Here is a 69573-nt window from a genome sequence, read left to right as displayed (position 1 = left end):
TGTCGACTTGTCCGTCCATCATGTCCAGTCTAGCGAACGCGATAGCTCAGGAACACCCGGAGCAAATTGCTTGGGGTGAACTCATTCGATGTTGGAGGTCAAAGGTCACCGTGACCTCACAAAACACATTTTGGGTCAAAACCAGGGGGGGGGGGCAACCTCCAGTCCTGAAAAGTGAAGCCAATGCAGAAGTGCTTTAAACTCGCATTCTCTCTGGCAATCAGGGGACGAATAGACGTCCGATTGTATAGAAGTCTATGAGAAGAAAACGTATCACTTGACTTATGACCTCAATGTGAACAACCGCTGGTTTCAAGTCTTCTCCAATACAGCACGATGTTCATTTTGTAAATTATGATCCTAATTTGGAGTCAAATGGAGCATAAAGCGGAGTATGCTACCTTGTGATTGACAGGTACAGCGGCTCAACGCCGCTGTACCTGTCAATCAAAACATAGTATCTTCCCTTCACTGGTTGCAAAAAAAAAAAAAAACAAGATGGCGACGGCTAAAATGCTGAACTCCAGGCTTCAAAACTGCTATCCACAAACCGCTTTGTGTGGCGTCACCATGACTACGTTCACTTCTCATATACAGTCTATGGTCATATGGTGTCGGAAAGGGGATACGATGATGGCGTTTCGGACGGACATGGATGTAAACTGCAGCGTGACTGGTCGGCAGAGGCATACAAACACCAGGCGATAATTGCACTTTCCTTATAAATATACTGACAGTGAATTATTTGTGTGTCTCCAAAGAAGGCCCAGAGCTGAATTCATGTAAAGCATAATGAGACTGGAAATAAGGAATGTCATTCATCTATAGGTCACTACTTTGGCTTTCTTTGACATTTTGCAGTCGTGAAAATTTGTATGAATAAACAATGCCAACTGTAATTATTACTACGATTCCTCGATTTTAAATTTCACTGAACTGGCCAAATGAATTCAAGATATTCCATAAAACGAGGTTGAAAAGACCTCACTAATCAGTGCTGGCCTCAAAGAATTCTTGTGGTCTGGGAACTGTGTCCCAGTGTGGTTGGCTTATGGCTGACTGCAGGCAAAGATCTTAAGTATTTTTCAAGCTGCCTTTTCACCATCGTATTGTTTCTGAAAGGGAAGTCTATGAGGTAACCACGATCCTCCCAGGATGCTTGTGTCTCTGCTTTCTGCATTTCTGCAGATGCTTACAAAAATAAAGTATAACGGATAAATACAGAGAGTTATATTCTACTTACATTTAGAGTTTATGTGACAGAATGATTTGTTACATTGTCCTTTTTCAGCTGTTTTTCCTCAGCATGAGCCATATTTGACCTCTTTTACGAGGTTTTACACAGTTTGGTCAAATGAAAATCAATTAAAAAAAAGTCTTGAAATGTGATTTGTACTTTTAACTTTATTTGGAAAAATAATATCAAGCATTAATCAAATATCTACCTTGTTCTCAAGGCCACATACGTCTGTATAATTATTCATTGTGTAATTACACCGAAGCTGTGCAGCCAAGAAGCTGTTTTATTTCATCGAGATATATTTGTGGTGATAGATAGCCTCGATATCTCGCACAGCCTCCTCTTCTTGGTTGTTGGAGGTGGAGGATTATTAATGCTTCCTTTCCTTTCATGCAACAGGAATAAAAAAGATCAAAGGCGAGTAGATCATATTCTACAACGTGAAATTTATGGACGTCACCGAACTCAAACGAGAGTTTGACAGCCATCCACAAGTCTAGCTGCTAATTTTAGCTGAGAGGGTATTGGTGATGGCGGACCCTTTGCAGCAAGGTCATGGTGTTAGAACTCAACAGTGAAACTGAGCACTCATCAGCAGCTCAAGTGATCCATGTCAGTCCTCACAGACCACACGGCGGGATCGCTCCCAATGACTAACAACATACGCCTCAGGGTTAGTTTAATCATTATCTGCACCAGGGTAGAACATTGTAGAATGTTTTCATCTTTCCCCCGATTTTTAATTTTTAATTTAAAAAAAAGGGATTTACTTTCACAGTCTCACAATTTTATTTGCACCCTCGATTTGGTTTTCGTGGTGAAAACCTTGGGAGCAATTCTGCCTTTTTGCCCCTGATTATTTCTGAAGCGGACTTCTACTGATACTCGCACCCCAAAAGACAAAAATCATAGAAATGTGAGTAAATCAATCAATCAATTGAATCAGAGCTGCAACGATTAGTAAGTTGAGTATTTCTCAAGAATAGAAACGGCAAACACTCTCAAGTTCCTGCTTATTTTTTTCTTGCATTACAGTAAACTTTTTGGTTAACAATTGTTTTCCTTGGCCATCATTTTCTTAATCCTTAATCGTCAAACAAAAAAAAAGAAGGAAAACCCGGTTATCATTTCCAACAGCACGAGGTGACGACTCTGAAAAAAGAAAGATATTCACTTTCTTTTCATGCACGACAAAAGGAGAGAATTACACATTCGCATTTGAGAAGCAGAACATATTGAATTATCAAATGAGTTGCAAATCATTTTTTTGTATGTCACCTTAGCCTCTTTTTTATCAAGGCCCAGATATCAGGCCATATCGCCATTTAACTGAGCATTCTTGTCAAGTAACAATAAAATTGGTACATTATTTCAGTTTTAACTTTCATTCTCCTGCTGCCAGCAGCCCACTTGTTGCTACAAATTAAAAAAAACTGAAACATCTTCAGGCACAAAGAGCCATGAACATCATCACCAGTCTAACCCTTAAACACACATTTCTTTCTCAGCCTTGGGAGCAACAGATGCCCTTTGTGCGGCCTGGTGTAAAAAATGTATTTCAGGCAGCCCAAAGTATTTCATTAATGAATGCACAGGTGCCGTGGGGGCAACAGCTCCAGTAGAGCCGGGGGGCAACAAATCAACGACTGGTGGCACAGTGAAGGAGTGAGGGAGTGAGGGAGGGGTTCGGCCGCTCCATTGTTTATCTCCAATTATAGAACAGAAAACACTGCAAGGCTCCTCGGCACTGCGAGCCGTGGAGCGAGTGCGTGTTCAGTGTGACGTGCCGATCCTGACGACCTCCCCGGGGCTCCGGGCGCTCGTTCAAGTGAGGTGCTGCGAAAAAAAAGAGAGGCTCCTCGCCGAGAGAGGGGCCTGAATTCCAGACATGTCCTTATTAAGAAAGGGCTGCGAGTGCTCACTGTTTCTCCTCCTGCCTCCCTTGTGTCAACCCAACGCCCTCCCTCCTCTGCCACCCCCCTCCAAACCACCCCCCACCACAGTGCTCAGAACGTCTCTACCCAAATAAGGACAGGAGACCAGGGGATGCGTGTATGGGAGGAGTGGGTGGGAGGGTGGGTTGGTTGGCTGGTTGGTTGGTTTGAGAGCAGAAAGGGGGGTGGGAGTGAGGGGGGTGGGGAGTGGGGGGGTGTTGTCCAATTTAGGCGTCCACTTTGGGGTCTGGAAAACAGTGGGATTGTTCCAGCTGGAATGCAACATCAGCAGTGAGCACGCTCAGAGCTCAGACTAGAGGCAGGGCATTGTCAGCGGAGCCGGCTTTTCTTTTTTTTTCTCTTTTTCAATACATCCTCTCGTGGAGTCACAGGATTTAAAATCTGGACGATCGTCACGATGCAATTGAGCGGTAAATAAAGTTACAAAGACAGTTTTATGGACTCCAGTGCAACGGCGTGTTTTTGACTCCTGATTGGAGGCCGTTGGGGATTCGGTTCTCTTTGTGAAAAGAAGAGCTGTTGTCATTCACATGTTGATTACATTAAAACAGCTGTTATAAATATACTGTATTGTCACTTTGAGCCAAGTGTGGGTGAGAAACTCACAACAGAGTAAATAAAGACTCGCGCAACAAAATAAACCGCAGATACATTGAGTGAACACAGACAGTCAGTTTTTCCAGCTTCTCAAATGGAGGATTTCCTGCTTCTCTCCTCATTGATATGTTTGATAACACATTGACTATCTTTAAGGTTTTGGGGCCGATGGTGAAATACAACATTTAAAAAAAAAAAAGACACTGATGACACCGTTTTTCATACAAACCCAAATGAGTTTAAATCGAGAAAAATCAACTGTTAGCTGCAGACGTCGTCTCCCAGATGGGAGGGTTTACTGAAGGGATCTCGATCGAATGACACGCTGTTCCCGCTTTTAAAAAAAAAAAAACACACAAATCCGGCAACAACACCTCCCCCTCCCGCTCTCTGGGAGTCCGGCCACGTGGACGACACGCTACAGACCTCCGGCTATGCGCCTCGCACGTTCATTCAAACGCCGCCATTCGTGCACCACAATCCCTCTCCCCAGTTTTATTTTTTTTAAATTTTTTTCAGCCCTGAACAGACCGATCACATTGTTTTCAGCAATGGGCTTATCTATGCTCCGACTCCATCTACGAACCAAACCAAGAGTTTATTGGCACTGCACTCAGTTCCCCCCCTCACCGCCCCATTTATTTTATTTCTCTTCCTAGACGGGATTGCGTGCGGTGAAATGTCCCCCCATGAAGTCCAGTAATTCGACTGAGTCACTGTGAAGCTGCCGGGTCACGTGGAGGAAAGCAGGTCGGTATTACCTAAACCAGGAAAGGGATTCCATCGCAGGCATTTGTTTAAAAAAAGTGCCACAGAGTGAAGGAAATCCCTTACAAACAGAGGCCGTGTGTGTGTTTTCAGTAGCAAGCTCGTGGACGGCGTGGCATTCAGGAGGCGACGCGATGACGCTTATTCACTCAAGAGAGAGACGATTTCTTTCTTTCTTTCTTCACATCGCCACATTTCTATTCCTCTATTTTGATCTCCCACCGAACATGAGATCATCTTGGTGCTCTCTGATGCACCGACCAGATGGGCTTCTGCTCCCACAGTGGAATTCAAAGACTACAGTGGGGCAAGACCTTCTGTCAAAACCACTCGGTCACATCTCGTCATTTTTGAAAAGGCCCGACAACAACATCGCTTCTCCAAGTCGTCTTAAGACCAAACAGGATGGATCATATATTCGGAGACTAAACATCCTGCCGGGCGAGCCGGTAGTACGAGAAATAACAGAATGTGCACAGTATTAGACAAAAGTGTTGCGTTTCTGCGGTTAATTTCACTCTCACATTATTCGTTTAAACTTCAACTGCCGTTCCTCAGAGTGACTCCTTCTCACGAGCATGAAACTTGTGTTTTAATGATGTCGCACAGTAAAAAAACGTGACCTTTTTGATGTTACTCGTTAAAAGAAATGCTCTAAATACCAAAAAGGCGAGTCAACAAACACAAAAAAAACGCCTGCTGCTTTTTGCATTGTGTGATGGGAGCGGGAGCTTGAAATGACAACGACTAAACGTGTTTATGCACCTGGTCCAATCGGACTGAGGACGAGCACGGGGGCACATTTGGTGCTTGGTGTGAAAACAGAAAACGGATACAAAGTCATTAGGGAGCTAACGTCGCTCATGTCTGCAACAAGTTTACATAGTTACTATTTGCTTTTTATGGAGATCATATAATGTAGACTTGTAGATGTCTTGAAGTCCTGGTCCAGCACTTTGTGACCTCTTGTCTGTGATAATTCCTATAGAAATATACGTTACTTACTTAGTTTACACATTTTTTTAATGCATCAGAATCAGAAGAGTCCAGCACGGTTATTCATTTATTCATTATCGATCACATTTAGCAACCTAAACCTGCGCGGATGGGGTTTTTTTTCTCCTCTTTTTGTTTGCTCCGTTTTGGTCTCCACCAACTCCGGAGGTTGAATATCGGTTTTTTTAGCTGCTAAATGCTCCGTCACGTTTACCAAATCTACCGTTTGGTGCTGAGCAGGTCGTACGTGGGTGTTTATCAGGAAGTCTTTGCTGCAAAACAACGGCGATGAGAGGATTACAAGTGAAACTAAACAGTCAAGTTGCGTGCAGGTCGTAGAACCAAAACAATGAGCTCAAAGACGTTCAAATGCTCCGCAAAGCTACGGCGATAATCCTCCTGTGGGTTCGTCACTACAAAGGAGTCCTTTCATGTCACACAAAGTCATTAACATATACAAATGCTGATTATAGCAGATTGGAGAATTAAAAGGATTTTAGAAAACAAAACATTCCCGTGACTCGTTTTATTATGGCACATTTCTTTTTTTAACCGTTATTTCTCGGCGTCGCGGTGAATTTCTGGTCACGTCGAACAGATCAGCCTCCCTTTCTCGTTCATAGCTCTGAACACTTAAGTCTACCGACTCATGTCGCAGATTGTCAACAGATTCCCTTCAAATCTGTCTCTCCCACTGTGGGGGCCATCAAGCCTCTCCATCTCATTGCCTCCTGGCATAATGTGTGTACCATCCGTCTGTTTGTTAACCGACGCACTTCGAGATGCGTCGCTCGTCTTTTAAAACGCAGCCTTTGTTAGGCTGCTGCTCGAGTCGGGACACTTGTTGGCAAAGAACAGACCCCCCCGAACCCCCCTCCCCTCTCTGCTTAGCTGAGAGTTAAACACACCTCCACCAAACTTCACATTTTATACACACACACACACACCAACAGATCCACAGCCTGAAACTCCTCCACACTGTCTCAGGTTGAGGGGCGCTCACAGATGTCATGGAGAGCCCCCCCCCCCCCCCCCCACACACACACACACACACACACACACAGACACGACGACAGCCACACAAACACACTCTTGACAGGGGAAACAACAGGACCTGGTGGCAGAAAGAGCAGCTGCTCTCTGGGGTCAGATTACAGATAAAGAAAACATGTTGGGGTCCAGGCCAGGAAAGCTGCACTCTGACGAGAACTGGAGACGCTGCCTTATTCCTCCCGACACACACACAGTCGGATGCATTTACAGCAGAAATCGCACATGTTTAACCCATATCACTGTTCTAAAGAAAGAAAGGCGATGAGCTGAGTGTCTGCTCAAAGTGCCTTCTCCAGACTCATGAAAGCACAGGCCCAATCTCCCCCCCCCCAAAAAAGAAGAAAAGCCCCACCCTCCCTCCCTTGTCTGTGTTTGGCCCTAATAAATTCTCTGCAGCTCCTCCAATAACTTCCTCCTACTTCCTATCTGGCACGGCACTCAGGAAACAATCAGAGCTGAGAGTGAGAGGAGGGCTGAACAGCCAACAGCTCACACGGCAAGAAGGCAGAAAGAGAGGCAGAGGGAAAAGTTGAGACAGACACACACACATACACACACACACAAACACACACACGCCACATGCTCCCCTTGTCAAGTCAAACATTTGCAGTTTGATACCAGCTGCATGCCCAAGAAAAACAATAATGTTCAGAGCGACGTCTTTCACGCAAGAACGGTGACGCCTGAAAAGAGATCCGAGTTGGAAGAGCCCGACATATCTTTTTTTTTTTTTGCGCAATATGAAACTCCCCGCAACAGATTTTTTTGTATTTGTTGATTTCCTGTGATCAAATCTCACTGCCAGGAAACAGGCTAGCTCACTCTGAGGTAAGGAGAAGTTACTGGTTTCCTAAATGAGTCACTGATGAATGGGTACCACACGTCGAGCCAGAGCATGAACACAAGGCCCGATTCATTCATTCATTGTTCTGTTTGAACGCTGCTGCCTATGTGGTCTACCTTGAATTGTCACACTTTCAGAGAGTTAAGCCGAAATCCAGCAGCGGAGGGAAAAACTGACACAAAACGGTTGAAGTGCGCCAGAATGCTTCTCTCTGTTTCTTTCTTTTTTTTTTTTTTTTCTTAAAGCCTGAATCAGCATTTTAAATCGGAAATTTTCCAGAGAAAGCAGCGGAGAAGCCATCCTAGCCTGAATTGGTCATTTTGTGGTCGGGGGAGCGGTTTGAAGCCATAATCTGTGAAACCTTTAAGACATGCATAACTTTTGCAGCAGAATGCGCCAGCCAGTAGATCATCCAGCCATATAAATGGTGGAACAAGGCATTAAAAGCAGCCGCGGCTTTGATCGGGGGACGTATGGTGGGGACTTTCACAAGGGAAAAATTATGATTAGACATATTATGAACCAGAGAGAGGAAACTTGTTGTACTGTTGCACATTTAAAGTAAGTTCATGCACTCATAAAAGGCCGGATCACCCACAAACCCGCTTCGGACACCTGTGTTGTTTTATATGAGGAACCAAACAGATAGCTCTGGGCTGCAGAGGGAGATCATCCCCCAACCCAAAACACTCTGAGCAAAAGGATTAAAGGGGTTTCACATGAGTGCCCTTGGGTCACTGGAGCTCCAGTGCGACAAACAGGCCTCACACACACACACACACACACACACACACACACACACACACGTCTCTGGAACAACAGACATGCTCAGTGAGCCTCATGTTATCTATAATGGAGGCTGGAGGAGCCACAGACGCTGGCACACACACACACACACATTTTATTTTCTGAGCTCTTCCTCTTTGGAGAACATTTGTGTGGAACATCACTTGTAGCAGTCGGTCGCCAGAGAAAGAACAACTACAACTTGGGAACAACCGATACAAAGACTATACTGTTCTAGGCCACTCCCCGACTCCTCCCCTGAATGATCCGAATAGGAGGCCAGAAAGCTTATCTGTTAAAACCTCATGGTTTTGGAGGATATGTCAACATGTGCAGAGCATTAACGTGAATACAATGTTGATCAATTGCGAAGAGTGAAGTAACCGGGGTATGTTTAAAGATATACTTGGCCGGTACTCGAGCGTGCAGCATTTAGGTCGTATCCCTGTAATAAAGAGCTCAGAGTTGTGCTCCTCAACAACTTTAACCCAACCCGCTGCTAGTTAGCATCCGGCTGCATATTGTCCTCCAGATTGCCATTAATGCCCTTCTGCTGAGAGCTGCAGGCTTTTTCTCTGAGGCCCTCTTGTGTGCTCGCCACGCAGACATAAGTGCTATTTGTTCGGATCTGGGTTGACAGAGGGGCAAGTGTCCACCATTTGGACGAGCACTTCTGGGGATGGTGCTAAAAAAGCGGCCGACGTCTGCACAAATGGGCAAAAAGCTCATTAGCCGCCCTGCTGTGGGTTTAACACAAACGGGTGAAGCCGCTTGCTGACAAACGGTCAACAGACCGTGCAGCCGAGCAAACACTCTGCGGAGCAGAGGAGGGATGCGCCTTTGCTGTGGAATCGGCAGAGCGCCACACATACGAGTTGAAATACCAACAGCGTCTCCACAGATTGGGAATAAACTTTTTCTTTTTTCGAAAAGCTTAAACAAAAGAGGGTAACATATTCATTTTGATCCTCCTCCCTTCTTGAGGAAAAGCACATGCTCATTAACTCGTCCTTTCCGACAAAACGGCCCCAAGGAACACAGCTGGGGAGTAAAAAAAAAAAAAAGAAAGAGAGAAAACTGCCACTTTAAGGGGATATTACCCCGAGTAATCTAATTGACCTCTATGACATGAGTGAAGCTGTAAAACTTTCCCTTCGAATTTAACTCTCACACGGCGTTCACGCTAAATCCTCAACGGCTTCGGAACATAAAGTGCGTTCAAGGAGAGACATAGAGAGAGAGAGAGAGAGAGAGAGAGAGAGAGAGAGAGAGAGAAAGAGAGACCACATTGTACATTGGGAGGCCTGATGCATTCATGCTGCATGAAAACAATGAAGGGGAATCTGTCGGAGCAGCAGAATGCTTAATCCTCTCCAGATTTACCCATCAGCATCGAAATCTATTATTAGGCATCTTGGCGGCATTTACCAAAGACACATTGTTCGGTCGTTCTGGTTGGTTGTTTCGTCTCGGAACATCATTTCCACATGGTAATAGAGAGTATAGCTCCAACTGTGGATTTTGCCCCTCGACTGTGGCCTAACAACAGGAACAGAAAAACGTCTAAAAGCGATAACTGATCATCCTCTTTATTTGTGTTGCAACAAGAGATCGTATCGCCAGCTCACCGCCTCCTTTCAAAAGAACTCGTATTTAGACACACAGCCGTGAGCTATGAAAAAAAAACAAAAAAAAAACTGTGTTTCCACTACAAACTTGGTGAAAATATGTTAAAAATGTATAAAATATTCAGCGAAAAGATGACACTGTACAACTGTAAGGAATGTTGCTGCAGTAAAAGCAGACAGTAGGAGGCCGCCAGCAGAGAAACGTTGACAGGTTATTCTGCTCACCCTGACGAACCTGACAGCCTGCATTCTGCTATGTCAAACCTCTGGCTTCACAAACTAGCATGTTACTTCTTTGTTTCCATTTAATAATAAACAAAAACAATTGGCTTGGTCAAAACTTTGTTTTTTTCTTATTCTTATTTTTTTTTTATCTACCCAAGCCTGAACTTACAACACAGACTAAGAGCAGGTGCAGCCGGAGGTGGCACTCATATAATTATACAATTAGCTCGCATACATATGCATGAATCTCAAATCCTCACCTCTGAATCATGTACTTAGTAGGACTTTGCAGAGTATCACCACTTGCTCTGTTTGTTGGCACGAAAGACAGAAGTAAAAAGGAAAGAAAGAAAAGATAGATAGATTTTTTTTTAAAACAAGATAATATAATATAACTAATTATCTATGCAAGGGTCTATATGTTTTATGTAGTTCTCGGCAAGCCCTCACAAATGTTTTAACATCACGGTCAAAGTTTTTTGAGTTCGTCACATATTTCTCATGGCTTCAGAATGACTAAATTGACAAAAGTTTGACTTTTTGTCATGTCAGGATGTTTTTTTTGTGATCAGCTAATACACTAAACACAGGGTTTGGTATTCCTGATAATTGACATAATAGCAATGATGTAACAGAAATCCCTTTTGGGTATGCACATGTCTACGCGCTGGCATCACTTCATATTTGTCCTTTGCTCGTGTATTTGTAAAATCTGCTGATAATCTGTGGTTTTAACTTTATACTACAGAGTTATGGGTCCAAAAATAACCTACAACTATTGATAATAAAATATATATATATATATATATATATATATATATATATATATATATATTTGTATTCATTAAATGAGTATTGACAAACATGTCTGTCTTTGAAAGAGATGAAAATGTTGTGAAAAAAAGAGATAAATGTATTCATTAAATCAAAATCTCATCCAAAAAACTCGAGAAAGAACATCTTCGTTGAAAAAGAATATTTCAGGAGATTTGTTGTTGTTGTTGTTGTTGTTGTTGTTGTTGTTGTTTTTCTCCTTCTTTATCTGGTAAATGCATGCGTGTACTGTTGACAGAACAGGAGCACAAATCCAGAACGTGTCTTACCTTCGGGACGCAGAGGTCCAAACCAGACTGGAGTTGTGTATTCCTCCAATTCGGTTGTTGTTGTTATTGTTGTTTGTGTTGTTGTTGTTGTTTGTGTGTCTCTCCCTCCGTTCCTGTCGGGGTAAAGCGTTGGATTCCTCTTGAGGAACGAGGCTGGAAGCTTCGGGGGGGATCCAGGTGAACTGAGCGAGACAGAAAGCAAACATATTGGTCCCCACTTCTCTGCTGTCAAAAGGGAACGCTTCGTTTTTCTAATCGGTGGGTCTTGTGCGCGAGCGTGTCAATGGTGCTACCGGTGGAAATATGAATGTACAGAGCCTGTCAAAGATATCCACGCACACGGGGAAAGTCAAACACAATAGGCAAACGTGTTCTTCCCTCCCAACGAAGGGAGCTCCGCGGAAAAATGTAAAAAATGACAATGATCTGAAAACTTCGCCGAGACAAGCGGCGAGAAAAAAAAACTCACCCAGAAAAAGGGCTCTAAACAGAGAGTGGAGAACTTACCTTTTTGTTTTTAAATATATATAAATATATATAAATATATATATATATTTATATATATATATATATATATATATATATATAATCTGGCAGTCACCTTCTTCTTCTCAATGAGAGCAGCTGGTCAGTTGAGTTAGTTTCTTTTAATTTGGCGCCTTGTTTTTGTTCCGTAATATTTCTCAGAGGTTTGACAGTATAAGTGGAATGTTAAGTATGACTTTGGTATGAAATCAACGCACTACACTGGAAAACGAAGGGGGAGGGAAAAAAAGAGCGGAGAAAAAAAGAGAAAAAAAAAGAGTCGCGAGGAGGAGCCACTGGTGCGCGTCAATCAACAAGCTTGGGGGGCAGGGACATCCCTCTAGGCTCCGCCCACTAAAACCCTGCAGCCCCGAGCTGCAGCTCCCTGCCCTAAAAGCAGCCTCTCGATACACGCACACACACACACACACACACACACACACCACCAGCCTATAGATCCCTGGAACTAAATGTTTTTTTTTAACTACTGGTACTCTCGTGAATTGTACACGTTTGCAAAGGTGGAAGAAGTACTTCGGATCTTTTATTTAAGTGAAAGTGTGCAAATGTACTCTGTTACAAGTAAAAAGTCCTGCATTCAGAACTTCACTTAAGTGCTAAATATATGTATGAGTACATCTATTTAATTTTGCAGCTGGTAAAAGTGGGGCTTGTCCTAAAAAAATGTATATATTGCTGTTGAATCTATAATAATACACCATAATTAATTTGTTAATTATATTCTGTGTTAATAATCTGAATCAAAGTAACTAAATATCTCATATATATATATATATATAGTAGCATTCATTTGGAGTATAACTACCTTAAAAGTGTAGAAGACGACTTAAAAGGACAGTGGAGTAAATGTACTTTGTTAATGATGTTCAGGATTTCTTCAAATGACCATCCACATCTAACATATTTGCATTTGATGGAATAGTGCAGCAATAAAACTACATTCAGTGTAAACATCATATTGCTTCAATAAGTGCTGGAACAAGCAGATAAAGAATATAAACGTGACACTGTCACAGTGAAATAAAAGGAAATAAAAGGGTCAACATGTTAAGGTTATCTGGGCCGTAGATATATATGATTTTATTTAAAAAATAAGCATCATTGACTGGTGACTCACCTTTGCTAATGAGGTACATTTAAATTACAGTTATTTTATTCAAGTAAACATGTCACAGACTCGAATGTATCATTTCTCTATTAGAGCACTGTTACTCACATCTACTTTCCAGCACTGTGTGCGTATGACTCAATACTGAGTTCACTGAGGGATTATTGAATTGAATGAACATGAACGATACTGTATATTGTAAGTTCACCAGTGTGAACAAAATAAACTGAGAACCTTGAACACATGTCCATCCTGCAACAGCTCCTTCTGTTGGTCAACAGCATGGTTGCAACTTTTGAACACTCGGCCATGCACCCATCTACCACGGAGGCACTAAAGCACAGCTGCTGTACGTGCACACGGCGTGAACAGGGTTCACTCTTCCAGTAGATGTACTCAGTGGATTAGCCTTCATGAATGATAACTGTATCCTCGGCAGTTGTTTAGCCGGAATGCACGATACAGAAAAAGGACAATGGGGGAAGAAGAACTCACCTTGCAGCATATGTCCTGAAGAGCTGCCAAGCTTCGGGCTTCGTTTAATCTGCGAGTTCGGACAACTGCTTGAGCAGGTTCAGGCAGAATACACACCTCTCGCTTACTCTCAAACAGGTTTTTCATCTCGAGGGAAGCTCTGCTCTCAACATGTCAGACAACTACTGCAGAACAGGGTGGGTGTCTTTCAAAACGTGCAGCTAGAAGGAGTCTTTCTGATTATCTGCCAGCTCACGGAAGATGATACAGTAATGTCATACAACATATTTTAAAGCGGTTCCACTAAAACCTACAGTGTAGTATGGGGCCTCGTTCAGGGCTTATGGGTGATTCTCTCCTAATATAGTTTGTCATTCAGCACTGAATATTTTTTATGACAGTGGAGATACAGACAGGACATGCAGGGGGAGATAGAGAGAGAGAGGGAGAGGATGGAGTGGAGCTAAGGTCTCAGGCTGAATTCAAACTATGGACGTTGTGGTATGCGTCTCAACCGGCTGGCTGCTTGAAGTCTAAAATCCCATAATCACCAGCTGCGACAGCAACGCTAGTATTGTTTTATTGTGAGCCTGAGTGAGTCATTAAGGCAAAATGTGGTCCCGGAGACACCGACTGAGGAAACCTGCTGAAGAGGTTTTGAGTATTGTCACCGTCGCAACCGTGCAAGATGCAAGTGTGACACTTTACAGGTGCATAGTGGAGATGAAAATGGAGGATATGTTGAAATGTGTGTGTGGTCCAAGGAAGGGTGACGGAAGTAGGGGTGTAGGAAGTGGGGAAGGAGCCCCTGGCCTGATTTGGGATCTGGTGTGATCCCATCCTAAGATGGTCTCTAGTTTCTATTATTGTAATATAGTTGACAGAACATGTATTCATTAAATAAATGGTGACTTCAAGGAAGTTAATGAGTTTAGATTATTACATTTATTTAACCATGTACAAAAACAATCTTACACAAGGAAAAGAGATTCAGCTGCAAGCTATTTTCCATCTGCAGTCCCTGGGCAGGTCGACACAAACACTAACAACTAACGCAATTAAAGGTGCAGTGTGTAGGATTTGGCGGCATCTAGCGGTGAGGTTGCAGAATGCAACCACTGAAACTTCTCGCGTGCCAAGCATGTAGGAGAACGTAGGTGGCCGACGCCAAAACACAAAAACCTCAAAAGACGAAAGACTACTTTTAATTGATTATATACTAAAGAAAACATACTTATTAATAGTATATTCTATCTCTGCCAATCAATTCTCCAAATGCTACACACTGTTCCTTTAATACAAATACAAGTTTGAAAGTTCAGGTGCTTTCTTAAATAAGATTAATAAAATAAGCCTAGAAATGCAACAAAGGCAGTGTTCAGAAAAAATAAATACATTTTATAAAATTTTGGAACCAAAAAATACAAAATTGAAAATCCTACAGGAGCTGGAATCATCTGAGAGAGCAGAGAAGTCTTCTCTATTTTGTCAAAATATCACGTTACAACCTTATAACACCAAATATAAGAACTAAAGACACTTAAATATTAAAAACTTCTATGTCACTTTAATAATGCCGGACACCTGGAATGTATGTGTCAACATCTATAAACAATGAACAGTTGTTAAAGACCGCTGTCATGAGACTTAATATGTGTTGTCCTTCAAATAAAAGTACTTTCCATATTCTTTTACAGCTATTAGTTATTCCGTGAGAGAAGCAATGAGCTGTTTAGACTGTTGATAACTTAGCGGGACTCTTCGAATAAAGTCAGATTTGTGCCCCAAAGAAACAAGACATTTTCATCATGACATGTGACACAATACATTATAACCATTTGGTATATCAAATAAACAGCAATACAAGACAGCATAGAAAACAACATCTTTTAATGACGTTAGTAACCCTCATAATCCGGGTGTACCATCATCCCCTTCAAGACCCTTCACTCTCCAGTCACTGGGGTCCTTTGAAAGGATGTGTGTCTCTCTGTGATTCACAGAAATCCTGACATTTCCACTGAATTACCGGGACAGATAACCAGGACTCTCCTGTGTCGTGCCAGATCACATCAGATCAGATTAGATGGTAACAGGAGACCGAAGCGCAGCAGCACTTATCGTCGAGATAAGAGGAAACCGTCGTTCGCGATCGCCAACCAATCACAGGAAACGTTGAAAGGCGAGTCCAAAGAGTTGTCGTGAGTTGTGGCCGTGTTGCAATACTGCTTTCAGTGTGAGAAGACGACTGGGAATCTTTCTATCATTCGCAGGCGATTTTGCCATCGAAGCTGGAGAGTGCGATGGCGAAGGCCTGCACGGCACACATCGGGTAGTTGAAGTCCAGCGTGAAAATGTCATCGGCTATTCGTCCAAACTGCATCACAATGTAGTCCACTGGAAAAGGGAAAGGAATGATTTAAACGGGTAGGTAGATATTAAATAATACGTATTTGTGTGTTTAAATTCAAATGTCATGGGATCATATCAGGTGAAGGTTATTAGTAATGTAAGAAGACCTTACATTATCATAGAGCAAGCAGCTCTATGAGCCTCCTCTGCTGACATCTATACATTATATGTCAATTTAGCTGATGCTTTTATCCAAAGCCTGTAGACTACAGCTACAGGGAACAATTCAGGGTTAAGTGTCTTGCTCAAGGACACATCGACATTCAACCGCCGACCCCCTGGTTGAAATACTGACCCGCTAACCACTGACCCACAAACAACCCATTCTGGCAATACAAACTCAGACGCAAGAATAAGACGGTGGCATTTTACATTTCTGCAAAACATGCATAAGTTGAATCTCAACCTTTTCGAACGAAACAAAAATACTTGGTTCCGTTTAGTAAAACCGAACCAAAATAAGTACTTTACTTTGATTTTCACACAGAACACAAACATCAGTCTCCTGAGGAAAAAAAGTCTTGTGTTTGACCCAACCATCAAACCCCATGAATCACTACATTTCATGGCAATCCTTCCAACTGTTGTTGGGATGTTCCAGTCTGGACTAAAGTGGTGGACTGAACTTGCCATCCCTCAAGCCGTCAACGAGTTGTGATATCGAGGTGAGCTCTCATGGAGGCCCAGTTCTTGTTTCATACATTTTGACAACTTATTTTTTTTCTGGAAGCCTTCAGTCTGTCACTTATTTCTAACTGGGCCAGAATTCCCAATTGGTAGACTCTTAGGAATAAGCTTTTCAAATGGAATCAAAAACGGTTCTCCAATGAGGACAAGACGGAGAACCCTAAGTAGCACCTTTATTTCCAAGAGTGTAGTTATGTATTTAGTGTAGTGTTTTTGGTGATCAGATCTGCTCATAAACAAGTGGTATTTCTAGATAAAACCTTATGGCATGAAACCATAATTTTAGTAGTGCCAGATATGTGTTTGTTTTGTTTCTAAAACTAAGCTTTACGCTTGTAAACAGTTTGACCCATGTCTGTATCTACGAGACAACATTTTATGAACATAGTTGTTCGTGGTCTCCTCATAGATTTAAATCTCCTCATTTCCATAGAAAACTAAAGAGGATTTTGTTGTTATTTTACAAGGTTATATACATCTGTGTGAAGTTTACTGAGTAAACTGCTTCGTATTTCTTGGTCTCCCAACGTCTCGTTGTGATGACAGACACTGTGGACACTCACAGTCTTTGCTGTGGACTATCTGGAAGTTCTTGATGGAGGCCTGGGTGACCCTGCCGTTGAAGTTGAGCACATGAGATGACGATTCGTCATTCCACACAGGCGTCTTGTTGTGAAGCTCGATCAGATTTTCCATCCTTCTATTCTGGTGCCTTATCAACAAGCCGTCACATTCCTGCCAGGAATCGGCAAAGCACAAGTCAGGAAAACAACAACAAAGCGTAATAGTTGTGTTGCTCTCATTATAAACATACTGCATATCATAAAAAAAAGAAGCTTTGAGCAGTATGTATATAATCTGTTGACATGTTGCATAGCAGCAATGGATTCTGGGATGCCTGACGTTGCTAATGAGTCATTTAATGGTAAAAATATTTTTGATAGTTGATTTTTGCAGTTTTTAATGTATTACATAAAGCAAAGTTAAATTCTTACATTTCTTGGTCGTAGAGGTACTCGGTCGTTGTCCTTGTCCATTCCTGGAATGATAATCGACATCCTTCTCGGTCCTTTCATCCCTAAGACATTTGTTTCCTGACGTCAGAAATAAGTCAAATCAGGATTATTCGCTTCAAAAATGTTACTACTTTACAAAATGTTCACTTAAACTGTATTTATTTAATTCAACATAGATTCTGATGAGCGGTCTAATAACTTACATAGATGATGCCTGCTAGCTCCTGCCGTGCATTAGACATGTCTGGAAGAGCTCGGTCTGGATTCAGAGCGTTGTCAAATACGGTGAACTTAGTCCCCATTAAATTGGACCTAGACAATATTTTTTTTAAAAACAAGTGGAAACTCACAGTAAAAGAATCCTTACAATGTGGTATGCTACTTTTTGAATGAATTCATGGTTCTCTCGACGTACCTCAGCTTTCCAACAAAATTCTCTCCACCTCTCGATAAATCTGTGGCGTCGATGGAGATGAGGTAATTTGAAGTTCCGCATTTCTTTCTTTTCCTGCCGGCCAAAAGGAATGTCTACAAAGAAAAGAAAAGAAGACGGGTGGTCCAGTCAGATTTCTAAAGATGTAAACAAATCCTTGAATGTACACACGAGGACGACTCCTCTCCTGACCTTCTTTGCGTTGTCGAGGTGAAAGTAATAAGTGGGATAGAGGCTCTTGTCCATCCCTCTCTGGTCTCGAGTCACTCTGCATTTGATGGTCACGCCCTGCGGAGCCGGCTCCATCACGAACTTCTCCAAGTTGTCAAACTCAATCTCGGGCGATGGGGATCTCTCCTGGCCAACAAGCAACGATAAGTTCATGTTTATTCTGTCACATTGAAATAAAAAAAAAGTTCTAACATGTCCGTGTGACTCTTTAAAAGGTGAATTGGGACATTTGAGAAACCTTTTTCTTCTTCCCTTTGCCCTTTTTCTTCTTCGATTTTTCTTCTTTTTCGGACTCAGAATCATCAGTTTCTTCTGCCTTTGCTGAAACATACAAGACATGTAGTTTAGATGCTTGCCAGTGATTTAAAAGTAGGATTAATGTACTGGTAAAACGTGCCTTTCTTCTTTGTCTTCTTGTCTTTTTCCTTGTCTCCTGATGTTTGGAACAAGGATGCTGAGCCGGCTGTCGATTTCTTCTTTGATTTGGTCGTCTTCTTCTCCTCTTCACTGTCCTCACTGTCTGATTTGGCAGCTGCTCAGCAGACACACGTGAAGATACAATTCTTTATAAATCTGCGAGAACTCTTCTTAAGCAATAACAACACAGTTCATGGTCAGCTAGGATGTAAGGTTTTATTTGCATTAGAGGAGGGTAAACAGCTTCGGGGACGTTTACCATAAAGTTTGAGCTGTGTTCACCAAAATGTAATCACCTTTTTTCTTGCTTTTTGAGTCTTTTTCTCCGTTTATCTGGAACAATGAAGCTGGTTCTTTCTTCTTGTCTTTCTCCTTTGACTTTGACTTTTTTTCTTTTCCATCAGAATCTTTCTCCTCTGAAAATTGAGAATTGTATATGTTGTATCTGTCCTTGAATGTGATAGCAAAACATGAAGAATGATGTGAACAAAGGCAAATAATGTAAATATCATTCCTTTGTGAATTAGATATAGTGGAAAAATCAAACTGTAATCGACCAGCAAGAAACGATTTGGTACGGGGACGGATTAAGAGCAGCATTTAGTGCTCAGTTTGTCCAATTCTGAGCACTTGAGAACGTGAGAGGGATTCAAACTTCACGGCCACATCGGGTTGCTAGGCTTATGTTTGGATCGATATTGTTTTAAACCAAGGGGAAAGCTGATGAAGCCCACTGGGAGGTAGACTGACATCACAGGAAATAACTGATCGGGGCAAAGGGCAAAGGATGCCAAAATCTACGCTCGGGTCCTCAAAACCTCGATGCAACCATAAAATAGGCTTCTGGTATAATGAAATCCATTCCCATGGTTATAAAAAAACTCAAACACCTGGCTTTCTTTTACTCCTCAAAAGGAGCAAGGAGACACAAGCTCAAGTCGGAGCAGGTATTACTGAAATGACTAATGGCAGATCTGAGGTGGTGGAAGGTTAAGTTCAGCTCAGAGGCAAAAGCTCTGGAGACGATCCAACCAAAGTAATAGAAAAGAGCAGCAACACTCTGGGCGATGTCGTATCGTAATTCAGTGTTAAAGTGATCATCAAGTTAAACTCCTGCACGCACTGATAAATCAGTATGAATGAAGCTCAAATCAAAGGAATAATGAGACACATCAAAAGTTGTCCCTGTCCACACTGTAAAAGACAGGTCATGTTCATATATATATATATATATATATATATATATATATATATATATATATATATATATATATATATATATATTTTTTTTTTTTTCTCCAAACGGATACTTAGTGACATTAGTTTGAACAAATCTTTAATCCGATGTGCTGGATGAATATTTCAGGAATAAACTGGTCTACAGCCAATGCTAAAAGAGTCTGTGAGGCTGTAAGTAGGCACAGCATAGGCTGTAAATAAGAAGTGGGTGGAGCTAAGTACAACTGAACGCTGAATAAGACGTTTTTAGGCAAGCAAAATGTTCCAATTAACTTCCATGAACTAAAAAAACACTATGAAAGGGGTTAAAGTTGTAGGATGAAAACACGGACGACTCACAGAAATGCTGTTGTGACCTACAGTACAAAACGGCCTCTGTTCAAGATGTTCAACTCCAACTGACACTAAAGTGGAGAAAACAACGGCTTCACTGCCGGGGAATTGACCTATCAATCACAAGGTGACCACGCCCCTAAAGCATACCCTGCTTTATGGTGTCTATTTTACTCTAAATGGGACCATAAAAAGAAGACTTGGACTAGTGATTGAGACCATAAACTCTTCTTCAGAATGTTTTAAGAGGCAATAAATCAAGTGAGAAGTCGAGTCATTTTCTCATAGACTTCTATAGAAAGAGATTTATTTTTTTCAACCAGCGGAGTCGCCCCCTGAAAAAAAGGCAAGTTTCAGGCCACTTCCCATTGGCTGCACTGCAGTGCTTTGAGCTGAATGCTAATGCGAGCATACTAATGATGGTGATGTTGAGCAGATATAATGTTGACCACGTTCACCATCTCAGTGTATCGTGGTAGCACGCTAACATTTTCTGAGCATGACTGAGTGCCGTCAGTTTGAAAGATATTTGGTCATAAACCAAAGTATTGGACAAATGAACAATATTGACCGGACGATGCCACTCGATGAAAAGTCAAAGAATCATCAAAGTTATCACAATTCCCCCTGATGGGAAACATGGATATTAAACCAAATATCAACCCAATGATGGAGCTGCAGGAAAGCTCCAGGGATAAAACAGAGGGAGATCAACTCATCCTCTGGGGACCACGAATGTCGGTTTTCCATGTCATGGATATTTATTCTAAAGGGCTTAAGAAATGCTGACAGAACAGCCTCAGTGTGTAGTAAAACGTGAAGTCCTCTTTCAACTCCAACTGACACGGAAGTGGATTAAAAACCACGGCTTCACATCTCACCTGAGAAAAAGACTGAGAATGTATTCAGCAGTTTAGAAAAAAACGATATCACTTCATGCGTCTCACATCATTTTCTCCAGATCTCCTGCACAAGTAAAAGTGCTAGAAAAGGCCGCATGAGTTGTGTTAAATAATAAAGAGTAGAATTAAAAAGATTGTCAGGATTTGTCCGTTTTAACGTCATTTTCCCGAGCCGATCGTTTAAGGGCGAGATCGTCGCTTGATTGCCGTGTTTAGTCGCCTGCGATATAAAGTCAGTGTTTCCACTCACTCACCATTACACAATAACATCTGTTAATCCTCTTAACAACATTAGTCTGGCCTCATAACTCTTGTTTAGGTCACCCTGCTAATGCCTTTACAAAAGCGGTTCCCTGCTTCTCCGCCATACCTTTAGATTTAGATTTCTTTTCTTTGGCAGTCGTTGCGGACGAAGAGCTGTCCTTTGTTGTCTTTTTCTTTGTCTTTTTTTTGGAGGCGTCTTCATCATTGTCATCGTCCTCGTCGTTATCTGAGCCTGAACCTGCAGAGATCGCAAACATATGCAGTTGTGTATTTCATTTTCTTCTCACAGGTGTTCACGTGCCACCAATGACGTACCTTTCTTCTTTTTTGGAGCACTTTTGGCTTTCTTTTTTGGTTCTTTGTCTTTGTCCTTGTCTTTGTCTTTTTCTTTTTCCTTTTCTGGTTCTTCTTTCTCTTTTTCTGGTTTCTTTTTCTTCACCTTCTTCCCATCTATTATGTTGATAAGAAAACAACAGTTCACCAATGTGGTAAGATAGAGACTTTGATATCTGCTTTCTTTGGAGGAAATGCTGAAACTATCCTCATCTCTTTAAAAGTCCTCACTTTGGATGGCAGGACTGTCCTCGTCGGAAGCATCTTCATGTTTCTTAATCTTTGTCTTTTTGGGCTTGGCTTCTTTTACATTAATCTTGGCTTCCGTTGTGCCATTTGTCTCCTCTTTCTTCTTTTTTAATTTCTGAAGATTTCCTGTAAAAAATGTTTAAAAAAAAAAAAAAAACAGATTAGAGGCTCATGGAAGAAGAACAAGAGAGCAGAGAAAAGATGACATGGACTGGAGCCAAAATAAAAACTGGGAAACAAAATATATATCTTGGAATGATCACTAAAAATAATAATAATAACTTACCGTTTCAAAGACAGATGTGCAGGGGAGCGTGAGGCAGAAAGCAAAGAAATTAAAAACTATCGTTACAATTTGCTATTCATATTGTCGGAAAACATTTTTTTTGTCAGGAATTCCCTTATATCAATGGAGTAAGACAACCCTATACTGTCACAGCGAATGTAGCAATACAAACAGGTACAGGTAGAAACAATGATGCACCTGCATCTTCTAGAATTGATTAAGTATCTTTGATAACACAGTTTTGTAACACATGCCAAAAAAAAACATGTTACAAAACAATTCAACATCATTTTCTCAAGCCTCCTACAGAGTACTAAGAAAACAAATCTATCACAATCACAGTCATTCTATGAAATAAATAAATGATGTGCAGGATGGATATATGATATATTAAAATAAACCATATTGTGTTTATATTCTGTCTGAATGTAAATCTCTTGTTTCTTCATCGCCCGCAATACGAGCTTTCATCTGGGCCACCTCAAGCTTAAGGTAAAGCCTTACATGTATTTCCCTATATGAGGATGTGTATATCCCATATAATAATCTGATGTTTCCATGTTAGAAGTGTGAGGAGTCTGAAGACAGGAACAATGTGTCGCTGAGCCGAGACACAGAGAAGGAGATCAGTGTGGTTGCGTCCAGCAGAGACAGTAAAGGTAATCCTATTAGACGTAGGTCCCGCATGGACGCAGATCTATTTGTGTTCTCACACAATCCACAACTCACAGTTGTGGCAGCAGATTTTGTTTTCATCACACTGTAATGAATTGTTGTGTTAAAGTTGTCAAATGTCTTTTTTTTTTTTTTTCAATCTGCACAATGGAGCTATTGAACAATAATCTTTTTTTTTTTTTTGTAGAATCCTTTAAAAATAACTTGTTCAGTTCTTTCGGCTGTAAAAATAAAATCTTATGAAAACATTTGCCACAGAGTGTTTTCAAATGATCGTTTATTACTACTTCACTGAAAGCACATATTTTTAAAATAATGTTTATAGAAACTCTGCTCGTGACCTTAATGCATCATTTTGTAAATTCTGGACAAGCCGACGCATTAGATTCCCTAATTATTGCAATTTACTGAGAGGATTTAATGAACAAATAAAAAATAAAATAATGAATCAATAATAATCTTCAATATTGAGTAAAAACCCAGTTTCTGCGTTTGATGATTGCTTGACAAGTTGTTGATACATACGGTCATAGTAAAAATAGATGGAATATAGGCATTAAAAAAGGAAATGCAGTTGCATTCCACATGGACGTCACTACAGTAGCACTGGAAGGGGTTTGGCTAGCTGGATTACTGAGCGCCTGCAATCCCTCATGCTTTTGCAGAAGCATTGCGCAACACACTTCGACATCTTCAATCGAGGATGCAACTTAACGTCAGATATGACGGCTGTCCTTGCTGTGGCTGCCTCCAAAGATGCGTTGTGATTATATTGCTTCTGTCTCATGAAATACTTCCCATGGAGCAGCATGTGGGTCAGATATTGTCACCATAATCATTCCTCTAAATGTCTTTGTTTGAGATATACATAACTGAAGTGTTCTACAAACTAAACACACTCGTGGATGCTTTGTACCCCGAGTTTAACTTCTGCATGGGTAGCCCAACTGTAAATATTGAAATAAATAAACACATAAATATGGTTGTATGCAAAAAAAGTGTTATTCAACTCTTATTTAAAGTACCATTCATCCCATGGCTTTCTCCATCTCTCTCTCTCTAAATATCATTTCATCATACATGTAATCACATCATATTTGTAAGTCAATAAAAAAAGAAAAAATCCACAAAACCACACCCGCACCCTTTTACCTTCTCTGCAGACATGGCGAGGCCTCTGCCTTCAGCTCTACCACTGCTTTTCTTTGTAGGGTGGAAAAAAAAGCAGGCTTCACCGCAGAGATAATGAAAGAGTAAGAAAGCCCTGTACTCACTGAGTCGCCATCAGCAGAAAGTTGTTAATAGGATTTATGTGTAAAGCCATCTGCTCTGTGGAAACACGTCAACGGGAGAAACCAACAAAGGCTCGGGAGGAGGGAGAGGACTTGTTTATCATGCGCGGCCACTATCCACGGACCCAAAACACTTCTTTTTTTTTTTTGCATCGGGGATACTCGTGCAAGCTTCAGCACAGCTGGAACAAGATGTTTGTCCTATTTATTTTTTTCACTTTTTCCAATTTCAATAGATGCATTATATTTTTTCAAAATTGAAATAAAAGATTTACCTGAACTTGTGGCTTCAGTGCTGCCGCAGAATCCTCAAGCTCTTGAATCCTGAGGGAGAAAACAATGAAATGTGCTTGTTACTAATGCTGTGTAATGATAATAATAACTTTATCGCAACAATTCCACCATTTATTTGAAAAAATGTAAATTTAAATTAAAAAAATAATGTAGATAAAGGAGGGCGTTAATTTGCTATATGTGAACACAAGTGTGATTATGGAAAATAGAGAGGCTGGAATATGTTATTAATAGGCCTATATGTATAAAAACAATGAATTTATTGTAAGAAAAAAAGATGCTGATTCATTTTCCGAAGTATGTCCGCATAACAACAAGTAAAGCTTTGCCAGGACACTCATTGGTTTAGCACTACTTGGCTCGTACCAGCGGAAAGTGGGTGTGGAGAAGCAGTCATGACCATTCAGAAAGGATTCAGGTAGGAGTAATACGAGGATCATATCCAACACGTGCATGGCCTCATGTGAAAAATGCTTGGACTACACCTGCAGACATTCTGTGTTGTTGTGTGGTAATGTTGACATACCCGTCTCGCGTCCAGGCCTCTTTCACGATGTGATTGTGGAGGGGCATGGCTGGTGTGTAAAGATGTTACGGCACATCCGGATTTTGGTCTTTATGAGCAAACACGAGAAGCAGAGCGTCAGACAGAAGTATATCCAACACAGACCACTGCATTTAAACCTGCATGTATTAGTATGAATAATAAAAAAAAGAACATGCATGAATACAATCACTCACCAAGTCTGTTGTGGGTTTTCTTGGCAGCAGTGTGATTGTCTCTAACCAGCTTGAGGTTGTCCATATGCACCCTGTAGCCCACAGAGGGGTCACATGACCTGACTTCTAAGAGGCTTTTTAACAAAGCAACAGGTTCCCCCCATCGATAACACAACCAGGATGCCCGACCCTTCAGTGAGGATTACTGTAATCAGCTACTCACCATCTGTGAGCATTTCTGTGGAGGTTTCCAAGAAAGAGAAATACTGGGGAAAAAATTAAACAGACACAGGTTAAAGAAAAAACGGTAACGTTTTTAATTTAGGTGTGTATAACTAAACAAGGATAAAAGTGCACAAATAGCCTGGAAATTATATGCGGTTTATGGACAAAAGGTCGATGTTTGGATTCCAGACAAGCTGGGAAAAGGTGAAAAAGAAAAGTTCTCTTCACTGGCCTGTTTTTCAAGTGTACAACCATGTGAGTGTACGGCAGGATGATGTTACGAAAGTGTGATGCCCTCAGTCGACCACCAGATGCTGCTGTGCCTCCAGAGACAAGAAAAACAAGGCAAGGAGCCGCTGTGAGACACCAGGGGGCACATGGAGGTGCATGACTGGCTTTTAAACTTCAACAGTAATATCCCAAAACTGTTTGGAAAGCATATTTGTATGTCATAAAGGGGGTTCACTACAACCTCAAACTCTATCTCAGTCCTGCCTGGTTGCAGCCTCAGAGCTCGCAAGAGGAGATTGGAGGAGAGCAATCACAGCTAAAGGGAAAAACAAACACATGTGATAGGAAATAACGAAAAGTGATGTGTTTTGTAAGGCCCAGGCCTTGTGTTTCTCAACATCACCGTGATGCTCACGCTGTCCAGTCTGCTGACTGTTGAAAAGGGTCTAGACTAATGGCTTTGCTGGCATTTCTGCAAACGCTTGACAGTAACATGGCAGTTGGCAGGCAGCCTAAGGAAGGCCAGAGACCTCAAGGGAGCAGCGGAGAAGCCATGAAGATCTTAAAGAGACAGAAACTACAGTGCATTTCTTCTCATCACACGTTTGCCTTTTCCGATCTTGTTTTGTGTCCGACGTGTTTTATTACAGCGAGCAAGATGGTCAAACGTTGCTGAAGCGGCGAGAAGCAGCGGGAGTATAGGAGAGAGGCCGTAATCATCAATCATCAATCAATTCTATGGTGAAACGGGGACCATTCAAAGCAGTTGTACAAACACTAAACCAGGGTGAATTATGTTAAACACATCAAAGGTAGAGCTTTCAGTGGCGTGACCTGTGTTTGAGAAATGGGCCGGGTATGACGATGATATTTCAGTTCACCCATGGGTTGAGTGCTGAAACAGCACGTTGTCGAGGATGTGAACCCGGTGGCACTGTTAAAGCCAGGTGAATCATCAACTCAGAGCGAGCCGTATCTCAGGAAGGACAAACAATGCGGACGAAACAGGAAAGTCTGGGGTTCATGAGTCCATCCCCAGTGGAGGGATTGTTGGAGGAAGGTGGAGGGGTACAAAAGAAGACAATGGCAGGAGGTGTTGTCCATTCATTATAAATGGAAAGATGGGAGCCGGGAATCTCATGGGTTGAAGCTAAAAATGAAACTCACAATCCGACACTGTTGATTCAACAAGGTCACATCCTGAAAAAAGTGGAGAGACGAGGTTACTATTCTTAGATTCTTAAAGGAGCTGTATTTAACATTCTGAACATGAATGTAGCAGCAAACAACTCTTTGCTCTGTGAAGATATATATAGTGGAGTAACGTCGACCCGATCAGAGAACGAAGTTGTTCTCCCTCTTGTGTGCGTTGTTATCCGAGCTTCTCCTTCCTTTGTTGATATAACCGGGCCGACCCCGCGCGCTTTTAGTGCATGCTAGTGCATGTGAGCGCGCTCCACTGGTTAGCTCACGTCCTCCATACAGCGGTTACCTCCGATGGCGCCGTCGAGACCGACAGCGTCGTCGATGGAAGCGTAGCTCCCGACCTCCGGTTCTCCCTCAGGTAAACACTGTTTGTTCTGTCAGCACTTTTGCCGTAGTTTGCACTGTTAGCGCTGTTAGCACCGTGAGCCGCCGTCGACATGTTGAGAGGCGTTGGTAGGCAATCGAGATGATCGCAATCTTGGATCTGGTGTCGGAAACGATACACATTTTTGGGCCTGAAGGTGGTGTTCGAAAGAAGGCCCGAATCAAAAGGGTTCAACTCGTCAAGCTCGACTCTGACTTGGCTAAGTTTTAATTAGCGTTACTTTGTCAACGTTAGCTAAGATGCTGGAAATGTTGATAATGTAATTAACAGTATTTGTGTCTATTGTTATCACTACAATGTAGAGCTATTCAAAAGCCATTTATTGTATATGCGTGGGTTTTGATGGACCATATTGGACCCTAGGGCATCATCACATACCATGCACTGGCCCAGCCGTTGTAAGTGCACACACATTTCTCAAAGCCAAGATGGCAGCTAAACATCCAGAAGCGCTGCTGCACAACTCGGGAACACCATTTATTCTCAAACACGTTGTCTAACACACTCGGCCCCCGGACCCACGCTCTTTCCGATAGTTCTTACAGCATGAATATATATGAATAGTTGTGGAAAAGTACATTTGTCAAGTATCAATCTCAAAATGCTGATGAGGGTCATTTGTTTTATAGGTACCCTTTGATAAACTGAGTAGTAAGCTAGTGTGACAATTCTAACTTGTTGGTGACTCCAGATGACAAGATCAAAGTCTTCTGGAGACCATGCGTGTCTGAACCATTTTCCATGGCTACTTGACATGAAGAAAGAAAGAAGAAATCCTAAATATTTGCACATTTAAGGCCTCAGAACTCCATTTCATACAGTTTACTTTTAGGCTGTAATTTGGTAAAAAAACAACTTAACATTTGTACTTTCTCAGTAAAGGTAACGCTTAAATTAAACAGCTCGTCTTATACTTGTGAGTACAGTGCCCCTGGCGGGTCCCCTGGGTTTCAAACTTTGTCGACTGTATTATAATTTTCTTCTGCTCTCTCGAGGACTAAGATATCAAGTTTCAATTCCTCTCAGCACAAAATGATCTCTCTATTGCACACATGTGGTTTTCACTGGACCGAAGGGTTGGCTTGGTAACAAGAGAGGAGACAAAAGTGAAACAAAGGTTCCCCATGAAGGCTCGAGCAGCAACGTCTCAAATCTAATCAAGAGCAAATTGAGAACATCTCTTCACTCACTTTGTTCCTTGTTAATAAAATCATATCAGCAACATAATATAATAATAATAATACATTTATTTATATAGCACCTTTAAAAACAGGGTTTACAAAGTGCTCTACATAGAAGCAAGGTAAAAACATAACATCAATACAAGTAAACATTTCAGAAAATACATGAGGCAAAGGAGACAATGCCATATAGGCAATGAACACAATAGAGGAATAGAAAATTACAAATACAAAATAAAGCAGAACAGACAAACTAAAATAGGGGAACCAAAGAACTGCATAAAAGGACGACATCTTGGAGTGTACCAGTCCGGTTTTGGGGAGTGGAGTCAGCAGGAATATGTTCGTATGATGGCTGTACACAGTGCATCACTTGCCCTTATTAACCCATAAGAGAGAAACCTTGGAGGACCAGTGAACTACTCAACGATGCACGATATTGGAAACAAACTGACAATGTTTTTATTTTTTTAAATTTTTTTTGTAGGTTTTTAAAGTTTTCCAATCTGGTGCAATTGAAAGGCTAAATCTTCGGCGAACGTTGTGCTCTTGGAAAACGATTTTGTGTTCACAATTTGATCATAAACACGTCGGTTGAATAGATATGAATGACGAATGACGCAGCTAAAAAAAAAGTCACACTCACAAACCGCGGTAAACCAGATGGGGGTCCGTCCACGTGGCAAGACGGGTCAGGCGGGGCCAACATCTCCGCAGACCCCTGACAGTCCAACCCGGCTCTCAGCTGGATGGTCCCAGTGGTAACCGGAGTCATTGCAGGCTTATCCACAGAGACTATTAAAGGCAACTCAATCCTCAAAAGTACACTAACATGGATGCAGATGCACACAGACATGTGAGTCAATGCACAGACTTTTGTGATATATGGGCCTTCATGGACTAAGTACATATAATATATAACGTATCAAACAGCTGGAAGGTAATGTTTTCACATAGCATGTTACTTGTAACCTTGTACAGTATGTTTACTGAGAGCTGTATTTTGATGACCTCTGAGAATGAACAGTTGTTTCTTATAATTGTGTTCATCTTACAATAGGTCATGTGATCTTTACACCCTTCTGATTGTGTAGATGTCTGTGGGAAGGGTCAGTGTGTTTCTGAAGTACAGACAACAGTAGTCTCGAACCTTTTTCAAGGTTTCAACAGGAAGCAGAGAGGAAAGACTGTCTCTCTCTCTCTCTCTCTCTCATTTCAGAAAGTTTAAATTATGCTTGCTGTAGCAGGATTTCTGTTTGTACTGTCATCACTCCGGTCATTATTTAACTTCTGGGCACACTGGGGGGATAAAAACATATGTGTTGACAGGTATTATTTCACACAGACCTCCTTCCTGCCTGCTGCTGGCACTGTGTCCTCCGTGTGACACCTGCACAGAGAGGCCTTACAGTCAAATAGGAGGGAGAGCTTACCCTTGTAACATGAGAATAACACCAGGGAGGGTTAAAACAAACCCTACTTTTGTGCACGTTCTATATCGTTGAGGGGTTATTATTCTTTTTTCGGTAAATGTTGCAAGGAAAAAACATGGAGAAAGAGAGGGAGAAAAGCGCATTTGGATCGCTCCAAAGTGTGTTAGAAGGAAGCAACGTGGAAGGTCGGATGAGATTCCCCGAGCCACAAAGCAGCCAGAACCTTGTGTGAACTTTAACACAAAGCGGCGCTGAGCCTCGTGAGAGCTTGACACACATCTGAAATGGAGGACAAAGTATCTAGGAAATAGTGCTGTAGCTTGCATTTCCTATTCTGTGGGTGTCTGCGATAGAGGCCAGCCTCCCCAGAGCGATCCGGACCGTCGTGGTGGATCCCTATACAGACCAACAGATGCCTCAACGGCTGAGCTGGCACGAGGTGGCATTACCCTTAGAGCAGAGAGTAAAAGTCCTGGGAGCGGTCACAGCCCAGAGTCCAAGAGCGAGAGAGAAAGAGAGAGAGAGCGAGAGAGAGAGAGAGGGAAAGAGGGTGACAGGAGAGGGAGCACAAAGAGCCAGCGCTCCCCTCGCAGACTTGTCCCCTTTTCTCCCTTCTTTCTGAAACAGGCAGTGCTCTTTTGAAACCAGGCCAATAGAGGCTGACCCAAATCCTTGCAGCTGAAACTTTTACAAGCTCGCCGTTGGTGAGCAGAAAGAGAAAGACAGAGTCGAGTTCTGTTTGCAGCTCCTCTGCTCTCTTCTTCTTCTTCTTCTTCTTCTTCGAGCTGCCTGAGATGTCAGCGCATCGATTCGTAGCGTGGCTTTTTTTTTTTTTTTTGTGTCCTGAAAAAGAAGACGGCACGGGGAGGGAACGGATTTAAAGTATATGTATGGACATAATTGCTTAAAAAAAGAAAAGAAAAAGGAGTTAGTGACGTCACACAGGAAGCTGTCTTGGATATTGCCTGAGGAAAGAGAATAATGAGTGTCGGTGGCACTCTGTGGCATGGAAACATTTGAACATTTAAGTGTTCAGGACTCGCAGATTGGATTATTTTAGTGTTTTTCTTGTATTTCTTGGTGATGGCCCATGCCAAACATTCTCTTTGGATTTGCTTTTTCCCCCCAGAGAGTGACCCTTTCCATTGCCCTTGTTTTCACTCCAGAGCTCCATGACACAGTTTGCTTCTTGGGGATGTATTGTGGGTAAACATCCCACACCACTCGTTTGTCTGCTATGTTGACAGTAAACACCGGTTTCCTTTCCAAATTAAATCACAACCTCAGTGGTTTTGCCCTTCTCTATTGAAGGAATAACAACACAGGCAGGTGCGGAACAACTAAAGACGTCCGGAGTGACTACTGAAAATGGGAACTGTGAGGCATGTACTACCTGGGAATGATGCCAACTGCTGACAAAAGGCTTCACTGCACAATTCTGAGAAAAGCCTTTACCTCATTTGCTCGGGGAATATCTGGCACTGAGTTGTTTGGTCAACTGTGAAAAAATCTGTCAAAACCTCTTGGCTTTGTCACAGCGTGTAAGTACTCACTTCTGATTTCCCCCCCCCCCCCCCTCCCGGCTCCTTATCCAACTGTCAAAGTGAGATATATATTTGATGACACATAATCTACAGCTCGTGTGACTGATCCCCTTTTATGCGGTCGAGGCTTCAGAACTCAAGTCTCCTTTTAAATGCCGGCAGATTTCGTATCGTCGGTGTGAGCCCCGTTCGGTGACTTCATGATCTTTATTTTCCTGCCTCCCTTTTCTACTTGCAGTCTCTCCCTCTTGGCAGCGGGGCGAAAGTGGGCAGGGAGAGAGGAGGGCATGGCCCAGAAACGTCTCTCAAGCCCCAGCCCCTGTTCAAGTGGGGTGGCTCGCTGGTACACCGCTCAGCCTTTCCCTCGTCTTGCAGGCGAACGAGAGGGATGTGGAAATGCATTCTTGTCTCCTTTTCTAATCCGCCTCTTTTTTTTTTGTTTTGTTTTTTACTTTTTTTTTCTCCCCGCCTCAACCGTGGCCTAATTCTCTGCGGGTGAACACTCGCCTGACCTGTACAAAAAAAAAAAAAAAAAAACTCACCTCCAGGTATTTCACATTTTTGATTCTGCTTCTGTTTTCGGCCTTGATGTTCCTTCTTTGTGCTGCAGTCGGGCCCGTATGCATTTCTTTTGCACTTCTTTGACTGTCACCCCTCCACACTGTGCACGTGTCTGCTTTGCTTGCACCGAACGCGACGGCCTAAATCTCCACCGTTTCTGTCGAGATATAGTTTGAAATGATGTCGTTTCTTGGGTTGAATGCATTGAGAAATAATGAACAAAGTGTGTCTATAGTTTACGTAATGAGCAGTCTGTTTACATAGCTCTGAACGATCAAAACACATGCCCTGAATAAAAAGACATTTTAGTGGCTTAAAGTACGAGACGAGTAAAAAGCAACATGTAAGTACAATTTACCGCAAGTCGGAGTCTAAAGACACGACAACTCCAGTGGCTCGTTTTAACCAGCACCAAAAAAAGTGATAATTGCCTCTCAGTTTCAGAGAGGAAATGAGATAAAAAGGCATTACGCGCTCTTTATCAAACATTTTGGTTTCTGTCTTGCATGGTTGGCAACGGAGGTGCGAGAAATCTGCACCAGAGGCAACACAAAAATACACCTTCAGCTGTATTGTGGCCATTGTTCGCCATTTATTTGACCACAAAATGTTAGTTTTTTAAAAAGTATCCGTCATAGGTGGAATAAGCATCTTAAAAAAATATGGGCTTTCATATTTGCCAACATACAGGGCAAATAATATTATTTTCTGACCTGTTCTCGAATGCTGCGGTTTGACCTGTTCACAAACCAGTATGAACCAGATCCCCCTGTTGCAAGCATTGTTCTATACGTGCTCGCGTCGTAAGACTGCAGGCTCTCGCTTTTTAGATCCAGCCTCATCGGTTTGGGTTTTAAACACAAGAAGCACGACAGCTAATAAAAACACTTGTAAAAAATAGTTACATTTACAAAAATAACGTGTTTTTCTTCTTGCCCTTTACATACAGTATTACTCTCCTTTATTAAACAACGTTGTTGCGAACTGACTGTTTGAACGGTGTGAACGTTTTGGCACACGCTGCTTGCCGTGCAGCTGTGTCAGGTTTTGTTTGCATACTGTAATCTGTCGCAATAACGACAGTTGTACACAAAGGGTGAACGAAGGAAAGAGGCAGCGAGAGAGAAAATGAACTTACTTCCTGCCCCCCCCCCCCCCCTCTGTGGTTCTCCTCAGATGAACTTGCTTGATGACATGTTGTTTGGAAAGCCATCTCCTCCACTATTTGGGTTCCTCTTTTCCGCTTGCTTAGAGTGACTCTATGGTTGCCAGGATCAAAGTCTCTTTTTGGGTTGGGGGGGGGGGGGTTCATACTGCAAACACACATTCAGTTCTCCCTCTTTGTTAGCAAACATATTCTTGGGCTATAAACATATATAAAGCATTTGATCTGATTCTTTAGACTACGGCCTTTTTTTTTTTTACATGAACTACCACTTTTAAACTGTTTTAACCCCCCCCCCCCCCCCCCCCCCCTCCCCCCCTCCCCCCCTGTGACACGATAGAGCCACGTATGACAACTCAGTTTCACTCTCGCTCTCGTGAGATTGTCTAAACATTCGGGCACTCGTCGTGTTGACATCAAGCTGCGAACTTTGAATACAACAAACCATAAAAAGTGCTTACAAAGACCTTTTTTTTCACCCTGGCCTCTTGAGAAAGTCATTGTGTGTCAAGTAAAGATCCATCTGTCGCACTTCACCGAGTAGTAAACCCAGAAAGGAGATTTACACAGCTCGAAAACAACAAAAACACTAAAGCACTTCACATAACATGAACATACTTCAGAAAAATTATAGTGGCTTTGCCCTTTGGATACATTGTACTTAGATCGGAATATATCTAAGTAAGTTATATAGATAGTTTCAATAATTAGTAGTTATACTAAGTAGCAATTTAGATATTATAATGCAAAGTGTATTAAGAAATAGTGTACTGTGACAGACACAGTGTAATATGGACTATAAACACCTACAGAAGACAACATATGCAGTCATGTCAAATTCTGGTTCGAGCTCATAATTCAACGGTTCCTATGACCGATAACACAAGCGGTGCCAACAATTTTAGATTTTAGTATTATTATTTCGTCGACCTGCGTCACACTTCACGTATTTCTAATGCCCCACCCCCTTTGGTTTGCACATTGCCCTTCATTCAACAGGCATTAGGTTGAAGTGGCAGCAGTATATATGTCATCTTAGAAGTGGCTTGGTAAATCAAAGTCGGCACCAAATGCCCTTCATGTCCGGCCACAAAGGCATTTTATAAAGACTCATTCTCTTCTGCCCACTCAGGTTTGACCTGAGGCTTTAAAACCGAAGCCAGTCCCATCTAATGACATCCTGTCAAAATAAAAGGGGCTATTTTCTTTTCAATTAGGACCAGATATTAAATAGAGCAGTGGCTCCCCGCCTGGGGTCTGGACCCCCGAGAGGGTTGTGAGATTCAAATCCCAGTGAAACAGAAGTTAAAGCGTCATTAGCCTCTGTACCGCGAGTACAGTTACAAAAGCAATTTAAATAAAAATCGTTTTGCCTTCGATTGGACTAAAAAGTGGACGGGCTTTAAATGTAGCGCGATACGGAGCTACAGAGGACTGTAAGTTTAATGATGCATTAATGTCATGATATTATTGGTTGAAATTGGTTGGCGCTAATTTACGTTAGCACACGTCTTACTTTGTTTCTCAGGAAGAGAATCGTTTTCTTTGTAAAATTTTAAAATCAGTTCAGAAGCAGAGTTAATCCAATTACTTTTCTGGATTCAATATGCGTGCAATTTTGTAAGAAAATATTTAGTGATTTAGTTCAGGTATTTTATGCTCCATTGAAAGTAGAGCTGTCATGATATCGGTTTGTGTCGCCAAAATAACTCACTTTAACGATATTCTTTGCTATATATATATATATATATATATATATATATATATATATATATATATATATAAAAATGTAATTACAAACAAACAATGCCATCAGTTAAATTCCTCTTTAACTTGTGCATTTTGTCCCATTTCCAGCACATTAATTATACTCAAAATAGGTGGCGAGAGTAATCATAGCTGTACAAAAGCGTTAAAAAAAATGCTACCAGATCCACTGATGAACAAAAAAAATCCACAAAGCCTCACATCTGCCACCATTACATATTGTCTGTGTCAACTGAAACAAAATCATTAAGATGCGCTGGAATATTTACAAAACATTATCATGTGCGTAGCAATATTTAAATGTCTCAATATCACTGTCCTAGTCAATATCGGTACATTTGGGACACCTCTTATTGATAATTATAGTGAATCTGTAAATGATGTTCTCAATAAAGACGTCGGACCTGCGAGATGACGGTAAACTCCTGCTGACCGGTAATCATTATTAATTATTAATCACAGAGGATGAGACTCAACTGAAACCACGAGCTCGTACAAAACATAACCAGTTGCCCAACATATGGACGAAGTCTGCTTTCGGAAACAAAGGACCTTTCTCTGGACGTGCGATCACCTAGCTCTGATTGCACTGAGCATCTGGCAGCAGGCTATGCCACCGTGCCTTGTTGTGTGGTATCATAGCTTCTTTCTGACATGGCATCCTTTCAATGCTTGGCTGCCAACACTCCCCCCCCCCCCCCCCTCGGTGACGGGTTCTGCAATGCTGCATCTTCAGCATCACCCCCCTTTTTTTGGGGGGGGGGGTCTCATTGAGATTCAGCTTGGCACGCAGACAATGACCATTTCTTGGCACCAAAATATTGGAGAGAGCCGCTCGAGAGGACCAACCACAGTCTTTTTCCCCCTCACAGTCGTGGACCAACGCCAACTTGTAATGGGTATATTTTTCATTTTTGCGTCTTCATCTACTAATTTCTTCGCCACCTGGGCATTCGACAGCATGGATATCTTTGATAAGTTGAACGTTCGCCAACCAACGTTTGCCAGTCAACATATCGCTGAACACGGTCGGAGTGAGTCTCACACGAGCGTCACGGATTGATAACATTACGCCTTCGTTATTCTCCGCAAATGAGCGGCCATTTTCTTATCGTCAGCGGCGTGCGGATATACCGTAGAAATCAAACCATCACTTCCGGGTGCTTATAGTTCTACCCACCTAACCAAAAGGGATCGTAATGGAGATACTAATTAGTGTTTCAAAGGCACAATCACAAATAGGATATTTGGAAAATATCAAGGTAAGAACGGATGCTGATGAATTTAATGAAAGAATGCACTTAACCTAACCTAACTGTGTGTGTGTGTGTGTGTGTGTGTGTGTGTGTGTGTGTGTGTGTGTGTGTGTGTTGATTAGTATATGTGGTCCATCACCACAACAACGTTTTGTTTGAAATCCACCCAACTTCTTTTTGTGTAAAAAGTTGAATCCACTCCGCGCTTCACTCCATCATCCCCTCCGCGTTGGCCAGCCGGTTAGAGGAGTTTGATACCATTTACCGTCTAATTAATTCAACATCTCAATTAAGGCCTCCCACGCTCTGATGCCTTTTTCATTTTCATTCTGCCCATGAGCCGTCCGGCGTGCCAAAACATTTCAATCACTGTCGGCATTAATTAGGCCAAAGAGGAATTCAGAATGTTAATGAACTGCCCAGCCGCTTATCAGCGAGCCCGGTTCACATGCTAATTTATGCAAAGCGCCCCCATCCTTTGCATGGGTTGACCATCGTCGTCTACCATAACAGTGTCTGGGGCCAAAGGGAGGCTCTGTCGGGGCCCAGACAGCTCTGCCCAGCTTGTGTCCCAGACTCTAGCTGGCACGGCAGACCTTTTTTCTTTTCTATGGACTTGAAGTGGCTTTCACAATGAGCGGAGAAAAAAAGGCAATAATCTGAAGTCAAACCTGCAGCTTCTCGATTCAAACTCCAAGCGAAAACAACAATCGCCAGAATGAATGCGCAACAATTAACTCTCTGAAATGATTTATGAGCGAGCAATTCCTTCAGCCTTTATTTGGAGCTAAACAAACAGTCTGTTTTATGGATAGGGATTGGAAGGAGGAGGCCCAAGTTAACAGGTTGCACCACAGATGTTGGGTACGGGTGCCAAACAACTCCCTAAGATGGCCGAGGTACTGCCATTTTCCATAGTTTTCCCTTTGCTCTGGTTGTTGAGGCAGAAGGGACTGAACTAGGGGGGGGGGGGGAGGAGTGCTTCAACTAAGCTACTTTTTTCAGTCTGTTGGAACAGCTACCCGTCATTATAAGCCAGTTTCCATGAAATTTGTGGTGACAAATAGTATTTCGATGTTAATGTGCAGGCCGTTAAGAAAGTAGCGGTGTGTGCAGTGCATCCGTCACCTGTAGTTCTGTAACACCGGCCACATACATTCACACTGAATAACACTTATGGAGTAGAAGACTGGTGAGAGGCTGGTGAACCAAACCTTCATTTTACAACTCAGGCTACAATGTGGGGAGTCTGGAGAGGAAATTACTCCTAGAAGGTAATTCCTGATAAAACTGTTACCAGACTAGCTGATGGGTGTGTGTGTGTGTGTGTGTGTGTGTGTGGGGGGGGGGGGGGTGGGGGCACAAAGTTGTGCTCCAGTGTGCGTGCAAGTATTCTAAATGCAATTCCAGTAGCTTTCTACAAAAAGTCACGTCTCATTTCCGTGAAGTGCTGCTACTAAATATAATCTGAGATGATGACATGCTTCACTTCTTGGCCCCGACACAGACTAAAAAAAAAAAAAAACATGTTTCAACTGCTGTTTGTCCCGAGTGGAATAAAACCTCATTTAATCGCTGTCTATTTTTGTCTCACAGTTTCGACCGACAAGTTTCCACGGCTCCCTGCAAAAGCGTCTGTCCTAAAGGCTGAGGTAGTAGATTGAATAGTTGTGGGGTTCGTGTCCTCCCTCTGAGATAACTATACAGTCTACTGTCTTTCCTAAGGAGACAGGTTTATCTGCTGTGAAGATGTGCTCTGTATGCCCTCGGGAGGCTCCGGGAATAAAGGAACTCACAAACACGCGGAGTCAAGTAGACATAACCCGTCCCCTAGTTTTAAAATCTGGTTATTGGTTATTATGTCACACTGCTGTTATTGTTTTGGTTGTTGTCATCATCTTTCTTAAAGAAATAACAACCACTGAGGAGAAGACTGTGGACACAACAACAACTTTATATACTTACGAGACACAATGATGGAACTGGTCTATTCTAACAACATGTACTGGAGTTAGCACACATTGAATGGTTTTTAAGGCCATTTATTGGTGGCTGAAGTTGAGCCTAGCAAGGTGAGGTAGTAGGTTGTATAGTTTGTGGGATCGAGTAAATCCTACTCAGGTGATAACTACACAGCCAATTACCTTCCTTGAGAGGTACAATGAGTGCTTGGAATGAAGCTCACTCACACTGAATGCGTCGGAGCCACTCGGATGCCATCTTGTGGCCAAAGACGACCATCACTCTGGAAATTGGACCAAAAGAAACCCCACTCTGGAAGCTTTGGGAACTTTATTGTGTGTGTATCTACGACCATATTCACAAGACATCGTTGTGATGAAAGTAGCTCCTGGAAACTCCTGAATGTAAGCTGTGGGTCAGTATTAACTTTGGGACTCCCACATGCTGTCTTAGAGACGTTTGAGGCAGTTCATAGGATGAAGACCTATGCAGTCATTAATGTGCTGCTGGTAATGTGTCTCATTGCATATGTGTTTTGAATAATAAAAACGTTTTAATGCATATTTTGATGATGGTATTTGATAAGGATATAATCAGATGCAATAACACAGGAGATGACTGTGCACAACTCAATGCTATTTTAATAATCACAAACTACAATAAGCACCCATATGAAGAAAATGTATAGTCACAGTATGTTTTCAGAAATTACCTCATGAAATAATTACTATTTGTTGGGGTTGACTGGAAAGAAATCACAAGTTGATGAAGATATTTAATGCCAGATACAACAAGTCAATATTTTACTTTGTTTCATATATTAAATCCATGATTCAGTTTATAAAATATCTAATATATATATATACAATATGTTTAAAAACATGTTTCCAACGTGGCGTTTCAGCTTATTGCTTTATTTATTTATTTTATTTTTTTGGTGTAATTTTTCAGTCAATTTGTTCTGCCTCATTGCTGTCCTGAATTATATTATTATATTATTATACTGTATAACTTTATTAATAGTTCTGCATCAATAAAGAGAGAGAGGGAAATGGGGATTCGTAGCGTAAATGTATTAAAAATATATTGTCAACAAACAACAAAATCCATAAATCATAAATCGGACAAAGGTTGACCTATGGAGAAAACATGAATTAGTACATCTTTCCTCCTGTCGGCAAACTTAAAATTAAACAGCAATCATCTGGACACCAGAATACTTCCAGCTTTAGTCCAAACACTTAAATGTCTTTAAGTATTTATTAAACAGAAACTTGGAATAATTCAATTGAATGACCAGAGCTCCGTCCCACAAATGGTTAGGAGGTCTGACCCAGAAAAGATAGTGCGACATAGTCTTATCCAGTCATATTATTGTGTGTTTGCCCCCTAAATATTTGGACAGATCAATGTCTCCATCTAGTGGACAGACGGAGATGTACAAGTACATGTTGTTAGATGGTTTAAATATATGCCATGACATTTTTATATTACATTTGAATTATATTCAAAGAAAACATAGACATTATGATGATTAATATAAACTTGTTGAAATGATCATACATTTTCTTCTGTTTGCACTTTCTTATTATACAAAATTTTATTTTAACAACGCAATCTTAGCTAAGACTATTTTCTCAAATATATCCGAGGTGATGAGTCACGCTCTATTAATTATCGTTGTTTTATTCCTACATTTTCTTTATCTACCCTAAAAATGGGTTGTTTTACTTTCTATAGTACTACATTGATTTTAAAGCTTTCATCATTGGTTACTTTGAAGATTAAGATTGTTAATACAAAAAAAATACATTTAGAAATTATGACGTATGAGGATAGATTACAATATACAAATTAGTTAGAATAGCTCAACCGTTGACAGCTGCAACATTAAAATGATGAACCAATCATGACCAATATTTATAATCCAATAATATAATAAATATGTTTCGGCCTGATGAGTACTTTTACTTTACATACAATAAGTATATTTCGATTTTGAGTTATTCTACGCTGTGGTACTTTTATTGTTGAAAGATCGAAGCGCTTGATCTTAAAAGATTGAAGTTGTGTTTTGTCCGAGTACATTGCCTGAGATTCTCAACTGGACCCCTGTTAAAAGTGAGGATTTTAAAGCATTACAGTCATTCTTCCTGTTAGGACCCTCAAAATGAACAGAGCAAGTGATGCATATGAAGGAACTGGACCTAGCGTCCAATATGAGCAGCGTCATCTTGAACCTTCTTTATGAATTAGGTGAAAGGTGGAGGGATGTTAGTTGTGATCTATGAGAGCGATCTGTTTTGTTCACTAAGTGCTCACAGTTACAATACAATATTGCTGTAGTTTATTTTTTAGTATATTTTTAGTACATACATATAACTGAAAACAGATAGATACGTATACATGTTTCACTTGTATGCATGTAAGCATTTCATATGTATGTGTATATGACACAGAAGTATATATGTATGCATGTGTGTTTCTCATATGTATGCGTAAGAGTATTTACAGAGTATGTATGTATGTGTAAGTGTTTCAGTAGTGAGTGTGAGAGTGTCTCAATAGTTATGGCCTAAACGGCCCTTCATAAATACAGGTAAGCCAGCATCGTTGGCAGTGAAAGCAAATGAATACGTCCACGCAGAATTAAACTGTATTTTTCTCTGTGACTTTTTATTTATTCATCCATTGACAGTTTAACGAAGGCGTGGGTCTGCATATCATGATGAGCCACCTGCAGGGAAAGACGCTTGACAGCGACGTAATAGGATGTGACACAGTGACACAACTCACAGATAAGAGGTGTTCCCTTTGAATGATGGTCCACTGGGCAAAACATACATAAATATATATAATTTATATATATATATATATATATATATATATATTCTTTTTTTGTCAAAGCCTCAGGGAGCCGCAACAGAGGGGCTAAAGAGCCGCATGCAGCTCCGGAACCGCGGGTTGCCGACCCCTCGACTAGTTCAATGCATTATAATGAATATAACATACTATCTAACCTCTGTGAACCTGCGAAAGCCCCGAAATAGTCATATTATAAACGCAGATATTATCCTTGTGAGGCCCAATGATAGGATCCTTCTGCATGAATAATATGCATTTAACATCTTATAATACATACCACAGGATGCTATGGTATGGATTCACTTATGAACAGCACATTGACTGTGATTTTAATATTTATATATAGATATAGTGCAGGCCTGATGTATCGCAGGTGTTACATGAGATCTGTGGGCTGTGAGACCCTGCTTCCTGTTTCTAGGGAAGAGTTTTCAAGGGTCCTCAGAGACCCCTACCAGAGGGTGAAGGATCGGAGAGTGGCGATGGCTGGGTTCAGGAGGTGTGGCCTCTACCCTCCTGACCCAATAGCCATTGACTGGCTGACGGGGTCATGCCGACCGGGCTGCGGTGTGGGACCTCCTCTCTACCTCCGCCAACCCAATTGTCATTTTCCTGGCTGCGGCTGATGTTTAAACTACGGTAAAATACTGGCAGCAGAGACGCCAATAATTTACAGTTATATTATGGTGCAGCTACTCTAATTTATTGGAACAGTATATTATCATATACTGGAATATAGTATGTGATAGTTGGATAACTGGGTTCACCAACGTGTTAGCATTTATTTACTCAGGGTAATGAAGTCTGCTACTTTTGCATTTAATTTTAACAAAAAAATAGAAAAAAACAAGAACTGTTTTTCAAGAACTGTTACTGTCAGGATCTGGAGTTTTTTGTGTCTTGTTTCCTGTTTTATTTTAAAGTCCCCATCTCTCGTGTCCTCTTCCACTTCCTGTCCCTGATTGTTTCCTCCTGTGTCCAAACCACCTGCACCTTCCCTGTGTATTTAAACCCTTTTTGTCTCATTCCCCAGTGTCGGTCTGTCCTGGTTAGATCCCTAGAGATCGCTTGTGGTAGTCCTGTCGTTTTTTTTTGGTCATTCCTCAATTTAAATAATTCCACTAGTTAAAGTGAAGAATAAAGTTTATTTTCAAAGTATTTTCAAACCATCATGGACCCAGCCTCCGTGCCGCAGTACACGCCGGTTCTGGTTCCCCGTGTTCCCTCGCCGACTCCAGCTCCCCGTGTTCCGTCGCCGCCCCTAGTATTCTGGCGTTAACATTAGTTGTACATGTAATTGTTGCCGGGGGTGGAGGCGTTTCTCACCATTGGCCTGCTCGTAGTAATTGGCTTGCTCTTCTTTGGACAGAGACTTCCACTGTGGAAAGAGGACAACATTAATGAGAGCGGGCTCCCACAAACTCCCACGGTGCATTTGTGTCGCATTGAGTGTCTCACAGAGCAAACACACATACTTTCTGTCCTAGAATGGTGTTGACCACGGCACACCCGCTAGTCTTCATTTGGGCCACATAATTTGGCCTCTGCTCTTTCATGAACAACATGAAGGCGTTGGGCGGCTTCTTTACATAAGGCCCATCGTGGTGCTGCTTCACACGCTTTCTCTTTCTGTGGGAATACAGGAATAAAGCCCTCCGTGCCGCAGTCCACGCCGGTTCTGGTTCCCCGTGTTCCTTCGCCGCCTCGGCTGAATCTCCGTGTGACTTTGCTTTATAAGCTGTAGTACTCTGGCGTTAACATTAGTTGTACATACGTACGTAATTGTTGCTGGGGTGGCACTGAGTGTGGAGGCGTTTCTCACCACTGACCTGTTCGTAATACTTGGCTTGTTCTTTGTTGGACAGAGACTTCCACTGTGGAAAGAGGACAATATTAATGAGAGCGGGCTCCCACAAACTCCCACGGTGCATTTGTGTCCTAACAGTTTGCATTAAGTTATCAAAAGTTGCTGTCAAGATGTGAAGATTTAGAGTTTGACGAGTTTTCAAGCACATCTGCAGAGTCTTTTACCAAACTGTCATGAAGGTTGTGTCGCATTGAGTGTCTCACAGAGCAAACACACGTGCTTTCTTTCCTAGAATGGTGTTGACCATGGCACACCTGCTAGTCTTCATTTGGGCCACATAATTTGGCCTCTGCTCTCTCATGAACATTGTTGAAAAATGATATACTTAAAAACTAGGATGGAAACAAGACACATAGGAAGGCCATAAAACGCCACTTAGTTAGTTAAGCACACGTATAAATTATACTACGAAGACTCTCCTCCACACAATTCTCAGGGACCCAGATAGATAAGCTCACCATAAATACCTTAGCTAGAGCTCTCCTCCACATAGTTCAGGGGTTCAGATAGAGTGCAGGAGGCTGCTCGCAGATAAAGATCACCTACTGACCTACTCCCTAAAACTGAGAGACAATGACAACATACACACACACTGATCTGCTACGCCACCTGGAGGCCAGATGATCCGTGAGCCTAGAGGGTGGGACCATCCAGTGCTCCAATGAGGCTCTCAGAAAGTCTAAACCAAGAGCCGCCTCCACCTTATAGTCGACCAATCAAAAATGCCCTTAAGGACAATATAGGCTGAGTGCGCACTTTGCAAAGTTGCCCTTATCCTTGCTGATTTAGCTAGATTTGGGACCGTGCACGTATGTTTAACTGTTGGACGTAATACTCCCGTTACAATTGAATAAATATTAATTGATTGATTTTAATTAGCTCGTCTTGAGTCCTGATTTCACTACCGCGACAACATGAAGGCGTTGGGCGGCTTCTTCAGATACGGCGCATAAAAGACTATTACTTGACAATAAACACAAGTTTATTATTTATTCAAATTCATTACATACTGTATGACCAGAAGAAAATAGAGGTAGATTCTCAGGCTGCATACGTTCAAGTAGCTTTGTTTGGTCCGGCTGAACCGAACCCTGAAGCGTTTACCCCCTTGGTTTGTCTCGGACCGCCATCAAATGAACTCTAGAGCAGTTCATCTCTGGTGTGAAAAACACATGAATTTCATAAATGTACTGTTTATCAGACCACAAATGAGAAGATATATACCTCGCTAGCGCCCTGTGTGGTCCCTCCGCATCACTCCCTGCAGCTAGGAAACAGCAGGGTGTAATGGACGAACTATTCTGAGCCAGCAGCCACCATCTCTCATTTTCTGTAACCGGTATATAGCATTAAAGCATGGAGGAATCAGAAAGCTAGCTAGTTAACTCGCCAGTCACAAAATTAGTCAAATTTAACAACTTTGCTTCAACCCTCTCCATACTGCAGGCACAGCGGAGCACTTTCTCCAACAGACTGCTTCAGCTCCGCTGTCACAAGGACAGATACAGGAGAACATTCCTGCCAACTGAAATTAATCACCTCTGGCCAGATCCTCCTCAAATTAAATTTCAATAAATAAACCTTGCCCCGCTTTCACTTTTTACTTATATACACTTTCATTTTATTTATTTATTTTTTTACATTTTCATTTCCTTTTATTATTTAAATTCTTAAATGTAATATGTCCTGCCCTGGTATTTTTATTTTATTGTATTTTATATATGTAAACATTTCCCCCTGGGGATGAATAAAGTACATATCTTATCTTATTTTATCTATCAACTCTTTGGTCATCTTTGAGGTTGCATTTTGTGGTGTTGTGGTGTTTTGAAATAACGAAATATTATAATCAGATTTCTGCCATGCAGCTCACACCTGTCTGATACGAAAAGATTAAACACAGCAAGTCTTAAAAAGTAACATTGTATTTTTCTGTTCAAGTGTCATGTTTAAGAATTTATCAGTTAAGGACAGACGACTAGTATGAAGGCTCTTTTCTTTTGTTAGTGAAGGTGATTTCCAACAGTGTTCTTTCGGTTGAAAAGGATATGAAGAACAGAACTGGAACTGGAACAGAAACAAAAAAACAACAACAGTATTATGAAACTAAACTAAAGCTTTTCAGACAAGTGGAAGTTTTTTCTCTGCAAGACAGTTTTTCGCAACAGTCACACACTCATGCTCACATATACAGGACACACACACATTCTTGAACATGGCAAATGACAGAACGTTTAGTGCAAACCGCTAAAGATGTGCTTACTGTACTGAAAACACAGAACATCATCAATTAAAAAGGTAGCCTTTGGGCTTCAATACACTTCACATACTGTAACTGCCATCTTAAACTTTCACACAATGTGAATATGTTTAAATGTTTAATTATGCTTGAGTGTCAATCAAACCTGCTCCTTAAGAACAAAGAAACAAACAAGGAACTCTTCCTTTACTCGTGTTTGGCTACACGCTGTTCATGTTACTGTTACTAAGATTGTTGTCTGTCGTCTGGCTGGTCTGAGATTCTTGGTTTTCTTCTCCACATGCGATATACCGTCTCCAGAGGTTCAGGTACGCTGTCTTGATCTTTTCTATTTTAAACGCATACACGACTGGGTTCACAGCCGAGTTAGCATGAGTAAGCAGGATGCCGACATGGAAAGCTGTTACTGGTACATCCTCCGGCCCACCAAAGTAAACAATGCAGTTCATAATGTGGAGAGGGAGCCAGGACAGGGCAAACAGAGCCAAGACCAGAGACAGAGACCCTGCCAGCTGTTTCTCTTTCTTCAGGTAGTTCTGAGACTCTTTCTGGGGACCGTTGCCTGGTTTCTCTCGAAGCGTTCCTCGGATGGTGCAGAAGATGTAGCCGTACAACACGGTCATCACCAACAGAGGTGTGAGGGTGCAGAGAAAGAAGTTGAAGTAAACCAGGTATGACATGGGCATCACAGCTATAAACCGGCAGACAATCGTAGAGTTGGTCGACTTGGACAAGGTTTCATGGTTGTACCATCCAAGCATGGGAGAAAAACTCAGTGGTATTGGAACGAGCCAACACGCTGCTACCACCAGCCGAGAATGTCTCTGTGTTACAGTCCTTCTGTACCTAAAAAGAAAAACATTAAATTATTGATTTAACCAACTGTTTATTCAATAAATTCACGATGCAATTACAAACTATATAAAAAACAATCATGAAGTAATTGAATCAGTGCCTTTACAGTGTAGGCCATGCAAAAGGGTGAAAAATGAGGTTGTGATGAAACAGATACAAAAATACATACCTTGTGATTCAAAGCCAAACTTAATAGCACAATAGACTGTTTCTAGGCACAATAAACAATCCAGAAAAAAGTCTTACCTGAGAGGGAGATGCACCCGGAGGAAGCGGTCCACTGCGATAGCCGTGAGACACAAAACTGAGACGAGGGTCAACAGGACGACCACACAACTGATGAAGAGACAGCCGTGGAATGAAGTCTTCACTCGCCCGTCCACCACCACGGACAGCGGTACGGCCACACAGCCAACCATGAAGTCGGCCACGGCCAGACAGACAATAAGGCTGAAGGTGGGCTGCTGAATGCTTTTACTGGTCCACAGCGCCAAAACAACCAAAGCATTACCAAGACAGCAGCTGACTGCGATGAGCACCTCCAACAACGTGTAGATCACTTCTTCCACATCCATCGTGGTTCCTATCGGGCTGATGTTTGATAGTTAATGGCGTCTAAACATTCTGTGAGTCTGAGCCTGAATGAGCTGTGCTATTTATCATTCATCTCGGTATTGTGAAACCTTTGAGGAAGTCCCTGGTCACGCTGTTTTTTTCTATTCCAAGTTGTGATGACACTCCAAGATACTTTGTCTGCAAGCTATGCATCTGGCTTTTTTGCGGGCTTTTTTGCAAGTTTTTTTTGCAATTATGCTTGCTTGTTATTATGTGGTAGCATTTGATTTGTAATGCTATGCCAGGTCTGACAAAAAATAAATACAATCATATTTTGTTGCATTACACCCAGACATTTAAAACTGAAAAGTGCACGTGCTAATGTATTCACCAGCTTTGTTATGAAGCCCATATTTAAGATATGTTGCTACAAATGATGTTCAGAAGTCATATAATTAGGTAAATTAAATCTTGGAAGAGATAGGTCATAGTGATAGTCATAGTTTGTGACTTTGTTTGTGTTGTTTTAAGTAATAATAATGCCTCAGCATAAATGTAGTCTAAGTATTACTGAGCTGGCATGACAGACAAAAAGATATGTGCAAGCCAAGCAAACAATATTTTCAAAAAAATGCACCATATGACAAATACAATAAACGGCTAAATATGAAAGTGATGATAGCAGCAGTACCACAAGGAACTGGATAGTTATTGTTGAAAATGCTTTTATCAAGCAGTTCTACCCCCGAACAACACTCAACAAAGAAGGAACCACAAGATCAACCCCCATCCACACACTGGCTGTAGAGCGAGCTGGGTACATTTAATATTCCTGAGTTCCTTTTTTATTACGCTCCAATCAGCTTATTTGAACACTATCCTTGTGGAGGTTGACACAAAAGGAGACAGAGTAGCAGTAGAGTCATTATGTGAAAGTAATTCTGCATTAAACTGGGATGCTCTGTGAGGATGTTGAGAATAATTATGTTAATTGGAACCGGTAACAGAAGCTCTACTGTCATGTAATCCCTGTGGCACAGCGGATCCCTGCTAGACCATAATCAAATTAATTACGTCTGTTCATAGATAATGTTGTGTGGGGTGGTGCTACAAAAGGTTCTGTAGAGGAATATCAGTGGAAGAAATATATATATATATATGATGTATATGGTAATCTATGATGGCATATGTCTAATGCAGGGGTGGGCACGCGGTAGTTTTACCAATGGTGCAATAGCAATGAGAGAGAGTTTTTTTGTAAATGTTGAAGTGCATTCTCATCCGCATGCCAAATTACCTCTTTCACAGCATTAGCATTTGTCTGTTATTAACATTAGTTTGATTTAATATTAGACCCGCCCCACTCTGCCTCTGACAGCCTTTTTCACAGAACGTGTTAGATGTATTGCTGATGTTGTTGGAAGGTTGATCGGGTTCATGATCTCAACTCAGATGTGAATATTTGGATGGCAGCCTTCTTTTTTTGTGCTGTTATATATAATTACAATGTCCTGATTATGGGAGGAAAATATTTAGAAGAAATTTGAAAGGAAACATTACTGATCCGAGAGGCGAAAAAGAAACTGCAACGAAGGAATGGATGCAATGACAATGCAAGTGTAACAAATGCAGTTTAATATTTTTGAGTGCTGAACCAATATGTTTGTTCAGCACTCAAAAGCACTTGTTCAGTGTTTTTGACATTGATAGCCACTGCGTCTTCAGATTAGAAGGGATAATGCATGCCACCTGAGCGAATGAATGCAGAGCCTTAATAAAACTGATTAAGTGTCTCTTCATGAACACTCTAATGCTTCGACCAGAGCCTGAGATCTTATGTCCTAAAACAACATCCTGAGTCATCGCTTTCTTTTAGAAAAAAAGTCAGACTGTATCGGAGCGAGTATATTTACTGGCAGACATTAAATTTGCTTCCCTAAGCGACTGAAGACCATCTCATTGATTGCCTGCTCAGTGATACGTGCTGCCAAAAATTGAACTAATAATTGTAATTGAACTTTTGGATCAAATTCCTACCTGCAGTTTGAAAAAAGAAATGTGCAGAAGAAGAAAAGAAGCGCCACTTAAATATGTTGATTACAATACCATAACTGCTCGTACATGACGAAAGCATTAAAGGGTTTTGCAGCATATGTTACTGCATTAAAATATGAATTTGCTAAAGTTAGTAGATGGAATAGACGAGGAATTTAACCTTAATCGCCATAATGACTCCAATTTACCCAATGCGTCTTTCTTATTGATTTTGCTTGATTAAAGTGGGACATGAGTCGTCACACTAAAGATGATAACATCCAACAATAATTGACCCACATGAGAAAGAGCAAAGAAACATTCATAATTTAAAAAAAAATGTGTATCACTCATTTAGTTTGTGTGATGAAACACACAGATGTTACTAAAACTAACAAAGTACTTTTGTTGCGTAATTTTGTAACATGTTCCTATTTTATTTGTTTCAACCTGCGACCAAAAATAAGTTTCCTTCCAAACGAAATTGAGTGCAGTTTAGTTTAATGGGGACGTCATTTTTTACCTTTAAAGCCCACAGATTACATCTCAAATTACAGAAACAGAATGTTGGATCCAGATCTCGATGCATGCCCCCCACCGTACCTGCCACAAGCCGGGCAACAGCTACAGCAGGGAGCACAGACACCTCCTCCACCCCCACCACAAGCCAATCTACTTAACCCCATCCCAGGACAGCCAGGAGCACCTCCTCTACATGTCACAACTCATCACAACCCTTTCGCTGCGATGCCTCCACCCATCATTCAACAACCTGTCACGTCCTCATCCTCCACTGTCCCTTCACCAATCATCACCAGCACGCCTAACACTCGTAACATGGCGAGCAGCTCCTTCTCTTCTTCATTCACCAGAGACATCCTTGAGGGACTGCGGAAGATGGTATAAGGAACCTCACTGAGATGCTCGACTCCAGCCAAGATGAGAGAGGAGCAGTTGGAGAGGCTGACGTTGACCTGTCCTATCATCATCACTACAACACACGTAGTGGGCGCGGCCCCAAATCAGACGATTTCACCCTGTGAGCATACCGATGGTACAAGTGGCAGGCCCAGAAGGTATCGTCATGGTTCATAGACCGTGGACTGACAGTGACATGACTGATGCGTTAGCTCACCTGCCAAACCCTCAAACATCAGACACAACATTTGGCAAAGAGCTCATTGTCTTTTGCAAAGAGTTTAGCCCAACGGAAGGTGCCCGTAGAAGTTGTGCAGCTACTACAAACAGCGCTCCCACTAAAAATGTATACGTCCAAGATAACAGCCTGCAGACAACAAGCTGCTGAAAGCACCGCAGAATATTCCACCAGACTCCACATTATATTCAACGAATATAGCGGCCTCCGAAAACCAAGACGCCAGAGGTGATGCACCCGGTAACTGTGTTCCTACTGCCGGTCTGTCGTCTCTAATTCTGCTCCACTGGAAACCCCCCTTGGCATCCAGCTCTCCTCACATGACAAACTGACCTAGACTCCTGAAGCTGGAGCTTTCACTGAACAAAAGATAGCTCTGCAATCGGCCCCCGACTTTGGGCTTACCTGACCCAACCAGACCCGTTACTCAAGCTGTTGATAAAAAAAGATGAATGTATGACTTCTGTTCTCTGTATTTCTCGCCTAAGCTAGATCCAGTCGAGACCGATGATTTTTCAGGATACTGGACACAAATCAAATAACATATTGGCCGCTACGGTTTTTATTGAAGATAAGCATCAGTTACAAACAAACATTTTTTGTAATGGATCCCTTAAGTTTGGTTGGTGAAAAATTGCGACGAGGACAAGCAGGAGATTTTAGTTGGTCAGTGCAGTCGATTCTCTTTCTCAAGCTACTTTTTTCTGGCATTGAACTGGCATGCTATTACCAATGGACATGTAAAAAGATAAAAATCAGCTGTAGTGCACATCCATCTTAAGCTGAGAGCTTTTTTATTATCAACGCCCTTATCAAAATGCATCTCGTCAGTTATTACGAGGAGACCACGGCTCCTCTCAGAAACCACACACGCACACACATGCTTCATGTGAGCGAAACTATTGCTGCAGGGTACTGCAGATAGCAAGGTCCCTCCCCTCAATTTCATGAACCTTTTTTATACACTAGTGAGAGAGTGAAAGAGAGAGCGAGCAAGGATGTAGAGGGGAAGCGATGCACTGGAATCCAGTCTTGCGCAAAGCTTGAACAACATGCTGAGGATTAATTGTGTATATGTGACAAAGAGAAAATGTACTTCATGTAGCTAGAGAACATACCTCATGGAAGATGTTTTTGCTGACTCAAAACCCAAAGTGGAGGTATGAAGTTTTAACAACCAATTTACCGATTTTCTTTTTTTAACAATCTGAGCCAAGGTAAAAATGTCTTCTTCTCCTGGTATCAGGGTTCGGGAACATGTGGACATGATGTACATCTCCATTGAGACGGCTATTGCGCTTGCCTCTGTGGTGGGAAATGTGGTGGTGGTGCTGGCTGTGTGTGTGAACCGGGCTCTCCGCAACACCACCTTCTGCTTTATTGTGTCTCTGGCCGTGGCTGATATCGCTGTGGGGGTTCTGGTCATCCCTCTGGCTATTATCATTAGTCTGGGATTTAAAACTCAGTTCTACACCTGCCTCTTCCTGTCCTGTCTGCTGCTGATCATCACCCAGAGCTCCATCCTTTCTCTGCTGGCTATCGCCATCGACCGGTACCTGCGTGTCAAGATTCCCACCAAGTGAGGAACTTTTGTTAAACGGTTACTACTTTCCTTTTAAAGAGGTGTAATTTTTGTTTTCTCAGGATTTAGACATATTGACAGAAAGATTGTGTTGGACGGTGGATGTGATGAAGACATTGTTTAGAAAAGCATGACAATATCAATTTGTTGTAATTATTAATGTCTGTTTACGGTAAGAACAATAAAATATTCATGATTGAGCGTAATAGGAAGCGGGTGTCATTTTCACACACATTATCTAGTACGTCGTAGCTTTCGTGATAAAAATAGCCTCTGAAATATATAACTGACATTTGTGCTATTTATTCACAATCATATTTTCGTGATAATTCTATTAATCCCTCATTACACAAGTCAAATTCAGTACATTTGACTTATTTTAACCACAATTACCAAATTGTCTCTCAGAATCAACATAAAGAGTTGAATTCCTTCGTTAAACAGCAAAATGTAATTTCCTGAATATCCTTTTATATCTAAAGTCACCCTAATAGTATTAAGAGTTTCTTTTTTTATTGCCTTTAGCATCAGAGAGAAACATTTATGCTTTTAGCGGAGGAGGTGACTCTCAGTGTCTGACATGGCCATATATCTTTGTCTGGTTTAATGTAAATCAATGGGCTGGACACCAAAAGCTTTTTAAGTAAATGAAAACGTTCCTGTCTGCCTAAATAACTGACACAAGCACACAGTTTGTTACACGACTTTGGCAGTTGCCCATATTACTTTTTGTTTGCTGGCGCGTTAAAAAAACAATGCTAATGTGGATGGGCAGTATGCATGTATGCATTTTATTTATTAAAATATAAACTTGTCTTTATTTGTGTTCCAATAACTTTGCTCAGGTACAGCACCATAGTGACCCAGAGGAGGGCATATGTGGCCGTTTGTCTGTGTTGGATCCTCTCCTTCCTCACTGGATTGGTTCCAATGATTGGATGGAATAACCGCAATGCTCAAGGAAACCTCAGCAGCTCCAGCGACATTGTCTGTGAATTCACAGCGGTCATGAGGATGGACTACATGGTGTACTTCAATTTCTTCGGCTGGGTGGTGGTGCCGCTGTCCATAATGATCGCCCTGTACGCCGAGATCTTTAGGGTCATCCGGCGACAGCTTAATCTGCGCGCCGAGGCCACGTGTGACGGAGAAAGGTACTATCGGAAGGAGCTGAAGCTGGCCAAATCTCTGGCCCTGGTGGTCTTTCTCTTTGCTGTGTGCTGGCTGCCAATACACATCATGAACTCCATTAACTTCTTCTGCCCGAAGTGTACCATACCCAAGTTTGCCATGTACTTCGGTATTTTCATGTCCCACGTGAACTCAGCACTCAACCCAATGGTTTATGCATTCAGGATTAAGCCGTTCCGTGTCACACTGATCAAGATCAGTCACCGCTGCATGTTATGTAAGCCCGCGGAGCCCACCCGGTGTCCCACCAGCACACCGGCCCTGACGGAGAAAGTGGATGTAAACCTGTAACAAGGACTGAAGCACCTCTGTGGCAGACAGCGAGATGGTGCACCAATGAGACTCATGGGATTATGTGATATTTGAAATATCAACCTATTAACGAACACAAAAGCAAAGCAATTCATTGAGACTCGGGACAAGTTCATTTCTGACCCATTCTGACACAGATTGATTTTAAGAAAATGTGCCTGCAATCATAAAAATGATAACATGCATTCGTTATTATAATCATGCATTGATTGTTTTCACTTACGGTTTCCTTAATTGATTCATATTGAATTATAATAAATATGTCAACATAATAAGTGATGCAACACACATTTCATGTTCAAAGAGCTTGAAATATACCAGATTAAACATGCTTAGCTTCTTCATTTAATATACCGACGTTTCATTCATAACAATGCAAATACATTATAAACAAGAGTAAGAATCTACAGCTCTGTGGGGCTGTATTTAGGCACAATTGTGCTGTGAGCTAAATGCCAACATGCTGATGCTAAGCAGGTATAATGCCACCAGCAACCTCCAGTGCTGAGAAATGAGCCAACACTCATTTTCAGAGTTAGGCTGTGTCATCACTGTCAAGACGGCGACGGACGGAGGAACCCACTGTCAAAGAGACTTTGTCAATATTTAACCATCTTAGTTTAGGGTGTTAGCCCGCTAACATTCAATAATTAGCATCTGTTTTTCAAGAATTTGACTTGCTGGTGGTGCTAGAAAAAAAGTCACCATTAGGATTCTCCCTCTGGGCGCCATATACGTCTGTACTTTCTATCATGACAATCCATCACACAGATACACATGTTTTTATTTGGATCAAGTGATTGACAGACAGCCTGCTATAGCATAGCTAAAAGTTGCTCTCCTGAAGGTTTATTCCCTTTTTTTCCCAGTGAAAAGTTTTTTCTGATCCGTGTCCTATGTGTACAGATTGTAAAGCCCACTGAGGCAAATTTGTAATTTGTGATTCTGGGCTATACAAAATAAACTGAATTGAATTGAAAAGTCAGATTTTTACAAAAACTTTCATTGGATGTTTGAGTTTGAAAAAGAACAGAAGGAAATATATTGGGTCGGATCAATAGAGAGGACAGTGTGTTCCGACATTTTATGTTTCACAGAAAGCCATTCATTATGCAGAGAAGGGGAAGTGCCCTGCCTAGAATGCCAATTAACAATAAAGTCACTAAACCAAATGGAACAGAACTCTGATAACATCAAAAGCAATCCGGAAATTAGTCTTTATGCCAGCATCACTTTGCCTAATTCAGCCAGTTTCAGGCATATTTCAATAGCTGTGGCAGACATTTGAGTAAATTACACAGAGAGCTTTATGCTGAAGTGATTTATTCCAACTCTAAAGCTAAAGCTTCGGCTAAAGCAGTTCTGCTTTGTCATCAGTTTGACTTCTGCCTTGTTTCGGTCCATGTAACACCACTTGCACTCACAGAACTTAATGGAAGACAACAAAAAAGACTTTAATCTGAATCTGGTTTAGAATATGCATGTATAAATGTTTTTTGTCATTTGATATGTGGGTTTATTTTCCCATATTTATGCTGCGCCCACCTGAGGCGTTCACACATGAACATGCTGGCGTCATATCAAAACGTATGTCACCATCTGTCGCCTTCATCCTTGAAGAGGGATTTGAAACTGCTGATGTGGTCTAATCCCCAGCCCTCGTCTTAGTGAGGGAGGTACTGCATAACCCACAAGCCTTTACCACCTTCGCAACACACACTCCCGTGGCTGGTGGCCTGTCGAATGCTGAAGGGGCACAATGGTGTAGCTGTCGAGACAAAGAAAAGCCAAGAGTCTCAATTTTGTGTGAGCATCTCATCTTCTTCCTAAACTAATCTTCTTTGGAGGTAAGACCCTTCACATTCATTCCAAAAAAAAACTACTGCAAAATCAAAGATTTGTGACTGTATATCTGTATTTTAGTCTCCAAAATATTTTTTTATATCCTCAGACAGCACCGAACCACTATCAAATGGCTGACACAGACGAAGCAGATGGTGGCCAAGACCTGGAGGCCCCAGAGGAAGAGCTGGATAGCGAAGACACAACCCTGATACACTTTGGTAAATACTATGAAGCCCAGCATGCGCTACCTTGGGAGCAGTGGACCTTCAGAAAAAAAGCAAACTTTTGTATGGACCGCATCTTCCTCGGGTTCTTGGTCATTTTCCTCATGCTGTTACTGGGAGAATGTGTCTATAAAATGTGGTATGTGACAAACTTGAAGAAGATTGCAGAGTTTGGTTCAGATCTGGTGGTCTTTCTCTTCGACTGGCTCTTCAACCAGGAGAGACAGGAGGAGGTTTTTGAATTGTAGGTTGTGAATGGAAGGTGACCACTTCATCATGTCTTTGTTTTTTCTACATTGTGGTATTACAACTGCCCAGTAAAGATTTATAGCTCCATTAACTAGAGATACAGTAATGTATTGATGATGATTTCTAAACTATGTTTTAATGGTGAATTAATGGAAATAAATGATGCAATCAACTGAATCTCCACCTTCTCCACTGTTCTCGTTTGTGTATTAATATCCTGGTTAGGATGTCCTGTTCCGACTGATGACATTGCAACATGCATTGTAAAATTTTACTGGATGTGTTAAAACAATTCTTTTTAAAAACATCATAACATTGTTATTGGAATATACACAGAATATGTAATATTGGCATATACATTCCCACATTTAAAGCAAATCACGGGACAACTTATAGCGAAATATCAGGTTTCAAGGGGTTTAAATCGAGCTCTTGCCTACTACACAGTTTTGAACTAGTTGTACTTTACTTAAGTATTTCTATTATTTGCTACATTAAAGCTACTTTAGAGGCACATATTGTAGTTTTTGCTCCTCTACATTTGTTTTAGATGACCAGTTACTTATCATTTACAATCAAATCAGATTTGCAAATCAGATTATGCTTAAATTATACATAGAAGATCATCCAACCCAATTGTTTTAACATCAATATGCTACACAATGCATCAGTAATAATACACCTATAAAATAATATAACAATCTGAGAGGGATCATTCTGCTGCCTAATGACTTATGATACTTAAAGTACCAGGAATGCTACATGTATACGTCAACAATATTATGACGGATTTTTACATTAATTGTTGCTACTTTCACTTTTGTAAAATGTATCAAAACCTCTGGCACCACTGCAATACACCGTTTTTCTTCAGAGATAGATTGTACTGTTAATATCAAAAAATTATCAGATAAACTGTTGACATTTTACACCATTTAACAAGTTGACAGAAAATGTCATTTTTAGTGCAACAATGACGATCATTTAATGGTTCTGGCTTCTCAAATCTGAGGATTTGCTTTTCCTTTCATTTATTTCTTAATTAATATATAATAATTTTCATAATAATTTGGAGGTTTAGGTTTTAAAAAAATATATTTTTCCACATTGAGTACTTTTTACTTGTAATACTTTAAGTACATTTTCTTCATTATACTTACATACTGCACTTTCAAGGCAAGACTATTTTTCAAGTATTACAGCCCATTCATGTCAAGGATCTGAATTCCTCGACCACTCAATGTGCACACGTGTGGTATACAGTTTAACAGCTTGTCTCCATTGAGGATTATTTCAATGCATTGCTTACAACAATAATTCAAAAAAATATATATATTATTATTTGCCCTCGATGGACTGGCGGCCTGTCCAGGGTGTCCCCTGCCTTCGCCCTATGTCAGCTGGGATAGGCTCCAGCGCCCCCGCGACCCTAATGAGGATAAGCGGTATTGAAAATGGATGGATGGATGGATGGATATATATTATTAATAATAATAATAATAATAATATTAAAATAAAGCAACGAGTTTAATAACACACTATTTATATTCAGAAAGTTGTAATGTAAATACTAGATAAGCACAGGGTTTTAGTAAATAATAGAATAAATGGATACATTTCTTTAACTCATGTATTTAAACTCGTTCTCATTGGTTTATCGAAACGCTGACGTACGTCAGAATGGACCAATCAAATCAACACGCTACACTCCTCCATAACTTCCGGTTTTTCCTCTTCCTCCTTTGCGGATTTCTTCTTAGCGTGACCGACGTTTCGTGTCTGTTTAGACTTAAAGTAAGTCCATATTTGACTAATGTAACATGCGTGTGTAAATTAGTTGACGTCAAACTGTGTTTTTAAAAGGCGACACGTACTCGAGGCTCGGTTTTAGTTACTGAAAAACGCGGCGCTGCTGGACCAGAAGCCGCTGTCACAAATGGAGGGCAGCTGTCGTTAGAAAAACACTGGCCGCCATGTTTTTTTCTTTTAGCTTTATATCACAAATTAATCACAGCGGCACAGAAGTGACACTGCTGGAGAAATAGCGTTACAGCTTAAAACGGTGTTCCTCTTAACACCGACCTTTGGTTATTGTCTTCCTGTGTTTGACGGAAGTCTAAGCGTAGTTTAAATATAGGACCAGCTCAAACTGACGTCAACCTGGGCTCCTCCCTTCGCTTATTGCAGCGATGAATACCATATTCAGCCCGTACATGGGACTTTACTTTTATTTATACCTGCGTTTTGTATTTCTATTTCAAAGTTCACTTTAAAGGTGTGTAACGCCACGCCACCATGTTGCAACCTTGTGTTTAACGTTAGTTAAAAAATAAACCTGCCAAGTGGAGAAAGCATGCGGAAAGACAGCATGATAATTTTACATTAGAATACTTTTTTGTTAGAAAATATATTTCTATTCGGTAACATTGACAGTACAGTTTTCCTTTGTCTTCTATGTAAGAACTGAATGTCTGATTTGTTGACACAATAAGCAATCGGAATACATCAACTTGGGCTTTTTGTGCATTTTAGTTTCCAAACGAACCATTGAGAAAATAATCTGTCTTAATTGATAATGGAATGTTGCAAAAAAATATTACCATCTTCATTATTTGCACAATTCATCATCGTAAAATAGTGACAAATGGCCATCGCTATCCAAAACCCTAAAATAATGACTGATTTTAGACAGGAATTACACCATATCCTCATCAGCTTATTGATTTGAAAAGCGGGAACCAGAGAATGTTGGGCAATTTAGCTGGAAAAACAATCATGTTTTCTTGCTGCTTGAATTTATCAAGATAGACTAATAATTTCTTCTCTAAAATTAGGGAATCGGCTGTTATAAAATGGTGAATTTAAAATATAATCCTGTCTTCCTTAGTTATTTGTGGTGTATTTTTACTCACTTTATTAGGATGGATGATAAAGATCCATCAGCTTGTAAGACACGCAAACCTGTAGTTTGAGATGCGGCTAGTCTTATTATTGTTTTACCCTCTCTTGACGTCAGAGTTGCATAACTTGCATAGTCACACACAAATTGTTAATTTTGTGCATCTTGTCTGTCAATACAGAATGCGTTACGTGGCCGCTTACCTCCTGGCTGTGCTCGGTGGAAACACCAGCCCCTCTTTAAAGGACATCAAGGCCATCTTGGGCAGTGTAGGAATTGAGGCTGAGGATGAACGCCTAAACAAGGTAGGCCATTTAACAACGCCATATTATGAAATTACTAAAAAGTTTTTGTGGCTGAAGTTGAATCTTATATTTCTCTCTTTATGCAGGTCATTAGTGAACTTAATGGGAAAAACATCAATGAAGTCATGAACTCAGGTAAAGGCCTCTTAGTGAACATGCACTGAAGCTTTCAAGATGTTGTACATGGAATAGCACTAAAATGAATATTTATTTCCTTTGTCCACAGGCCTCTCTAAGTTAGCCTCCGTACCAGCAGGTGGTGCTGTGGCGGCGGCTCCCGTCGCAGCTGCTGCTGGGGCCGCTGGGGCTGCGCCTGTTGTTGGTATGTGCACCCCCCTCATACTTAGCTTAAATTTGATAAATGTTGATGTCTTCAGACTTTCTTCAAGTTCTAAATTGCATTATTGTATATTATTGCATTTTGATGGATCTCGCAAATGACACTGTGGCCGCATTTAGCAATTCTACAACAAAAGTTAGCTATATTGGACATAAGTGCTGCTAAATATTCTTCCTGGCGTCTGAAGTATTAACTGATGTTTTTCCACCGTCTCGTTTCCAGCGGAAGAGAAAAAGGAAGAGAAGAAAGATGAATCGGAAGAGTCAGACGAAGATATGGGCTTCGGACTCTTCGATTAATCTGTGTTCTGTTTAAAAAGCAATAAAAATGTAAAAGGTTTACACTCATTACATTGTTTTTGTGTCCTCTTATAATTGGTTTAGAATAGCTCTCACAAATTGTTATAATTTTAAAGGATATTACCAATAAGGGTTCACAAAATAAATGGTCTGGCTTTCAGGGTTAACAGTTATTTTGTCCTCAGCTAAAAATAGTCCAGACAGGGCCACCTGTCATCACCATCATTAGGCAATCGGGACCCTGCATGTGGTCAGTGTGGCCAGCTGTTGGCCCAAACCACATAATGGCTCTGGCTTAAAGGGAGAAGACTTGATCCCACACAGGGTCCCACCACAACTCAAAAACCTGCTGCCACTTTGCAGTTTATGGACAGTTTGGTCATTTCATGTATTTAACAGCCAATGTTAATCTATTCTATGGACTCTTAACACTTATTTTACATCGATATTGTTGGTAAACATCAGTAAAAACAGGCCTGTTTAAACAATCAAAGAAACAAAATGCTGTTTTTCATATGTAATTAAGGGGTTTGTCACTAAAACTCAAGATGTGGTGGTTAGACAACTCACAGCTTCATTCTTATTTCCAGTCATACAAAGATGACTTAAGTTGGAAGTGTTTTTGGTGAGGTTCTTGACAAATTTAAAGAAGAGGTCAGGTAGCTGGTAAAGTTCCTCAATAAGCAAGGATTCAAGTAATTTCCATTTAGAAGTTTCTCATGGGTAAAGTGTACCTTTTAAATGAATAAATGCTGCAGTCCAGAAGCATAGAACTGGGAGAGCAGCAGAGGCGTCATTAACGTGTTGACATATTTTAGGTATCGGCCTGTGATGCAACATTTGCCCTGAAGTCACTGGATACGTGGCGTATGACAGATATTTTGTGTCACTGAACTTAACACTGTTGTGCAATTCTGAAATGTGACTGTAAAATGTCCAGGAACTGTTCACCTGCACTTCCCGTTTGCTTTGTGTGTTAACAAAGTAAAAAAAAAGTTACAGCTTTGAGCGTGAAAAAAAAAAAGGACACTTGAACATATGAATTCAAAGATCTCTCTTACCAATTTGCATTTACGTCTCTCTTTTCTCTCCAGTCGCTTCCGCCGCCCTCTTTTCCCTGACGTACATTGTAAACGTGTTGCTTAGCGCTTGGCTGCAGAATGCACAAGAATCCCTTGTGAGCCCATTAGTTCTGGCGGGGTAAACTGGGAACCTGTTCCACGGGTGAGAGCCATCACTGCACGCATCCAGCATGTCCCTGACAAGACTGTCACATCTCATAATTACACTGCGGTCAGCAATCTTTACAAATATCATACACACAAACACGTCTGACGTTCAGCTGATCAGCCCACACTACATACAGCTCTGGCAGTTACTACCGGGACATGTTCATTTCAGTCCTGCAGGAATATACTTGTTTTTGTTTCATTCTTCTTTTTTATAATTCTTGCGTGCAGTTCAGAAGGTATGTAGTACGACTACAGAGACGTGGCCGAGTCAAGGTCTCTTTTGGTCTATTACGCAACTAGCTGTTATATAACAGGGCAGAATTTCATAACCTTTTTGAAGTGTGCCCCTTTCAAATGTTGCTATGCTAGCAATCCTTGGTTGCCTATTGTGTGTGTATATACACGCACACACACACACACACACTGCAACCAAGGATTGATATATATATATATATATATATATATATATATATATATATATATATATATATATATATATATATATATATATTACACACACACACAAATGCTGTGTACACAACTCAACCAACACTAGCAGCTCTATTAAAGGATACTCCCATCTGAAAGCAAATCCGGTGTTAGCCTCCAGCTGTTTGACATGACTCATTCAATGAAATCTCCCTTTCTCTTCTAGCAAAAGGAGGGGGAATGGATTCCTTGGTATAAAAGAAAATAGACCTTAAAAGGAGCAGTTGAGCGCAGATCTCCTTGACACGTGTCTGCATTGTGACTGTATTTACATAACCGTGGGCTGGAAGGAGTTGTTAAAAAACACAAGCGACAACGTTTTACGAGCAATCGGCTCAAAGTTATCGTGACATCATACAATCTTGCAGAGAACTACAAATACAACTCTCCGAGCAGTCTGTTGTGGCGATGAACTCTGTTGGACATTAAAAGTGAGCTAATTGCTTTTCCCCACGGTGTGTGTCTGGGCACAAAGTGATATATGGTTTCATAATGACGAAAAAAACAAAAAATACCAAATATGAGCATTAAATTAAACATTTTATTTGAGTATGTGATATGGATGCCAGCATTCATAGCAAAAAACCAAATGGTGTCAGTCTATTTTACAACCCTAGAAATGTAAAACAAATATTGCACAGAGTCGAGCTTATATACAACTAAAGGTTATCGCATTGCAAATCAATGTCAAGAACCTATAGAATTCAATGGTGGATTTGTAAAAAAAAAAAAAAGAACATCACATTTTCATTGTCATTGTAGAATCTACTTTTCTCAAATATTGCCATGTGTTAAGACTGTACTTGATATTACAATTCACACTTTGAAAAGTAAACATTAAAAATCTACCAAAGCCATTCAAGTGTTTTTTTTTTTTTATCAGAAAAAAAACTGCAGAAGAATTGCGCAACTTTTCTACGATAAAAAAACAGTAAAAGTTAAATGAATATACCAAATGAATATTAGCTTAAAATGTGTGCTAGGTTGCGTTTGTGTTCTTGAAAAAGGAGGAATTCATAGTTGCAACACATCCTTAACCACATTGTTTGGTGCCGGGTTGTCTCTCAGTCATCACTGTCAGACCCTGGATGATCTGTACACGCCTGAAAAAGAGAACAAAAGTGTTAAACCAAACCACATTTTGGTGGCTGTATACGTTGGCGCCATACGCTGCACATTTATTAAATATAGAAACTCAATCATTATGCAGATTAAATATGAATAAAAAAAGAGCACCAAAGCTGTCGATCTCTAAAGTTTAGTGTTGTCTCCTTTCAACAGGTCTGATTCCCACCTGTTGGTATTCAAATCGATCGTGCAGATAACGGCACCCCAGGCCAGTAATGTGGCCTAAGTTCTGTTTGGAGAGCCCGGCAATTCTAGCTGTAAAGTCCAACGTGAAGGCCAACTTCACCAGCTCCGGCGCCGTCGGCAGGACAGTGGGAGGATTGTGAGCCGGCGACGTTTCGGTCTCCAGGTACGCGTCGGCCAACTTCTGGAAGGAAGAGTACGACATCCCTTTGAAGAAGTTGCTCAGGGTCGGGTTGTCTTTCAGCTGGAGGAGAAGAAAGCCGTCAGTAAAGACGGAACGCTTTGTCCCATCAGGGATTTCACTGCGAATAAATACGCATTTAAAAAAACATGGAATCACCTGTAATACATATTTTATAGTTCCCTTTTTTTCGTTATCGATTAATCTGTTGATAATTTTAAAGATCAATCTTAAAAAAAAATGCTGCTAAACGGTGGTGAATCACAAGTTCCTGAAAGCCCAAAGGCGATGTCATCACATTGCCTGATAACCAGTCAAGTCACGGGGCACGTCGTGTTTTGATAGCGGGCCTTGTGACTCTCCGATGAAAAGGCGTTGATAGTGCAACTCTTGCGGAGGTAAGGGTCAGCTGATTCACAAAGAATCCCAGGTTTCATGACAAACAGATGTATGAAATGGTGTCTTTTCCAAAAAACTTGTGTCATGGAGTTTATACTTTTTATGAGCTTGACTTTATGACACCATTTATGGTTCATTGATGTGGTTTCGCTTTCTGTAGAAACTGCTGACGCTCCAATATACTTCATACATTCATTAACTAATTACATAGTCTCTCGTGAATAATCCCAATTTGTCCGAAGCATTGGAAGCAAATGATCATGTAAATATTCCCACGTTATAAAAAGCTAAACAAAGTTTCATCACCTCAAAACAGAAATGAATACTAACCTTGTCATCGATGGCATCACCCTCCTCCTTTGTCAAAGCAATGATCCTATCGATTACTTCCTCTAGAAGCAAACAAGAGGAAGTATGATCAATACGCTGAACAACTCATGAAGTTATGGGGATTGATTTAATCTTCGAGTTACTATCGTAATGCAGAACTAAGAGAAATGACTGGTACGCTGCTCATCATGTGACACAATACATTTATCAGAGAAATGCTATTTGTTGTCCGGTGTGAATTAAACCGAATGGCTTTTATTTCATCACAATAGTTGCGGTGAAAATGAACATGAAAGCATTCTAATGATGCGTTCATGGTGCACTTGAAATTTAAAAGTGAAAAAGAAACCCGTTTCTCACCATCAGAGAGACGTTCAACTTCCTCATTTTCTTGGACCTCGTGCACAATTTTCTCCAGTTCCTCAGTCACCTTCTCGTAGTAATTGTACGTGGATTCCACGCTGACGGCTGCAAAAGAAACAAAATTACAACATTACATTACATTACATGTCATTTAGCTGACGCTTTTATCCAAACTTACAATAAGTGCATTAAACCATGAGTCCAAACTTAGAACAACAAGAATCAAGCAAGTACAATTTCTTCAATAACGTTAAACTACAGAGTACTATCCGTAAGTGCCGTTTTAAGTGCTACTAAAGTGCTAAACAACAAAGTGCTATCGGTAAGGGACATTTAAGTGCTACTAAAGTGCTACTACGGCTCTACCTTCCCTATTCAAGGTATAGTCGAAAAATATGTGTTTTTAGTTTGCGACGGAAGATGTAGAGACTTTCTGCTGTCCTGATGTCAATGGGGAGCTCATTCCACCAATGAGGAGCCAGCACAGCAAACAGTCGTGACTTTGCACAAAGAGATTGCAAACAATCTCTTTGTTGAAATCAGGTCAACAAAGAGATTTCCACTATTTCTGGTAAACGGGGTGTTGAAAAATGTAATCGTATTTGTCATTTCTTCTAAAGCCCACTCATCCACTAACTATTAAACCTACCTTGAACTCGAGTGATGTCGGCGGGGTTGAGATCTCGACCGGCTTTGTTTGGTTTCGTCATCGATATCCGCCTTTTGGAGAACCTTCTTCTGAGGGATTTACTTCTCGATAACTTCCTTCTCTGCGAGTTGACTGTCGTTGTGGGCACGCAGGCGTCCCCGCTGTCAGAGGCCTCTGCTACCGAGGGGACCTCGGGTATCGGCGGGGTAGCGTCCAGCTCGTCGTCTTTCTCCTCGCTAACCTTCCGGGAGAAAATACCCAGGAAGCTTTTCCAAAGCGAGGGCTTCTTGTTCTTCTTGGGTTTTTTCACGGGTTTCTCCGATTCCACCGGACCCGTCTCCGATTCCCCCGGTCCCGGCTGGTCTGGTTCCACCCTGGAAAATGTACCGATCTTCCCGTTGTTTAGTCCACCGCCCAAGTGAAGGGAAGGGTCGCTGGAATGTCGTCTTAGCTTTCTCGGTATCATCACCCACTTTTCTTTCCCCGTTGCCCTCTTACTCCCCCGGGTGCTGTCATTGAGGCTGATGCTGCGCTTGACGTACACCTCCAGGAGACGCATTGTATCCTTGTGAGGCACGGAAATCAGCTGGCCGATAGGAAGCCGTGGTGTTTTTGTATGCGTTTCCATGGTTGTACGACTACAAGAAAAAGAAAAACATCACACATACGATAGGTTAACAATACTTTCTGTGAGAAAATGCTCCACAAACTCTTTGGAAGAAACCTTTGTAGCCATAACAATTAGTTGATTGATAGATAAGTCAATCGGCAGAAAAATTGCTTGTCCCAGGATTTGCTGCTTTTACTGCAAATTGTCTTATGTGATAATAAAAAGGGAATACTTCTGTGCATTTTTCACTATTTTCGACCAAAAGATTAGTCCATAATAAAGAATAATTAAGTTAATGATTAAATAAATTGGTTAAAAATAAAACGATAACAAAATAATCAGCAGATCAATTGATAATCAAAGTAATTATTGTCTTGTTTAATCGGTTAATCATTTGGTCTTAAAAATATATATATTTTAAAACCCCAATTATCTAAAGCCCATGCCGACTAATAACTTGTTTTGTCTGACCAGCAGAAGAAAACCGTAAAAAGGTATTCAGTTCATTAACCAAACAAATATTATTTGCACAATTCAGCAATTATCAAAAAAAGTGACCAACTAATCTCGTTCGTCGTTTCAGCTTTAAAACTACAAATATAGCGAAATGCTTGTTTACAACTTGTTCGTCCACGTGGACCACAAATATTCCTGCGTCATATTGTATTATGAATGTATCTTTGGATGTCGCGCGGGGCAGAAACGTTCTCAAACGGCTCTAAAAACATAAGGAATAAGAGGAACCAGTGCAAACGAAAGCAAGAAACAAACGTCTGTCGCCATTACATGTTCCTGGACGAAAGCTGCTGTTTCTGTGAACTCACCTCTTCTCCCTCGGCAACAGAAGAACGGTGGAGCTCCGCGCGCAGACCCGTCGACGGTGAGGACTCAGGCGTCGTGTGACGCGTTCGGGACTCTCAGGTAGCGCGTCTACCTGCTCAGGGTCTCCGCCCATGTTTTTTTTTTGCACACGTCTCGGCCCCTCCTGCCTCACCTGGAGCCGCTGACGTCACTCAGAGAAGTGGGCGGAGGACGGAGAAGAGGAAAAAAAAAAACTCTTCCTGGCGCGTGAGAGCGCAGACGTCATGTTTTTGGTTTCGACGCGGCGCTTCACTTCTGCTGTCGAACTTCCCCTTCGAGGTCGGCCGGCCACGTTTTACAGGAAGTAGAAAGCCGCAGAGGCCATTTCCTATCAGAGGCGAGCCCAGTCTATAGGCCGTTTGAGTAACCGAGATATATAGGGCTGCAACTGATCATTCTTTTCTCCATTAATCGATCAGTGGTTTGGTCAATAAGATGTCAGATCATAGTGAAGAGGGCCAATCAGCGTTTCCCAAAGACCAAGATGATGCCCTTAAATGTCTTGTTTTAAATATCAGGTTCATAGAGTAACGATAGAAAATATTCACATCTGAGAATTTTAAATGTTCTTGCTTAAAAAAGAAATCACTCAAACTTATTAATCGATTACTAAAATAGTTGGCAATTCATTTTAAAAGTTGAAAACTAATCAATGCATTGTTGCAGCTGTACCTAAATACATTTAGGAGTTTGCCATAACAACACAAGCTGCAGAACAGCAATGGGCATTCTCCGTAATGTTTGTGTTCAGTTAATGGTCAATAGTCAACATTGATTGATTGATTCATTGATTGTGTTCCCAGGGACAAATTGGTTCGCTGTACTGCAATGCAATACACACACAGTACAAAAGAAAAACAAACAAAGACAGAAGCCCACAGGAATACAACTCAAGATGCCTTCAGTAATTAATGTAGCCAGAGGCGTTTGTGTTTTATTGGTGTTGTACTTTCAGAGGTTAGAGCTTGTAAGGTGTCAGGTTATAAATTAAATCGTAATTGAGCTATTCTTTAAAAAACATATATATTTTGCATTAGCCGTATTGTCTTTTTAAGTTGCATGTTTACCTCTTTCAACTTCTTGGGACCATGTTGGACATAATGTTTAGAGGTGAATATAGTTTTACTTCACTCACTCTATCTTATCACCTGTATCGGTGCACTTTTGTAGATCAATAAATAAATAAAATCCAAAGGCATTAAGAACTGGAATAGGCCTACAGTCGGTCTATTGCATTATTTTTGTTTTGTCATTTTTATTTCATGGTCAACTCAGATGCAGATGCAACTCAGATGTTCAATAGCGTTGCATTACGCTGGGAGGTGTTTCTAATATTTTGTCCATTCTATTTATTTATAATGAGTATCAACAAAATATAACACCACACAGTACACTATATATATATATATATATATATATATATATATATATATATATATATATATATATATATATATATATAGTCATATACAGGTAAAGTAGGCTGATTCATTTGTAAACATTTTTTATGATTACTAGATTCATTTAGTTTAAAAAGTGTTAAAAAAATTCTGCGAAAAGCCCATCAAGATGTCAACAATAACAAAATAATGATCTATTTCTCCCCATTTACAGTGAGAGATAAAGAGATCCATCGAGGTTGTTTTGCATTTCTGTAGTCTAATTCATCTTTTAACACCAGCAACCTGCCAGTGAACTGACTCAACGGACCGAGCTATTATGACTCAGACAAGTTTCAACAACATTTCGTAAACATAGTGTTTCTCTCCAGCCTGCAGATATGAACTGGGATTGGCCTCATATAGGTGTATGCCAAGAGTTCCGGAAAGTGGTAGTAAACCTAGGAAAATAGTTTTACTTCCGACCTCTTATTTTCATACCGGTGAATTATCTCTCGCCTTCTTTACTGGAAACGTGAAACATTCTCTGGAACCGAAAGCAACATTACCAGTTGTTCAGCTTACCTTAAAGTGGGTTTAAAGTTAAACAAAGCGGCTTCTTTTTGCTTGTGACAACAAGCAGACTGTAGTTTGATCACTAGTGTGTCCTTGTGACTCCTATCAGCCTGAATATTCTTTTTTGTTTGTCATTAGGGAAACTGAGGTTTTAAAATTACTTGACATACTCCTCATCATGTTGTGCTTGAAGAGATTTTCTGATCTGGGATACAAAGCAATTTTGTTCACATTTATTGCAATATTTAGACAGAAAGTACATTTTAACGGTCTATTAATCCGCTTCTTCTCAGCTTTAGTTTTTTAAAATGTAATTTACAACTGACCTTGGAAATAAATAAACAACACAAATCCATTCCTGGATGTGGGTTTGCTTATGTGCAGTACCACAATAGAGCCACTAGGTGTCAGGCTAAACTCTGTGAAACAGTGTTAACTCCAAAATCCAATCCTGTCCCCATAAAATCAATATTTATCAAACATGTCACTTCTGTAAACAGGTGTGGTCTGTACCCAAGTACATTTCAATGGAGTATTGACATTTCATGCTACTTTATACTTCCACTCTAATGTACATGTTGTACTTTTTACTCTACTCTATTGATTTTTACTTTACAGATTCATATTTGTCCTCCGAAGTGGGGCGCGACAGAAAAAGTTTGAGAACCACTGCGTTAATCCACTATATCTTTATATATTAAATAGAAGTGCCAAATTCAATATTCAGAGCATCAATATAGCATCAAAGAACTTAAATGATCAGAATTCTTTACCCGCCTTGCTCTCCCAGTTCATTTTGAGATTTTAAATGAACTTTTACAGAAATTGGATGCAACGTAACAATACAGTTAACAACTAAATATTTTAATGAATTGTTACTTCTGGAAGCTTTGGTTTATGTACAGCAGTCTTTTCCATTGTGACAATAATTGATGTAATTATTATCCAGATTCCTCGATGCACTATACAGCTGGATGACCCTCACTCACACTCATTTTGCCTCTCTAAAATGGCCGTTGCAAACATTCGTGCATGTCCCAGATGTGAAGGGCAGGCTGTGGTCACCTGAAAGCAACAGTCTGGTCCCGACTGATACTTCAGGTCACCTTGTTCATTTTTTAATGCGCGTTAAGCAGGACAAATGTGGGACTCGCGTTTCGTCCCACATTGACCTCCAGGGCAAAGGCACTGCAGCCGAGCAGTCACCGTGCAGTTACCCGTCATAAATCTCTCTCTCCTTGAATCATTACTTGCCTTGTCATGGGACTCCCCTCTCCAATCTAAAAAAAAAAGAAAGTGTTTTATGGGAACTGGTGCAACAAGGCAGAGCAGAACTGAATACTAACAAAGTATATTCAGATGGATACTGGACATAATAATGGCTCCAATAATGTATACACCCAAAATTATGAATTACCTGCATACTCAAAGTGCTTCATATGATATTTTTTGACGAGCTGGACATCACAAATGTTACTTTAAGTCACTTTGAATTATTAAAAGCGGACCAAAATGGCTTTTGAATAATTTAAATTTTTTAAAACAAAGTCCTTCTGCCACAAACTCTCCATCAGTATCACAGGAGTTCCTTGTTATGTCACCAAATGGAGAATAAAAGATAATCTGTTGATGTGTAACATGGTTTAATATTTCTCGACAGCATCTGAATCTTCGCTCATAAAATTAACAAGTAGTTGAATGTCAAACTTGAACACAGAAAAATGCCCGTATCTGTTACCTTTGATAGCTGGCGTTAAATTATGAGGTTTGTAATAGTGCTGCATTGGCTCCTACTACATGTTATAAACTCTCTTATAAAATCAGATCACCACAATATAAGACTCCAAATTATTTTCTAAAACAGCTGGGCACTGCAGTTTTTAGCAACGGTTTGTCATAAGTAAACGGTGTAAGTGTTGGGGACTATTTTCAGTCCTGGGTCTGTCAGCTTTCGCATTGAGGCTGACTGGTCTTTTTTTTTTTCTTTAAGCTTTTTTTTGACAACAATAAACATATTTAGCAAAGAGGGAGAAGGCACTGGACACTGACTTTGTCCCCTTGACATTACATCTATATATTTCTAATTTCTTTCCCAATTATTTTGTGCAGGAAAACACAATAACTGCCCTGGTTATTTCCGTAGAATCACTTTATGGTTGGTTTTGGTCTTTATATGGGATAAAGAATGATACAGCCTTACCCATAATAACCAAGGGAAAAGACTGATTTACTGTTTAACTATCACCCAGATAACATCAGTAAATATATTCAGAATCGTAATAAGATTAATCTGCCAAGTACAAGACATTCTACAGGAATATAATAACAGCTCG

The 69573-nt window shown here is 40.9% G+C and overlaps 5 protein-coding genes and 1 long non-coding RNA gene across 7 annotated transcripts; 2 read left to right on the top strand and 4 right to left on the bottom strand.

The window, feature by feature from the left end:
• Positions 1-14379: 14379 nt before the first annotated feature.
• On the bottom strand, positions 14380-21589 carry LOC117730914 (tubby-related protein 1-like). The gene is made up of 10 exons (XM_034532976.1): positions 21364-21589; positions 18816-18935; positions 18500-18634; positions 18341-18423; positions 18064-18228; positions 17854-17966; positions 17642-17750; positions 17418-17516; positions 16986-17157; positions 14380-15720 (listed from the first exon to the last, which is right to left on the bottom strand). Exons 1-10 carry the CDS (start codon positions 21512-21514, stop codon positions 15587-15589), a joined length of 1281 nt encoding a protein of 426 aa, XP_034388867.1. The 5' UTR covers positions 21515-21589; the 3' UTR covers positions 14380-15586.
• Positions 21590-28579: 6990 nt separating this feature from the next.
• LOC117730814 lies at positions 28580-32905 on the bottom strand. Of its 2 annotated transcripts, XR_004609494.1 has the most exons (3): positions 32586-32905; positions 31854-32029; positions 28580-30610 (listed from the first exon to the last, which is right to left on the bottom strand). It is a non-coding gene; the product is annotated as an uncharacterized LOC117730814 (long non-coding RNA). The 2 variants fall into 2 exon arrangements; XR_004609493.1 differs by lacking the exon at positions 28580-30610 and having other exon boundaries at positions 31853-32029.
• An 11544-nt stretch (positions 32906-44449) lies between these two features.
• LOC117730998 (adenosine receptor A1-like) lies at positions 44450-46515 on the bottom strand. The gene is made up of 2 exons (XM_034533108.1): positions 46116-46515; positions 44450-45860 (listed from the first exon to the last, which is right to left on the bottom strand). The coding sequence occupies exons 1-2, from the start codon at positions 46442-46444 to the stop codon at positions 45215-45217; spliced, it is 975 nt and encodes a 324-aa protein (XP_034388999.1). The 5' UTR covers positions 46445-46515; the 3' UTR covers positions 44450-45214.
• A 4141-nt stretch (positions 46516-50656) lies between these two features.
• On the top strand, positions 50657-52678 carry LOC117731183 (adenosine receptor A1). The gene is made up of 3 exons (XM_034533360.1): positions 50657-50774; positions 50861-51193; positions 52042-52678. The coding sequence occupies exons 1-3, from the start codon at positions 50743-50745 to the stop codon at positions 52676-52678; spliced, it is 1002 nt and encodes a 333-aa protein (XP_034389251.1). The 5' UTR covers positions 50657-50742.
• Positions 52679-56697: 4019 nt separating this feature from the next.
• Positions 56698-58911, top strand: rplp2 (ribosomal protein, large P2). The gene is made up of 5 exons (XM_034533754.1): positions 56698-56811; positions 58098-58221; positions 58308-58356; positions 58448-58543; positions 58784-58911. Exons 2-5 carry the CDS (start codon positions 58099-58101, stop codon positions 58858-58860), a joined length of 345 nt encoding a protein of 114 aa, XP_034389645.1. The 5' UTR covers positions 56698-56811; position 58098; the 3' UTR covers positions 58861-58911.
• A 2197-nt stretch (positions 58912-61108) lies between these two features.
• LOC117731389 lies at positions 61109-65467 on the bottom strand. Its single transcript, XM_034533719.1, has 6 exons — positions 65249-65467; positions 63815-64452; positions 63163-63270; positions 62803-62864; positions 61876-62136; positions 61109-61684 (listed from the first exon to the last, which is right to left on the bottom strand). The coding sequence occupies exons 1-6, from the start codon at positions 65377-65379 to the stop codon at positions 61646-61648; spliced, it is 1239 nt and encodes a 412-aa protein (XP_034389610.1). The 5' UTR covers positions 65380-65467; the 3' UTR covers positions 61109-61645.
• Between the last annotated feature and the right edge of the window lie 4106 nt (positions 65468-69573).

Source organism: Cyclopterus lumpus, chromosome 5 (genome assembly GCF_009769545.1).
Source record: "Cyclopterus lumpus isolate fCycLum1 chromosome 5, fCycLum1.pri, whole genome shotgun sequence".
Classification (NCBI taxonomy): Eukaryota; Metazoa; Chordata; class Actinopteri; order Perciformes; family Cyclopteridae; genus Cyclopterus; species Cyclopterus lumpus.
The sequence above is the reverse complement of the archived record's forward strand: the minus strand, read 5'-3'. Positions and strand labels throughout refer to the sequence as shown.

Coding starts and splice junctions, on each gene's coding strand:
- LOC117731389 (XM_034533719.1), bottom strand. CDS start 65,379: ATGGGCGGAGACCCTGAGCAGGTAGACGCGCTACCTGAGAGTCCCGAA. Junction 64,453..65,248: donor CTGTTGCCGAGGGAGAAGAG/GTGAGTTCACAG, acceptor TTTTTCTTGTAG/TCGTACAACCATGGAAACGC. Junction 61,685..61,875: donor ATCGATTTGAATACCAACAG/GTGGGAATCAGA, acceptor TCTCTTTTTCAG/GCGTGTACAGATCATCCAGG.
- LOC117730914 (XM_034532976.1), bottom strand. CDS start 21,514: ATGTTTGCGATCTCTGCAGGTTCAGGCTCAGATAACGACGAGGACGAT. Junction 18,229..18,340: donor GCAAAGGGAAGAAGAAAAAG/GTTTCTCAAATG, acceptor CTTGTTGGCCAG/GAGAGATCCCCATCGCCCGA. Junction 17,517..17,641: donor AGCTAGCAGGCATCATCTAT/GTAAGTTATTAG, acceptor TTCTGACGTCAG/GAAACAAATGTCTTAGGGAT.
- LOC117731183 (XM_034533360.1), top strand. CDS start 50,743: ATGTTTTTGCTGACTCAAAACCCAAAGTGGAG. Junction 50,775..50,860: donor ACTCAAAACCCAAAGTGGAG/GTATGAAGTTTT, acceptor TCCTGGTATCAG/GGTTCGGGAACATGTGGACA. Junction 51,194..52,041: donor CGTGTCAAGATTCCCACCAA/GTGAGGAACTTT, acceptor AACTTTGCTCAG/GTACAGCACCATAGTGACCC.
- LOC117730998 (XM_034533108.1), bottom strand. CDS start 46,444: ATGGATGTGGAAGAAGTGATCTACACGTTGTTGGAGGTGCTCATCGCA. Junction 45,861..46,115: donor CGGGTGCATCTCCCTCTCAG/GTAAGACTTTTT, acceptor TTTTCTTTTTAG/GTACAGAAGGACTGTAACAC.
- rplp2 (XM_034533754.1), top strand. CDS start 58,099: ATGCGTTACGTGGCCGCTTACCTCCTGGCTGTGCTCGGTGGAAACACC. Junction 58,357..58,447: donor CAATGAAGTCATGAACTCAG/GTAAAGGCCTCT, acceptor CTTTGTCCACAG/GCCTCTCTAAGTTAGCCTCC. Junction 58,544..58,783: donor TGGGGCTGCGCCTGTTGTTG/GTATGTGCACCC, acceptor TCTCGTTTCCAG/CGGAAGAGAAAAAGGAAGAG.